Source organism: Bombina bombina, chromosome 9 (genome assembly GCF_027579735.1).
Source record: "Bombina bombina isolate aBomBom1 chromosome 9, aBomBom1.pri, whole genome shotgun sequence".
NCBI lineage: Eukaryota > Metazoa > Chordata > Amphibia > Anura > Bombinatoridae > Bombina > Bombina bombina.
In genome coordinates, this window is record NC_069507.1 from 196746728 (window position 1) to 196818816 (window position 72089).

A 72089-nucleotide genomic window follows, 5' to 3' on the forward strand; every position below is an offset into this window, starting at 1 on the left:
AAAATTGCATTCTCTTTCTAAATCATGAAAGAAAATAAATCTTTGGGTTTCATGGCCCTTTAAGTATTTGCATCTGCACAGTGTTTTTTATTACAAAAAAGAACAGACAACATATATACGAAGAATATTCTGAAAGCCTTATACTATTCTCTAATCTGGACATTTGTTTTTACTATTGCAACAGTCTCTTCTGGACCAAATTAAACAGGTAGCATAGCTCCTATCCTCATCCTATTCCAACTCATGCAATTTTGAGTCATGGGGATAAGTTCTATATATACTTCATGCATTAGAATTACATTTTCATGAATGACAAAAACCAAAGAAGTAGAATTTTGGTGGTCAGGGTTCTCACGGTGTATCAAGGCTTTTATCTCTTCCTGTGACCTTTGTGATCTGAATTACTCAGACTGTGAGAGCATATTTGTAAAACTCTCATAATCACCTGCTCTTTATCCAGAGCTTACATCTGTAAACACATTGCCAAACTGAACAGTATCTGTCATGTTTTACCACCTTTCTTCATGATGACTGGTTATCTCTGATACCCACAGCCAAATATGCTTACAACAATCAATTTAAAGGGACACTGAACCCAAATTTTTTCTTTTGTGATTCAGATAGAGCATGCAATTTTAGCAACTTTCTAATTGACTTCTATTATCAATTTTTCTTCGTTCTCTTGCTATCTTTATTTGAAAAAGAAGGCATCTAAGCTTTCTTTGGGTTCAGAACTCTGGAGAGCATGTTTTTATTGGTGGATGAATTTATCCACCAATCAGCAAGGACAACCCAGGTTGTTCACCAAAAATGGGCCGGCATCTAAACTTACATTCTTGTATTTCAAATAAAGATATAAAGAGAATAAAGAAAATTTGATAATAGGAGTAAATTAGAAAGTTGCTGAAAATTTCATGTTCTATCTGAATCCCAAAATAATTTTTTTGGGTTCAGTGTCCCTTTAAGCAATTCAGTTAAATTCTTAAATTTCTTTGTAAATTATAGATATCATCCTGCTTTGTTCTCTGGCAAATCAATTAATACTGGAAAACCAATTAATATAGTTCCAGGTCTTTCTCAACAACTGATCCTCTTACAGCAACACTCTTCTGAAACAGGCACTCCTTAAAGGAATACAAACCCTTTTTTATTTTCTTTCTTGGTTCAAATAGAGCATGCAATTTTAAGCAACTTTCTCATTTACTCCTATCATCAAATTTTCTTAATTCTCTTGCTATCTTTATTTAAAAAGCAGGAATGTAAAGTATAGGAGCCGTCCCATTTTAGATTCAGCACCCTGGATAGCGCTTGCTTATTGGTGGTTGCATTTAGCCACCAATAAGCAAGCGTTAACCATGATCTGAACCAAAACTTATTAGGCTCATATGCTTTACATTCCTGCTTTTAAAATAAAGATAGCAAGAGAACTAAGAAAAAATGATAATAGGAGTAAATTAGAAAGTTGCTTAAAATTGCCTGCTCTATCTGAGTCATTAAAGAATAAAATTAAGTTTAGTATCCTGTTAACTTTCAAGAAATACAGAAAGAGGATAAGAAATAATCCTGTACTCTCTTTTACTCCTGTAGTGACAAAGAGCAGTTAACATCCAACAAGGAAAAGCAAGCAGTGCACTAATTAAACTATTTATTGATAGCCTAGCTTACAAAAACATAGATGTTTCAACCTTATCTCATAGGAGCAAGGATACAAAAAAATCCAGTTGAAACATTTCCACATACTCCTTACAACTGAACCTTTCTTAAAGGGTCATTAAAGGGACAGTAAAGTCAAAATGATATGTTCATGATTCATCTAGAGCATAACATTTTAAACAACTTCCCAACTAACGTCTGTTATTGATTTTGCTTAGTTCCCTTGGTATCCTTTGTTAAAGAGTAATTTTAGGTGAGCTCAGGAGCGTGTGCAGCAGTTATTGCAACAATGTTTATAGCAATGTTATACATAGTTGCATACTCTGCTGCATTAGAGTGTGCGTAACATGGCAGCAGTGTTTGTAACTACATATAACATTTTTATAAGCAAATACCACTGCCAGATGGTTAAGGACATGTGCACGCTCCAGAGCTCACCAATAATTACTCTTTAACAAAGGATACCAAGAGAACAAAGCAACATTGATAATAGAAGTAAATTGGAACCTTGTTTTAAATATAATTATGCAAGCAACCTGTAAAGGGAGGTTTAAAGTACAGTAGCTTCAGCCACTCTTTGGTGAAACTACAGGGAGTGCAGAATTATTAGGCAAGTTGTATTTTTGAGGATTAATTTTATTATTGAACAACAACCATGTTCTCAATGAACCCAAAAAACTCATTAATATCAAAGCTGAATAGTTTTGGAAGTAGTTTTTAGTTTGTTTTTAGTTATAGCTATTTTAGGGGGATATCTGTGTGTGCAGGTGACTATTACTGTGCATAATTATTAGGCAACTTAACAAAAAACAAATATATACCCATTTCAATTATTTATTTTTACCAGTGAAACCAATATAACATCTCAACATTCACAAATATACATTTCTGACATTCAAAAACAAAACAAAAACAAATCAGCGACCAATATAGCCACCTTTCTTTGCAAAGACACTCAAAAGCCTGCCATCCATGGATTCTGTCAGTGTTTTGATCTGTTCACCATCAACATTGCGTGCAGCAGCAACCACAGCCTCCCAGACACTGTTCAGAGAGGTGTACTGTTTTCCCTCCTTGTAAATCTCACATTTGATGATGGACCACAGGTTCTCAATGGGGTTCAGATCAGGTGAACAAGGAGGCCATGTCATTAGATTTTCTTCTTTTATACCCTTTCTTGCCAGCCACGCTGTGGAGTACATGGACGCGTGTGATGGAGCATTGTCCTGCATGAAAATCATGTTTTTCTTGAAGGATGCAGACTTCTTCCTGTACCACTGCTTGAAGAAGGTGTCTTCCAGAAACTGGCAGTAGGACTGGGAGTTGAGCTTGACTCCATCCTCAACCCGAAAAGGCCCCACAAGCTCATCTTTGATGATACCAGCCCAAACCAGTACTCCACCTCCACCTTGCTGGCGTTTGAGTCGGACTGGAGCTCTCTGCCCTTTACCAATCCAGCCACGGGCCCATCCATCTGGCCCATCAAGACTCACTCTCATTTCATCAGTCCATAAAACCTTAGAAAAATCAGTCTTGAGATATTTCTTGGCCCAGTCTTGACGTTTCAGCTTGTGTGTCTTGTTCAGTGGTGGTCGTCTTTCAGCCTTTCTTACCTTGGCCATGTCTCTGAGTATTGCACACCTTGTGCTTTTGGACACTCCAGTGATGTTGCAGCTCTTAAATATGGCCAAACTGGTGGCAAGTGGCATCTTGGCAGCTGCACGCTTGACTTTTCTCAGTTCATGGGCAGTTATTTTGCGCCTTGGTTTTTCCACACGCTTCTTGCGACCCTGTTGACTATTTTGAATGAAACGCTTGATTGTTCGATGATCACGCTTCAGAAGCTTTGCAATTTTAAGAGTGCTGCATCCCTCTGCAAGATATCTCACTATTTTTGACTTTTCTGAGCCTGTCAAGTCCTTCTTTTGACCCATTTTGCCAAAGGAAAGGAAGTTGCCTAATAATTATGCACACCTGATATAGGGTGTTGATGTCATTAGACCACACCCCTTCTCATTACAGAGATGCACATCACCTAATATGCTTAATTGGTAGTAGGCTTTCGAGCCTATACAGCTTGGAGTAAGACAACATGCATAAAGAGGATGATGTGGTCAAAATACTAATTTGCCTAATAATTCTGCACACAGTGTATATGGTAAAACAAAAAGAATTCTTTATGGTGAGTGAGCAATAACCTAACATTATATATAATTTGATTTGTGAAGACACTTTAACAAGCTTGCTCCCAACAATGCATTGCTTCTCCTGAACCTACCCAGGTATGATAGAACAAATCAAATTAGACAATAGAAGTAAATTGGCAGGTTGTTTAATACTGTATTTGTTATATTAATTATGAAAGAAAAGTTTTGGGTTTCATGACCCTATAAAGGAACATGGAAGTCAAAGTTAAATGTGGTCAGACAACATATTTGAGCTCACCTACCTATGTGAAGAGAAACCCCACAGATATACCATTCCCCTAAGGGCCTATGTACCCCTGAGCATTTTTTGCTACTACAGGACGAGCCGGCTCTTGGAAACTAATGCTGGATGCAGGCTTTCTATCAGCGCTCACACATTAGGACGCTAACCAGGATCATACCGGTGGGAGTTAGCTGGATGACTCTATAACGGTCCAGAAGGCGGTTGTGACACTTCTCAAGTGTCATAGATCTTGTAAGTACGGTCTTGCTTGTTATCTTTGGCGTGTCTTTTACATCTGATTGTGCACTATGGTGGCGCCTTCTTTTTTATCATCTATATCTGCAGAGCTTAACATCTTGGGACACCAACAAGAAATTTGAGGAAGCAGCTTGCCATCTGTTCCTGATTCAGGACTTGGATTTGGGACTTTATCGAACTGTTCGTTCTCCCTTCCCATCAATAACCTTGCAGTGGTGTGGATGGGTTTGTTTTGAATAATACACTGTTTGTGTTTTTTTGGTTTGTGGTAGAGTTTAACACTCACGCACTCACTTAATGGTGAGATTACACCTATATAGGTTATACATATCTCCCCATTTTTTATGTATATATGTTTTATGTTTTTCAATAGTATATTTTCTTCCGCACTGATTTATATATATTATTTGTTACACAATAAATTTAATATAGTCTTTAATTAATATAATAAAACATTTTACATTTAGCCACCAATAAGCAAGCGTAACCCAGGTACTGAACCAAAAATGGGCTGGCTCCTAAGCTTTACATTCCTACTTTTTTAAATAAAGATAGCAAGAGAATGAAGAAAAATTGATAATAGGAGTAAATTAGAAAGTTGCTTAATATTACATGCTCTATCAGAATCCTTAGATAAGCACACACCTCAAACTGGAAAACAAATTATCATACACCATGGCCTGCTCTGTTGCCATAACTTATCTGCTGAGTGCTGGTGGAGAGTTATAAAAAATAGTCCCCCTACCCCCACCTCACAAAATTATAAAGTATCCCATTCACTTTATGGCCAAACAAAAATTATGTCCAAATTCCTATTCCTTGTGTTACTTGCTCTTGCAAATTATGTAGAGTCTAACCCTGGTCCCCCAAAAAATTCCATTCCTAGCCTTCCAGCTAAAAAAGGCCTCTCCTTTGTGCACTGTAATATCCGCAGCTTTCTACCAATAATCGATCGACTGCAAGCATGGTGTTCACATTACAAGCCCAAAATCATTGTTATCTCTGAATCGTGGCTAACCGCAAAAATACCTGACTCTGCCATTGTAATACATGGGTATTCATGCCATAGAAAAGAGGAGGTGGCATTGTAATTTATGTTGACAATTCCATAAAGTACACCCCCTTACACCAATTTAACTCTGAGATCCCATGCAGTAAATCAATCATTGTTGCAGTAATCTACCGCCCACCTAGCTCCCCTGTGCATTCCCTTTCTGACATAACCCATCTCCTTAGTGAAACCACAGCTCAAAACCCAAAAAGTGAAATTTTGGTCTTTGGAGATTTAAATATTGATTGGATGAATCCTAAAAACAAAAGTTCTTGCTCACCGTTTAAAACTTTGCAGCTAACGCAATTAATCTCCACCCCAACTCGCATAAACATTAAAAGCCATAACCACACTCTGCTCAATTGGATTCTCTCCACTTCTCCTGACCAAATCCAGGAGGCAGGTGTTCTCCCTAACAGTTTCAGTGACCACTGCTTAGTGTACTGCGTGAGCAAAATAAAGGCTACTAAATACTCTCCCAAGGTTAAAATCACCAGGTCCTTCATAAAATTGAATCTTAAATAATTTCTAAAGGACATCAAGAACCTTCACTGTCACAGATTAAACCTAATTCCAGATTTAGACTCTGCAGTTGAATTCTTTCAGTCCAAACTCCTACAAGTTTGGAATTTGCATGCCCCGCTGCGTAAGGTGAGAGTAAAAGGAGCGCATATGAATTGGATCACAGCTGACCTCATTCAAATGTACCAGTTTCGGGATTCATTGTGGTCAAAGTTCAAGCATACTGGCTCTATGAACGATCACTGTGTATATAGACAATGGCTAAATATATGCACTAAACGAACAAAATTGGCCAGGGCCCAATATTTCTGTGAAAATCTGAACAATAACATATCAAACCCTAGAAAGTTTTGGAAAGTCAAAGTGGACAACCAAACCCTGCAACTTCCCTTAGAAGTAGCAAATACCTTTAACAATTATTTTGTCAGATGTTCCACCACCCTGATTGACAAACTAATAAATGACACACATCCTGAAACTACAAATGTGGATCAGGCCCTGCTAAATCTGCAAAGACCCAATATAGAGAAGTTCAGTTTTAGACCTGTACTCATCAATGTCATTAAGAAACACCTTAATAATCTAAAAATGAAAAACCAGTCTGGACCTGATCAAATCCCAGCAATGCTGTTGAAGCTCAGTGAGCCGGCAATTGCTAAACCTGTCACAACCCTTATTAACGAATCCTTGGTGTCTGGATACATACCCAAACTTTGGAAGACTGCAAGAGTAGTGCCTATCCTTAAAAGTGGTGAGTTAACCTTGGTTACTAACTATCACCCAATATCATTGCTCCCAGTATTGTCAAAAATCTTAGAAAAATGTGTCCATACGCAACTGAGTATTACCAACAATCTATCTGACCCCTGTTTAATCAGGTCCACTACAACTGCCCTCCTAAAAGTTTGCAACGACATTCAAACTGGCATGGAACAAGGAGACCTAACTGTAGTTATTTTCCTTGAATTTGCAAAGGCCTTTGACACAGTAGACCATGACATACTACTGCTCAAACAAAAAAACTCAGGTATTGGTGATCATCCGCTAACCTGATTTCGATCATATGTATCGGATCGATCACAGTATGTCTCCATTTCTGACAGCGACTCCCTCCCTCTCCCAGTCAGGTGTGGTGTTCCCCAAGGTTCCATTCTCGGCCCCCTACTATTCACATTATTTATAAATGCTCTGCCAAATGTCTGCAAATCCTCAACTGTACACATGTACGCAGAAGACACGGTAATCTATGCAAACCAATCCGATCTGCTGCAGCTTGAGGCAGTGCTCCAAGACCAGTTCACTGAGGTAGAACAGTGGATCTCAAAAAACAAACTCTTCCTAAACACTGACAAAACTGTCACAAGGATCTTTGGAACGGTACCTAAATTACACAAACTACAAAATTCCCATCTACGCATCAAAACAAATTCAAATTGCACACTGACCGCAGTCTACTCTTTCAAATACTTGGATATGTTGTTAGACCCCAATCTATCTTTTGGCCTCCACATAGAAAAACTTGCATCTAAACTCTATCCAAAACTAGGTGCCCTGTACAGAAACAAATCCTGCCTCAGCCCTACAGTAAAGGAAAAGATTGTACAGCAAATGCTGATGCCAATCATGGATTATGGAGATGTAGTATATGCATCTGCACCGCAAACTCACCTTAATAAACTTAATACACTGTATAACTTGTTCTGCTGCTTTGTGCTACAATGTAACTACAGGACCCACCATTGTGACATGCTAAAAGAACTAAACTGGCTGTCGCTGGAATCATCTTTCCAGCCTTGTGTTTAAGAGATTTTATGGGAAGCTCCCACCCTACCTGAGCAGAATGCTCTCCCCGGCTGTTCTCACCTACCATAACCTCCGATCCAGTACCAGCACATTATTTAGTCTGCCTCCATACAAAAAGAAAGCAGCTCGATCCTCCTTTTCCTACAGAGCACCACAATTATGGAACGACCTCCCGTACACTTTAAAACCTTCCCCAAGCCTAAAATTCTTTAAGAGACCCCTCTTTGCATATCTCAAAAAACAGAATGCACCTGTCATGGTAGATTATATATTTCCTACTTGTTCTATGTTAATATATTATGTATTAATATTGTTTTGTATTTTATTGTACCCTATTGTATCAATGCAATGTTTTGTGAACCCAGGACATACTTGAAAACGAGAGAAATCTCAATGTATCCTTCCTGGTAAAATATTTTATAAATAAAATAAAATTAACCCTTTGAGTGCTAACAATGGCTCTAAACCGTCGCAAAGTTTCTCTCTCAGGTGCTAACGACGGCTCAGAACTGTCACTAGCACTCCCCCACCTTTCTGGAGTTCTGTGGACCTGCATCTACTCCCACCCCAGCAATCTGGCCTGTATAGTGACAGGCATCGCCGGGGCTTCACGTTTTGAGCAGTTACGTCACGTGATGATGTCACTGTGCAACTTTATTTAAAACTGACTATTGTCAGTAATAGGGAGATGGGGGCATGCTGCTTAGATGCCTGTATCTCAGGCATCTAAGAAGCTACAGACCCCCAAGACCCACCATTGGAAAGATAATCGTCTAGTGTATAATTAAAAGGAAAACAAGTTCCAAAAAAGAAGAAAAAAAAAAAAGAAAAAAAAGGAAAAAAAAAAAAAGGATTTGGGGTCTCTAAAGGCACATAAATAAAGATCAAAGTTGCCTAGAGACCAAAATACATATTCTAAACCTAAAGTTGTTTATTTTTGAAAAATAAATATCGGTTTCAGTATTATAGCTAAATGATCACCGTGGTAACTCGCGCTACCGCAGTGATCACCTAGCTAAGAAATGTTGTATTCCCTTTTACAATACGGACCGATATTATATTTGTAATCCCATGATCACCTGGATAATGTGGTTACAAAATTAATAAATGGCAGAGGAATTCTATTAAAAAAATTAAAATAATAATATTTTTATAATCAGCCTTTTAGCGTGCATGGAAGATGAGTAAAACACCCTCTTTACGCAGCTCTCTCCATCTTTCAAAACTTCTGTATTTTTTGCAAAAAAGCTTATTTATTTGCAATAAAAATAACATATTTTCTAGCGACATAATTCCTTTAAAAACATCTATTTATTTTGTAAAGAGAATTAAAAATTATTTTTTTTTAAAAAAAATAGTCTTTCAACTTTACGGAGCTATGTCTGCAATCAGACAGCTGTAGCCACCTAAGAAATTAAGATACATTTAATAAAGTACACATTTTTGGAAAGTACACCCTTTGGCGCATCAAATGGGGGGGGGGGTTTACAAGTATTGCTAGCACAAAAATAGACAATGTAATAATAAGTAAAATATGGCTCTTCACTAAAAAAAAAAAAAATTTCTGCAAAGCACCATATTCCATTAATTGGTGCGCACCTCAATTATGTGCTAGAGATACATGCAGCCCCTCATTTGATGCGCCAAAGGGTGTACTTTCTACAAATGTGTGCTTTGTGTACCATATTTTCATTTTCAAAGTGGCTAGAACTGTGTAATTGCAGACATGGCAATCTTGAAATCGTCTAAAAAAATAGCCCTTCACCTTTTATGGGTTATGTCTGCAAGCAAACAGCTGTAGAAACCTGGGAAACTAAAATATATTAAATAAAATGCACATTTTTGGAAAGTGCACCCCTTGACGCATCAAACGAGGGGCTACATGTATTGCTAGCACAAAAATAGACAATTCAATAATAAGTGTAATATGGCTCTTTGCTTAGATTTTTTTTAAGCAGTGCAATTTATTCCATTAATTCATGTGCACCTCAAATACATGCTACAAATAATTGTAGCTCCTTATTTAATGCACCAAGGGGTGTACTTTATACAAATGTGTACTTTGTGTGCCACATTTTAATTTCTCAGGTGGCTAGAACTGTTTAATTGCTGAAAACAGTATAGTAAATTCTAAGATGCTGTTTTTGATAATTTATCAGATTGACATGCCTGCAATAAAACAGTGGAAAAAACAGTGAAATGTTCTTAATTTCTGCTTATTTCAGACAGGTTACCTACTACAAATATGTATCCACACAGGTTTTGATGAAAAAATAGAATGACTTACTATTATTTATTGAGTCAGGAGTAAAACAAATACACTTTATTCACATTTTATGTGCTATTTTTTATACCTGATGATACATACACATATAATAATGGTACATTTTGAATCTGCTGGGTCTGCTGAAAAAAACAATATACAGTTTGTATAGTTTATTCACACAAACTTTACTTCTAAAAGTGTTTTAAATGTGAACTGCAAAAAGCTCAAAACCAGCTTAGCACCCAGGTGGGAAATGACTTAGCGGTCAAAGGGTTAAAGAAACAATTTGGGTTTTATCCCTTTAAAAGGACAGTCTACATCATCATTTTTATTGTTTAAAAAGATAGATAATCCTATTCCCCAGTTTTGCATAACCAACATGGTTATATTTATACACTTTTTATCTCTGTGATTACCTTGTATCTAAGCCTCTGCAGACTGCCCCCTTACTTCAGTTCTTTTGACGGTCTTGCATTTTAGCCAATCACTGCTGACTCCTTCAAGGGATAAGAAATTAGCATATGGGCCTATCTACGTTTAACTTTCAACTAAGAATATCAAGAGAGCAAAGCAAAATTGATGATAAAAGTATATTGGAAAGTTGTTAAAAATTACATGCCTTATCTGAATCATGAACATTTATTTTTGAATACACTGTCCATTTAAGTTGGATTATCTGTTTTGCATCAACAATTATGATAGGAAAAGCATTCTTTACAATATCAATGGGGACACTAGATAATTTGGGTGAATATTATTGTGTAAATACCTGTTTAATAAATTATTATTAATTTGCTAACACGAATCAGTGCTACATCACCTTAAAGGGACATGAAAGCCAAATTTTTTCTTTTGTGATTTAGATAGAGCATGTCATTTTAAACAACTTTCTCATTCACTTCTATTATCTAATTTGCTTAATTCTCTTGATCTCATTTCCTGAAAAGAATATCTAGATAAGCTCAGTAGCTCCTGATTGGTTGTTGCACATAGATGCCTTCTGTGATTGGCTCACCCATGTGCATTGCTATTTCTTCAACAAAGGATATCTAAAGAATTAAGCAAATTAGATAATAGAAGTAAATTGTAATGTTGTTTTAACCATGAAAGAAAAATGTTGGGTTAAGTGTCCCTTTAAGGGAAGAGAAGAGGGCAGGGCTACCTCAATCTCTTTCTTTTACTTTACATGTGCAAATAACAATTCATCCTATATATGTGTGTATTTGTTTGTGATTGGTTAACAATAATCCTTTTGTCCTGGGGGACAGGAAATTAGTGAAATTAAATGCATTTGACAATATAAAGCTTCATTAATTATTGCAAAATTATTTTCAGATATGAAGGTACATTATCATGCAGTTTACAATTTGTGTTTAATGTCCCTTTAAATGCTTGTTAACAGTAAGCACTAAGCATGCACTGTTTGCTTGATTGCCACAGATGCCTGTATAAATGCCTCATCTAACATGGCAGATGAGTGTGTTGCACGCATGCAGAAGTACCTTGCAGAACAGTATTCTCTGGTGATATTTAAAGGGACAATGTATTCTACATACTGTATGTCTCCCCTTTAATTTGTTCCCAATGTTCATTTTAACCTGTTGGAGTTTTTTATATTGTGTGCAAATAGCCAAATTACCTTCATATCTGCATTTGAAATCGCTGATTGTGCCGGTAGTATCCCTACCTATACTGAAAGTTTCTATACTTAAGTGCTGGCTATAGAAAAACTGGGTAAACAATACACAGCAGAAGAAATTACACTCCCAGTGGGAGGTAGGAGTAATGAGTAATACAATGTTAACATTTTCAATTGTTATCTCTAAGGGCCTGAAATTCATGGAGAGAAATCATACAAAATCTTTGGGATTTTTTTCAGATCTTATATTGTAATGTAGGTGTCTCTCCTTCACATCAAGAACTCTACATAGAGATATAAATACTTTTCAAATTAATATTTGTGTTTCTAACATTTTTTTAGGGACTTCTCCATGCTGACGAAATGTCTTAGATCATCTCACCTAAGTGGAGAGCTTTTGAACGTCAGGCCCTAAGTGTTGGACTTAAGTATACAGACAGAGATAATATACAGGTGAAACTCGAAAAATTAGAATATCGTGCAAAAGTTAATTTATTTCACTAATGCAAATTAAAAGGTGAAACTAATATATGAGATAGACTCATTACATGCAAAGCAAGATAGTTCAAGCCGTGATTTGTCATAATTGTGATGATTATGGCTTACAGCTCATGAAAACCCCAAATCCACAATCTCAGAACATTAGAATACTACATGCAATCAATAAAACAAGGATTGTACATAGAACAATATCGGACCTCTGAAAAGTATAAGCATGCATACTGTATGTACTCAGTACTTGGTTTGGGCCCCTTTTGCAGCAATTACTGCCTCAATGTGGTGTGGCACGGAAGCTATCAGTCTGTGGCACTACTGAGGTGTTATGGAAGACCAGGATGCTTCAATAGCAGCCTTCAGTTCTTCTGCATTGTTCAATCTCATGTCTCATCTTTCTCTGGGAAAGGTTCAGGTCAGGCGAGTTTGCTGGCCAATCAAGCACAGTAATCCCACGGTCATTGAACAAGGTTTTGGTGTTTTGGCAGTGTGGGCAGGTGCCAAGTTCTGGTGGAAAATGAAGTCAGCATCCCCATAGAGCTCGTCTGCGGAAGGAAGCATGAAGTGCTCCAAAATCTCCTGGTAGACGGCTGCGTTGACCCTGGACTTAATGAAGCACAGTGGACCAACACCAGCAGATGACATGGCTCCCCAAATCAACACAGACTGTGGAAACTTCACACTGGGCTTCAAGCATCTTGCAGTGTGTGCCTCTCCATTCTTCCTCCATACTCTGGGACCTTGGTTTCCAAATGAGATGCAAAATTTGCTCTCATCAGAAAAGAGGACTTTGGACCACTGAGCAACAGACCAGGTCTGTTTTTCTTTAGCCCAGGGAAGACGCTTCTGACGTTGTTTGTTGTTCAGGAGTGGCTTGACAAGAGGAATACGACATTTGAAGCCCATGTCCAGGATCCGTCTGTGTGTGGAGGCTTTTGATGCACTGGGGTCTATCTATCAAGCTCCGAAAGGAGCAGTTCTGAAGCAGCGGTCACAAAGATCGCTGCTCCACAACCTAGCGGACAGACATTGCCGGAAATCAACCCGATCGAGTATGATCGCGTTGATTGACACCCCCTGCTGGCGGCCCATTGGCCGCGAGTCTGCAGGGGGCGGTGTTGCACCAGCAGCTCTTGTGAGCTGCTGGTGCAATGCTGAATACGGAGAGCGTATTGCTCTCCGTATTCAGCGAGGTCTGGCGGACCTGATCCGCACTGTCGGATCAGGTCCGCCAGACCTTGTTAAATAGGGGCCACTGATTCCAGCCTCAGTCCACTCCTTGTGAAAGTCCCCAACACTTTTGAATGGCCTTTTCCTGACAATCCTCTCCAGGCTGTGGTCATCCCTGCTGCTTGTGCACCTTTTTCTTCCACACTTTTCCCTTCCACATAACTTTCTATTAATATGCTTTGATACAGCACTTTGGGAACATCCAACTTCTTTTGCAATTACCTTTTGAGGCTTTCCCTCCTTATGGAGGGTGTCAGTGATGGTTTTCTGCACAACTGTCAGGTCAGCAGCCTTTCCCATGATTGTGATTCCTACTGAACCAGACTGAGAGACCATTTAAAGGCTCAGGAACCCTTTGCAGGTGTTATGGCTTAATTGGCTGATTAGAGTGGGACACTTTGAGCCTAGAATGTTGCACCTTTTCACAATATTCTAATTTTCTGAGATTGTGGATTTGGGGTTTTCATGAGCTGTAAGCCATAATCATCACAATTATGACAAATCACTGCTGGAACTATCTTGCTTTGCACGTAATGAGTCTATCTCATATATTAGTTTCACCTTTTAAGTTGCATTAGTGAAATAAATTAACTTTTGCACGATATTCTAATTTTTCAAGTTTCACCTGGTTCCTAAACTGGGACACCCTGTGGCTACACTGTACATCTAAGTGTTTAACCCCTACAAATAGGTTTAACACATAGAAGAAGTACTGTTTAGGGCCCACAGAGTTCTGCTGGTCCATAGTGGAAACTGCAGCTGATCCACTCAGCAGTGCTAGTTACACAGCTAGATCATGTGATTGGAGCAGCGGCAGTTAAAACGCCAATTTTAAACTATAATGGCCCATTCAACTTTCATGACTATGTAACAAAAAAAAAACAAAAAAAAAAAACTTTCCAATTCACTTCTATTTGGAAATGTTTTTGTTATCTTGGTATCATTTGTTAAAAAGTATATGTAGATATTCTCAACAGTTGCAATGTATTACTGGGAGCTAGCTCATGATTGGTGGCTACACACATTTGTCTCTTGTCTTTGGCTCACCATATGTGTTCAGCTAGCTCCCAGTAGTGCATTGCTTCTCTGGAGCTAACTTTAACTATGAGTTTAATCCCTGCTGTTTGCATATGTCTATGCAAGCAATAATAGAGTAATACAATAATCCTTTAGCTATCCCCATGTTAATTATTGTACTCAGCCATTTGTTAAAATAGGACAAAAATGTCAATAATTTATAGGGACAATAAACCCAACATTATTCTTTCATGATTCAGATACAGCATGCAATTTTAAACAACTTTCTAATGTGCTTGAATTATCAATTTTTTTTTGTACTCTTTTTAACCTATTGTTGAAAAGCAGTGACGTAAGCTTAGGAACATGCATGTGTCTGGTGCACTATATAGCAGCAGTTTTGCAAGAACACTAGATGGCAGCACTATTTCCTGCCATGTAATGCTCCAGACACCTACGTAGGTATCTCTTCAACAAAGAATATCATGGTAAAGAAAAATTATTACATTTGATAATAGAAGGACATGATAACTACCTTTCTACCTAGGTATGCTTTTCAACATGTATACCAAGAGAATATAGTAAACTTGAAGTTGATCATGTAAGTACATTGGAATGTTTTTATCTCTTATTTTTTTAATTGGCAAACAAATTAGCAGCATTTTTAACAGGCTGAAAGTATTTAATAAAAAAAGTTTTAATTGAAACTAATACAGCAATATCAGTTGTGTACATTCTACTAATACTTATTGGCTGATAAAAACAACTCCCACCGATCTATTGGTGAAATGTAAATCAGTAAAGTCTGGCAATAAAATGATGGTTTATTCAGAAGAGGAACTTGTATGTTTCAATACAGAAAAACCTGTAATACATATTCAAATTCCTAGTTTTTAGATTAATAAAATGTTCACAACTTTCTCTTAAACCATCTGACACAATAAGTAGGTCATATGAGATGTCAGTATCTGTGTTTTTATTCTAGAGAGATTACCATAAACACGGTGCACTGCTCACATCAAGGAATATATTAGATGTAATAAAATACAGAATATGCCAACATTATACAAATGAAAAACAGCAAGAAAGTAGTGGGAAAAATAGGCAAACATCATTCTAATCTATGCTATTATCGGTCTTTTATTATATTTTTCAAATGTTACTCTAAAGAAATGAAAGCTTTTGAAGAGGTTTCTTAAATATGTATATCTGCCAACCACCGTAGCAAATCTAGGTAAATATCAATGCTATAAATATGTATGCCTGTAATTTGTACAGTTACCAAGAAGGAATGGCAATGAAACTATAGAAGAATATGCTGTGATATATAATTGAAAAAAAAAATTGTGGAAAGTTGTGGTTGAACACTTCATCAAGTTAGGAATGACAGCTAAAAAGCAGGTTTGCACAGAAATGCCCTCGGAATATGGAACCATATGGTTTTGTTAGTCTCTCTGCACTTGTGAGTCTCAAGTCAGACCTTAGGGAATTTAGCTAAAATACTGGCGTCTCTCCAAGGGCAGAACACGAGGCATATATTAGTGCTGTTAATGCTTAGCTTACAGCCAGTACTGTGTCATACAATTATAGAAGTACATTGTGCTGAACACTTAAAAAACATTAATGAGCTATACCCTTCACGTGCATCAAAGACTAACATTTAAATTGCAGCCTTGCAAGTGCTGCATTCTAAGCCAACACACAATAAAAAAAAAGGTCTCTGATTATTGTCAGGCTATCGTACTGCAGGAAAATGTCAGTCCCACTACATGGACTTTAGAAATCACAGGGCAATTTTACATTCAATGCACTGTACGCTACATTACTTTTTGCTAATGCTAATGAATCATGCTTTCTACCTTGGTGCAAAGATTGCTCCCTAAGTGAAATGAATGCTCTAGACTGTGATGGGTGTGATCTAACTTGCGCTCTTCCAGGAAGCTTGTTTTATCATTTCACGGCATTAAGATGTCTGAAAAGTTTGCTGAGATAAGACAATTGAATTCTCTGGAGGATCCAATACATATCAATCAAATTATAAAGCAGAAATGTGTTTAGCACATGTTGAGATGTAGACCACTTATTTAATACAAGATCAAAACCTTTCAAAGGAAAATTGAACCATATTTTTTCTGTCTTGTTTTCAAAGGAGCTTCTTTTAAACTGCATAAAATGCTTGGTTCCCTACAAAAAAAATAATAATAATCTCAACTGTGCATTATCCTGTAGTACACTAAATCCTTAGTTCAACAAAAGGACATTCCAATCAATGTTTTAGTTTTATTTATCTAAAAGAAGACATTTTTAAATGTATTACAGTTTTTTTTGTTTGTCCTGAATCAACAAAAGTATCCATGTTAGACTTGCAGACATGTCTATCTTAAAGGGACACTCAAGTCAAAATAAATGTTTATGATGTTGATAGAGCATGCCATTTTAAGACACTTTCCAATTTACTTCCATTATTAAATTTTGTACAGTGTTTTTATTATCACACTTTCTGGGGAACAAGATGATACTGAGCATGTGCAGAAGCTCACAGGGTATACGTATACTAGTCTGTGATTGGCTGATGTCTGTCACATGATACAGGGGGCCGGATAATGGGGGAAAAAATACAATTGTCAGAAAACAAATCTACTGCTTATTTGAAATTCAGAGTAGGTGTTAAATCATTGTCTTTTTATTATGCACTTGTTAATTATGCAATTCTACTGCATTGAGTGGTCCTTTAACCAACAGAGTTGTGGCCATTTTTTTTTTTATCAACCAACAAGTATTAGCAAGAAGTGTTTGCTATTGGGAATCTCAGAGAAAAAGTTCCCAAAGTACCAGAGAATTTTTAGCATTTTTGCTATCACTCCATTTAAGGAGAAATAGAGCCTTGAGGTTTTTTTAAAAAGTTTTTTAAATTTATTTACAGAGCTTTTAGTGGATGCCAGTTTCAATTGCCTATTAATTAACAGAATTTAAGGGACACTAAACCCCTCATTTTTTCTTTCATGATTCAGATAGAGACGGCAATTTTAAGCAACTTTCTAATTTTCTTCTATTATCAATTTATTTTGTTCTCTTGCTATCTTTATTTAAAAGGCAGAAATGTAAAGCTTAGGAGCCGGACGTGGCTAAAGCGAACATAACCCAGGTTCTGAACCAAAAATGGGCTGGCTCCTAAGCTTTACATTCCTGTTTTTTAAATAAAGATAACAAGAGAATAGGAATACATTACAAAGTTGCTTAAAATTGCATGCTCTATCTGAATCATGAAAGAATATATACAGCTGTATATATATATATATAAACATTATCACATTGCACAAAAACCTGTAGTTGTCTAACTGTAGAATTTAAAAAAAAAAAATGTGTTCATAGGCATCTTCTGATTCAGCTAAGAACAAAACTTTATATTTTGATCATTTTAAGGTCTTTATTTGCAGTTATGTCCAAAATTATGGAATGGAGTAAATTTAATTTAGTATAGCTGTACTGCCCACATTCTTATAATTGAACCACAAAACGATATATATATTTTTAAAGTAGACAAACCAAGATATTGATCTAGGCCTTTTTTTATATATTTTAAGCTGCCACTTGGTTGCCAAATATGATCATATAAAAAAAATGTTTTTAATTTTTTTAAATAAACTTTGGGATTCTCATTGAAATTATTTACACACAACTACTGCAGTCATAAGACAAATTGTTATAAAAGCTTTTCTCTGATTCCTTTTATTCAGAATTGGAAGACCCCGCCCACTGACTCGACCACATAATTGATACAGTCAGTGAAACAATCAGCGATCTGACTTCATTCCAGATGAAGGCAGATGCCTTTTGCCCCCTGGTTGCAGCATGTGCCACAGTGTGCATCAATACAGTAAACTGGGCAAAGTACTGTGTGATGTAGTACATATGTCCAATCGGCTCAAGGGGTTAAATATATATGTCTATATACACACACACTTATACGGTGGATTACAAATACTTTCCCTAACAATATTTTTATTGCAAACTCATCTGCTTTAAGAATATATTTCTGAGTAATTAAAAAGAAAACTGAAATATTCAAACCCCTAATATGTAAACATGAAGCAGAGCAGAGTGTAATGTTTTTTTGTAAACTGCATATATTCTTTAACATAAATCCAATGTCACCTTCAAATAATTATTTTTGATATTGAAGGGATACTAAACCCAATTTATTTTCTTTCATGATTTAGATAGAGCAGGCAAATTTGCTTAACCCCTTAAAGGGAGTTCTAATTTACTCCTATTATTAATTTTTCTTTGTTCTCTTGCTATCTTTATTTGAAAAAGAAGGCATCTAAGCTTTTTTTATTGGTTTAGAACTCTGGACAGCACTTTTTTATTGGTGGATGAATTTATCCACCAATCAGCAAGAACAACCCAGGTTGTTCACCAAAAATGGTCCAGCATCTAAACTTACATTCTTGCGTTTCAAATAAAGATACCAAAAAAATGAAGAAAATTTTATAATAGGAGTAAATTAGAAAGTTGCTTAAAATTGCATGCTCTATCTGAATCACGAAAGAAAAAAAATTGGGTTCAGTTTCCCTTTAAGAAGTTCCGATGTAAACACTTTCTTTAAAAAACTAAATCACACGATCATCAATGTGAGCACATGATTTCAAGGCCGGGAACGGATCATGGGGGATTGCCTATGAGTTTTAGGAATGCCCCAGTCCGATTACTCTTTTGCTTAAAGTTGGAGCCTGCAGAACGCCGAAATAATATAGAACGTTCCATGCACTAAGGCATCTGTTCCCAACATGGAAGCACTGGCTTTTAAACCTCTACTAACCAATCCCCTAAAATGTCTCCTCCTACTACCTGTCTGAACAGGTGCAATTCATAAACAATCAATCACTCTCCCATATATTCTTCAAAAATACAAACAATTGATGTTGACATCATTCCCAAAGATGTATAGGTTTCATATATCTGATAAAAATATTTGTTTAAAATGCCTTATATTTGCATTCATAGATAAGGATCAAAAATAGCCCAAATCCCAACAATGTGACAGTATAACATTTTGTCTTTAAATATATCGACAAACACAGACATCTTTACAATAATGGCCCATATATTAAATATATAAAGGTCTCGCTGTTCCCCACTTTGCCTATATTAATGGTGCTCGCCATATGTCTACACTATACATAACATAAGTGACAAATAATGCCTAAATTTAACCCTTAATTGTTCTTACTATCAGATCACGAGACAGTGCGGTCTGCATCTGTCTATGATGAGTGCTGTATGAATAAAAAAAATTTTGTGCGATCCATATAAAAAACCAAGTCCTATGTACAGTTTGTTCCGTGAACGCCGCAGTAGGCTTGACGTGTACGTCATAGGAGGCGTGTCATTGCACATGATCAGAGGAATGTAGCGTGCTCGCTAAACACAGCGCATTGACTAGGAAATTACCCCATGACTAGGAGATTACTGGGAAAGAGGGAGTTGTCTAAATCTGCCAATAACGACAGTGTGTGGTTGTGCACCTTGTTTGATTTATCATGAAGTGTGTGAAAATGCGAGGGATATAATTACTATATATGACATATGCAGTGTACACTCACTAATATAAACTATAATCTATATAGAGTTGCAGAAAATAAATCTCTAATGTTAAGTATTGATGTCTAGAGGAGTAAGGTGGATAGTGACCTAATATACAACTTAAAAGTCAATAAATCTGTAAGTATCTATAATAGTGAAAGTATGTAATAATCAATATATATGGATATGAAATCCATATGTCATCTAATAGCTGATGGTATTGTGTAAATGGAAATAGAACTTGTGTGTGTGTTTAATAGGGTTGAACCTCCATCTATAATAATGTGCATCTAGTAATATTAATGTGTTAAACACTAGAGGATCAGGGTCTGAAAGCTACTAACTATATCCAAGGTAAACTAACAGGGGACCATTAATTAAGAATTAAGTGATGTGTTGCGTGGTCTTATCAATGTTGATAGGGGACCCCTATCTACTCATGAGCAATTGTGGTCAGTGTACCTATATAAATGGAGTGTGGAATATGTAATATTGAATGATGTGGAATGTGGGGAATATATTATGTGGTGAAAAAGAAGGATGAGTGAGTAGGGGGGTGAATAGCCTATGAAGAGGTTCTCTAATATCTACTAAAAAGCTGTGTCAAAGGGTTAATAGGGAAATATGTACCCCTAAAAATAAAAGAGGGGTGTGGACGTGATAATGGGTGTGTTAATAGGATAGTGCAGTGTAGTATTGGGACTACACAGGGGGTGGGAAGGCTTATGTGTGTCCCTAAAAATCAGTTAAGTGTAGACTATTCCAATGATGTAGTGTCATATTTGGAACTGGTAAGGGACCATGCTCTGAACCTCTGACGCCATATTGTTAGTAGAACCTACATTGTTAGTGGAGCCTGTAAGGTGCATATTGTTGCAAGAAACATTAAATAGTCCAAAGGGGGATTACAAAACCCCCCACAAAAACTTATAAGAGGACTAATAATCCCTAATAGAGTTGTTGTTAAAAGGCCTTTTGGTTTTTGATATGGATCGCACAGCAAAAAAATATTATTCATACAGCACTCATCATAGACAGATGCAGACCACACCGTCTTAGGATTGTTTAGTAAGAACAACTAAGGGTTCAAATTAGGCATTATTTGTCACTTATGTTAGAAAAATGGCAAGCACCATTAATATAGGCAAAGGGGGGAACAGCGAGACCTTTATATATTTAATAGATGGGCCATTATTGTAAAGATGTCTGTGTTTGTCGATATATTTAAAGACAAAATGTTATACTGTCACATTGTTGGGATTTGGGCTATTATCGATCCTTATCTACAAATGCAAATATAAGGCATTTTAATCAAGTGTTTTTTATTAGATATATGAAACCTATACGTCTTTGGGAATTATGTCAACATCAATTGTTTGTATTTTTGAAGAAAATATGGGAGAGTGATTGATTGTTTATGAATTGCACCTCTTCAGACAGGTAGTGGGAGGAGACATTTTAGGGGATTGGTTACTAGAGGTTTAAAAGCCAGTGCTTCCATGTTGGGAACAGATGCCTGATGAAACAGCTAGCATAGCTGAGAAACGCGTTGCAATCTGTTGTTTATATTGCTTTTATACACTTTGGGTAAATGCCTATACCCATTGGTTTTTAATTTTGCTTTTAATAAAAATATATTCCAATTTTTGGAAGCCTGAGCTTGATTCGATCTTCCCGATACTTGGATACCTGGGCCTCTACATCCTATCAGAGGATCGGTTTGCTGGGACACTGAGAGTTCCCTGCCTGCGTCCACCTGGGATTTCACCTACCATTATAGAAGATATTCCGGACTTTTGAATTGTTTTGTGGTTTTCTGCAAGGACTCAGATAAGAATTTGTGTTACTTGTTATATTGATATATATTTCTAAGCTAATACAGCCCTAGTTTATATCTATATCAATATTTTCTATTGTGTACTAGAGCGCCCTGTAGAGTTGGACACGGCAGTGTTACCAACAGTTTTCTAAATGGTGCTTAGCACCCCTAAACATTGTTGTAGCACCCTCAGTTCTCAAAGGTGTCATACATTTGCAAACTGGTCCACTTTTTTCCCCCCAGGACAAAGTTGGTCCACTTTTTTACCCAGAATAAAAAGGGTAAAATGGGAATGTAAATAGGAAAAGCTGGTCTAATGACATAGAAAATAATAATCTTCTACTCACACTGATATGTAGCTATGAGGCATCTTTAGTCTAAAATTCCTATACAATCTAGACAGACTTGTCCAACTTAAGGCCCATGGGCCACAATGCAACCCTCCAATATATTGTATCAAGCATTTTCAGAGGAGTTCAGGAGAATAACCCTTGAATTTGTTTATCTTATTTTCTTTTCTATGGCGAATTAGTGACTAACAAAACCAGCACTTATCAAGCAATCACATTGTGGCATTCTGTGGGGTCAAATATCTATATCCTGAAGCATAAACTTCAGTCTAAGGGCCTTATATTCAAAACCTCGTTACTCAGGCAAGATATTCTAAGAAGTCTCGTCGGTACTTCAAGGCCATTAAAAATAATTTACAAACACAAATTGTATCTTGAGAAATGTTTATGTTGCTATGTAGTGTTCTATATGTGAAATAGAGACTTCTATGTTACAAAACAAGGTCTACAAAAAACCCCAAAGATTTCTCTTGATGCAGGCGAGGATATCAGGTCCCCAGTGAGAAGGAATGGAATATACACAATTTTTATAGTAAAATGCATGAAAAGTCAGAAAAATAATGAAGGAATATTGCTCAGCTAGTTTTACTATAAATAACTTAAGGGACAGTAAACACCTTGTCATTACGACATTTCAGATATCTTGCTATACAATAACAAACTACACAAGTCTAAACATTTTTAAAACAAATTAACACCTTGTTTACTTCAATTGTTTTTCAACAGCCGAACTCAACCACTACTTACCTTATTTGGTGGAGCCAATGCAAGCTTGAGTCTGCAGACAACAAGGCTAGCTACGTATAAAGTGAATTGTTTTGCAGTTGTTATCTGTTAAAACTGACTGCATTTTCAGCTTAGTTACATCAGTTGGGCTCCTCCGTAGCTCCCATCTTTCTCCCATTTTAAATGATAGTCATGGGTTGAGAACTTGATACAGCTGTCACACTTACTACTTCTCTTAGCCTAAACTCACCCACTGACCACCTTGACTCTGTACCTGAACTGCCCAACTATATCCACAGACCATCTCAATTCTGCCCCAGGTTAACCTAGTCTTTCCCATGGACCACGCCAATTACGCCCTTATGCCTTAGCCACGCATCCTGACTACACTAAGTTCATACGTCATCATCAAGTGAAAGCTGCAGACAATTCAATTACTTTCCAGCCCTTCTTCACTCAAGTACTAGCCTCCTGGCCTCAAATATATATTTTTTTATTTTAAATGGATGTTAAAGTGATGGTAAACTTTAGATAATCAAATGCCATATCTTTGCCATTAATGAAGTATGTATGTAGCTTTTTTTAAATATATCCGTGAAAAGCGTTTAATCCGTGCCTATTATAATGCTTCTATTACAATGTTATGCCGGCCCATTGGGATGAGCTCTTTTTTTTTTAATGACAATTCCAATGAACGTCCATTCAGTGGGTGTGTCATATGACACTCTTGAAGTCCAGCACTTTGAAAGCACATAGGAAGCCTATGCAGAGTGTCGGTGGGACTGCTCTCTATGTCACAGCCGAGCCAAAACAGGAAATGAAGGGGGCGGAGGAACAGAAGATATTAAGTAGGGTCTTTTATTATAAAATATATGTACAAAATTGTAAAGAATTTCTGAATCATGTAAGAAAAATGTTGGGTTTCATACCCCAACTGTTCACTGACTTTAGTAATGGTGTGGTGTCAATGATATAGCTGTCATTTTTCTTGCTGAGGTTGATTCTAAATTATGCACACTTCACCCCAAAAACGTAAATAAATACATTACAACATAACCTAAATTTTTAAATAAAATCCAACATGTATATTTCACCCCATATTTTACTTAGAAATAGTCAAGAACTTAATGTCCCCTAGAAATGTAAATATCCTGTACTTATGCATTTATTTATTAACCATATTTTAGCTACTGTTCCCTGTCTACCTAAATCAGCCTATCGAGTTTGACAATTTGCAGTGAAATATGGAACAGCTGTGTCTTTGCAATAATATGGCAATGTTCACATAAGTAATGCATGTTGCTTTTTCCTGAAATGGCAATAGTCACAGGGTTAATTTTACAGAATTGTTTAAGCTTTGGATGCAATATTTCATTCTTATGCCTTGGTTTTAGGGAAGTGATATTCTCCTGTGCCAATATCGTGAATGCTTGTGTCACCTCATGCCCTCAGCTATTTTCCAAACTCTTCCTGTCGCCCGGCATCATTAGATATGTTAATTATTAATTATCACTAAAAGCAGTATTGCTGCATTGCTATTCCTGATCTCTCTCTTTATCTCTTTTTCCCTTTCATTCTGAAACCAGATCTGTTCTCCTACTGATTTGACTCATGTCTTTCATTGTGCCCCCACATTCAATGCACCTATATACCTGCAGTAAAGATAAATCTTGAGTGGAGAAAAAAAATGAAGATACGAGTACATTGCAGCCTACACTTCAGACTTAATCTTGCTTGACTGCTTCTAAAAATGATGAAAGCACAGTCCATAGCTACTCAAGTAACCTTGCTCGTGTCTGTTAAACAGAAAACAAAGTAAAAAAAAAAAAAAAAAAAAAAAAAGCTTATTTTGGCATTTTATCTTGAACCAACAGAGTGCAAGAAACATATGTTCAGTATTCTGCCAAGCACATAAAAATAGGCTAATCTTAGCTATAGCTTTGAATGTATATTAGCTAATTTATACTTGAAAAGTATGTAAAACATGACTGCATATTTGCTGGTATTATGCAAAAAATACTATTGTATACAGTATGTTCATATCTTGGTTAAACTGTGTGTTTGTTCTATACCAGCGGTTGCCAACCAGTGACCCATGGACCACTGGTTGTCCACGAGAAGATGTTGGTGGTCCTTGACACCATCAAGCAGGAATTAATTTCCTCTGATGGTGTCACCCCTGTCGTGCTACAACTCCCTACAGTGCCTGGCTGGACATCAGTTAAAACTAGCAGAGGAGGAGTTAAATTACTATCTCCCTACGCACGTTGCGTAGTACTGCGCAACTTGCATAGCTAGATTGTATTTTTAACTTCCCTCGCCCGGAAGATGATTCCATTCTAAAGCCAGCAGAGGTTGGTATAGTCTTGGCTTAAAATAGTGGAATTAAAGTATAAAAAAAAGAAAATATTAAAAAAAAATTCTCATTATTTCATTTATTTTCTTACATTTACCTGTCTCTTTGTAGTAGTTTTCCTAATTCCTTCAGATGGACTTACATCACTGTTTGTCTTTCTCCCCTCCATCTTCTTTTTTTAATTATTAAATATTAATTATTTTTCATTCTAATTATTTTCCTGCGCACAAAGCCATTCAACCTGAATTCCAGTAATTGTCATCCAGCAGATCAGCCATATCCCACCAGTATTATAGTAATTGCCAGTAACATCAGCCATTGTTAGCTCACATCCATATTGAGAGTTTTCTGATATAAACTTAATATATGACTCCAATGTCTGTCCATGATCATAAGTAGTTTTGAATAATTCCTAACTGGGGAGGTGACTTAGAAGTCTTGTGGTCCTTTTAAATATAACTCATTTTTCCAACTTTCTGCCTCTCTGTTTCCAGCTCAAAAGTTGGCACTCACCCTTCTTCTGTCATTTGGAAGTATTCTCTCAGTTCTGTCATTCAGTTATTTAATTCTAAAAAAATAATTCTTAAAAATGAGTAAATATATACATAGGGGCCCATTTATCAAGCTCCGAATGGAGCTTGTGGGCCTGTGTTTCTGGCGAGCCTTCAGAGTCGCCAGAAACACAAGTTATGGAGCAGCGGTCTAAAGACCGCTGCTCCATAACCCTGTCTGCCTGCTCTGATGAGGCGGACAGGAATTGCCACAATTCAACCCGATCAAGTACGATCGGGTTGATTGACACCCCCCGAGTCTGCAGGGGGCGGCGTTGTCGGATCCGCACTGTCGGATCAGGTCCGATAGACATTTGATAAATCGTCCTCATAATGTAAACTTAGCTATGGTTATACTAGTTATGTACAGTATGTGTGTATATATATATATATATATATATATATATATACACATTATACAGGTTGGTACCTTTTAAAAAAAAAATCATGTTAGTGGTCGATGGGATTCAAAATTGGGAGTTTAGTGGTCCCTAAAGTCCGAAAGGGTGGCGACCCCTGTTCTATACAATATTGTTCATAATAACATGATGTACAGATATTAAAGTTTTAAAGAAATTACAAAATAAAGGAAACAATTGTGGCACCCAATATATCTATAGTTGGACCTGCTATATTTTAATGTGACTGTAATCAAAGCTATGCACTTATAATTACATTTTATTGCACTGTATTTTTGATATTAAAGAAGGGTCGCCAGTAATTTCACCCCTTGGCTGCCAGTAACATGTTAATCAATTATTTTACCTCTGTAGTTAGAATATACAGTAGTGATTTGGCCCCGTTGACTGCCCTCAGTTCTTTCTGCTCTATATTTGTAATGCATTGAGGCTCACAATGTCTTTTACATTTAGCTAAAGCTCCGGGACCTGGCAAGTCTATATTAAAGGAACATTAAACTCATAATTTATATTCCTCATACAGGGCCATATTAAGAGAGGAGTGCTATTGTCTGCGCACAAGCAATATCGTGTGTTTGCGTTCGTTTGTGTGCAAGTTAAATTGCGCTTGTATTGCGAGTTGAAAATAAACGTGATCGCTTGAGTGCAATTGAAGTTAACGCTCGTCGGGTTAGCTCGTTCTCAGAGCTCTGGTTAACTGTTCCGCAAAACAAGAAAGTGTCCCAAAACACATCAAAAATACATTACAAAGTAAAGTTACACTCATAATGACACTAATAGAAAATATTCAAAAACAACATTGCACAAAAAACTTATAAGGGCTCAAAGATATGAGGCCTCAGGTGTTAGAAAAAAAAAAGCAGGCAAAGGGCTTTAACATAGAGGTACATATATATGCATGTCTAAAGATATATATGTATGTATATATATATATATATATATATATATATATATATTATATATATATATACATATATATATATATTTATATTTGTGTACAGATGTATTTATGTATTTATATGTGTATATATGTATTTACAGACATATATATACGGACATATAAATACATAAATACATATGTATACACATATAGACATATATATATATATATATATATATACTCTAAGTGCATTGGAGCCTTTTGCTGTCAAGTAGATGAAAACATGAATAAGCATATTTATGCTATACTGTAAATATTTCACATTCCAATGTTCTGCACATAGCAGAATATGTTCTATGTATTTATCAATAATTTATAAATCAATATTCATATATATATATATAATGCGAGAAGAAAGAAAATACTGCAGTCCACAATAGTTGTGCTATTAATCAGGTCTGGTTTATTCGTCCACATTCAAAGAGCCATAGCAGACATTAAACACCTGACATGTTTCGCGCAGGCGTACCTACGCTTCTTGAAATATATTGTACATATTATATATTGTATATATTATATTAGCATCAGATATATGTAGAATATGTATTTATGAATAAATAGAACATATTCTTCTATGTGAAGAACATTGGAATGTGAAATATTCATAGTTTCATGGTGAGGTTGTGCACATGGGAATATGCGTTTGGGTTTAGCGCACTCAATATTCTAAATTCATCTTTTTGTGCGCATCAGTTTAGCGCATGAGCAATAACTTTTTACTTTCAATTTAATATTCACCTTTTTTTTAAACCTATAATATACAGACCTGGAAAAGGATTTAGTACAGACCATGAAAAAGGATTTAAAGTTTCCGGTGCTCTAATGTCTAATCATTTCTAATGCTCTAATGCACATATTACTCAAGTGACACTTCTCCAAAATATTTTCTGCTGCTCAGTAACATCAGTAATGTACAATGTGTATCCTGTTTCAAATGCCTAGAAAATAATTTAAAAGGGCACTCTAGCATAGTATTAAAATGCTCTAACACATTAAAATATTTTATTGTTGTGCTATTGCTAATGAATCCTGCAAAGGAGTAAAACGCATAGTTAAAGTGTACTCAGGAGCAGAACATGGTCAGTGACCCAAATAGGGACGGTATATATTCATAACAAACAGTCACAAGATGTGTCCAGCTTAGAAGTAGAAATGCATTATGGGTGGATTTTAACTAAGGGCTTTATATATCAAGCTGCAGGGGAGCCCTTGTGATGCAGATTCGCTCTTGTGAGCCTGCTAATAAAGTAGCAGCTGTGGTTCATTTGGGATTATTGTAAGAGAGCATGAAGATGCACTGCACAAGCACTTACTTGTGCAGTAATAACTGTGGGCAGTGGACGCTGTTTGTCTCCTGCTATCTGGGAAATTTGTCCACTCGCCATTGATAAATAGAACCCTAAGGGCCAGATTACAAGTAGAGCACTAATTAATGCTCCCACTCGAGCGTTAATTGCGATAGAAATAAGATTTTTGCTTGCGTCAGGTTGCACTGTTATGAGTTGAAAGTAAACTGTTTTTGTTTTTCATGTTTTTATCTACTTAGAGGAATGATAAACTCCGTTCTGTCATCTCTCATTAACAAATAGTTTGTACCACAATCAATTAGCATATATATTTTCTCCAAATGAAGTATATGTAATTTTTTTTATAAATCTATAATTTACTTCAATGTTCATCGCGTTCCCCTGCCGGCATCCCTGGCTAGAAGAAATCAATGAATCTGACGCGTCCAATGAAAATACGTGTCTACAGGCTTGTTTGCATATGTCATTATGGGAGGCATCTATCGCTGCTGTTAGACATGCGCAGGCGCAAACGTCATTTATTACCTTCAGCAAATCAGGAACAAGCCGTTACTTCCACACAATGCGCGTTCACAATTTTTTAGCACATACGTATGCCGAACAATCTTAATTGTCTGGCTTGTCATTTGTGCTAGGGGTAAGATAAGCTACACAGAGTTCTTGTTCCCTATCCATGAACGAAGTAAACAATGAATCTCGTGATTCAATATTTACTTTGTTCATTGACAATTCCAAATTTGCGCATGCGCTTTTTACTTGCCATATCAGGAGCGCGCTGAGGCAGTGACGTATACAGCCGGTGGAACTGCTGCATACGTCACGGAGAAGAAGAAAAAAAAAAGAACATGGGGCGTAGTTGGATAACATAACGGACCAAGATTGGAAAAGAAGAATATAAGATAATGCAAGTAAATAAAAAATAAATAACATAGCGTTTCAACTTGTATCGATATACAGTTTAGATTTTTGCATCTCACATTACATTGACTTTACCATTCCTTTAACTGTAAAGGGCTCCAATGCACTTCTATATATGTCTATATATGTGTACATATGTATTTATGTGTTTTTATATATGTGTATATATGTCTGTAAATACATATATACACAACTACATATGTATATATATATATATATATATATATATATATATATATATATATAAAGAACAATGTGGAAGAAGGGCACTCTCAGGGTTTGTATAGAGACAAATATTTTCTTTATTACTAGAACATTAATACATGGTCGACGTTTCGGCCCTCAGTTGGGCCTTCATCAGGACAGGTATTATCTTTAAACTTCCGAGTGGCAGTAGTCATAGATCGTTTGTTTGGATCTATGACTACTGCCACTCAGCAGTTTAAAGATAATACCTGTCCTGATGAAGGCCCAACTGAGGGCCGAAACGTCAACCATGTATTAATTTTCTAGGAATAAAGAAAATATTTGTCTCTATACAAACCCTGAGAGTGCCCTTCTTCCACATTGTTCTTTAACTATCTCTTATAAGGATTGCACCCAGGTTGTGGCTGCTCCACCTGGTTGGAGTGCTGGGCTATACGCTATTTTGACTTTTGATATACACACACACACACACATACATATACATATTTAGAGATATTTAGAGATATATATGTATGTATCTCTATGTTAAAGCTCTTTGCCTGCCTTTTTTTTTTTCTAACCTGAGTCCTCATATCGTTCAGCCTTTAACTTTTGTGTACACTATTTTTTAAAATATTTTTTTATTAGATTGTATTATAATTATTTTTGTGTGAAACAGTTAACCGTAGCTCTGAAGTCACGGTAATCATTCTGGCGTAAATCGCAATTGCGCTCAAGCGATCACATTTACTTTCAACTCATAATACCAGCGATAAGCCAGATGAGCGCAAACCCCTGTGATAAACCCCTAATCGCTTGCGCGTAAATGTTTGTGCTCTACTTGTAATCTGGCCCTAAGTGCTTAACTCCTAAGTGGGGTTAAATGCATAGTTACAGGCAAGCATTAGCATATATGAGCATTTTATTATTGCACTTTTATGTCCTTTCAAGTTTTCTACAAATGCAGCCTATATTTTTTATGGCACTGTCTTTGTTGCACCCATAACTAAAGATAAGGTTTGTTTAGAAAGAGGCATCATGGGACCAGATTGATAGACACTCCAACAGGTGGAAGTCCTTAAAGGGACTTTAAATAAGATAATAAGTCTGAACTTCAAATGAGTAGTAGATTTTTTTTCTGACAAATTTCAAAGTTATGGCTATTTACACTGCCACTGCATCACGTGACAGCTATAAGCCAATCATAAATGCATATACGTATATTCTGTCAATTCTTGCACTTGCTCAGTAGGAGCTGGTGACTCAAAAAGTGTAAATATAAAAAGACTGTGCACATTTTGTTAATAGAAGTAAATTGGAAAGTTGTTTAAAATTACATGTTCTATCTGAATCATGAAAGTTTAATTTTGACTCAAGTGTCCCCTTAACCCCTTAAGGACCAAGGACGTACAGGGTACTTCCTACAAAAGCTGTCACTTAATGACCTCAGGGTTTTCAAGCGCTGGAAGCGATCGTGATTGCTTCCAGTCGCTTTTAGGGTATTGCAGTGATGCCTCGAGATTGAGGCATCCCGCAATACCCTGCAATACTCTGTGGCCCTCTCTGCATCAGCCAGCGATGGTGCCAATCATTGGTGGGTGGGAGCCATTGCAGGGAGGAGGGTGGGCGGCCCATCGCTGGAAACTTACAGCCAGTGGGGGATCTCACTTGCGTGTGCACCCGGGACCGCATGAGTGCGTGTGTGGTCATGCGTGTGTGCACGCACGACCACTTAACAAGAAGTGGTGGGAGAGAAGGGTGGGAGAGGAAGGTGGGAGAGGAAGGGGGGAATAATGTTGGGAAAGGGATCTGGGAGGTGGAGGGGGGTAGGGTATTGAGGGGGGGGGAGCTACACTACAGAAAAAGTTTGATTTATATAAAAAAAGGGCAAGGGAGGGATCAGGGGGTGTGATGTTTCAGGTGGGAGGCTGATCTCTACACGAAAGCTAAAATTAACCCTTCAAGCTCCCTACCCGCTACCTAATTAACCCTTTCACTGCTGGCATAATACAATTGTGGTGCACAGCGGCATTTAGCGGCCTTCTAATTACCAAAAAGCAATGCCAAAGCCATATATGTCTGCTATTTCGGATCCCAGAGAATCATTTACAGCCATTTGTGCCATAATTGCAAATGCTGTTTGTAAATAATTTCAGTGAGAAACCTAAAATTTGTGAAAAAGTGAACATTTTTTTTTATTTGATCACATTTGGCGGTGAAATGGTGGCATGAAATATACCAAAATGGGCCTCAATCAATAGTTTGGGTTGTCTACTACACTACACTAAAGCTAAAATTAACCCTACAAGCTCCCTACAAGCTACCTAATTAACCCCTTCACTGCTGGGCATATTACAAGTGTGGTGCGCTGCGGCATTCAGCGGCCTTCTAATTACCAAAAAGCAATGTCAAAGCCATATATGTCTGCTATTTCTGAACAAAGGGGATCCCAGAGAAGCATTTACAACCATTTGTGCCATAGTTGCACAAGCTGTTTGTAAATAATTTCAGTAAAAAAACTAAAGTTTGTAAAAAAGTTAGTATTATTTGATCGCATTTGGCGGTGAAATGGTGGCATGAAATATACCAAAATGTGTCTAGATAAATACTTTGGGTTGTCTACTAAAAAAAATTACATACATGTAAAGGGTTATTCAGGGATTCCTGACAGATATCAATGTTAAAATGGTTTGGAAGTAGCAAAGTGCTACTTGTACTTATTGGCCTATAACTTGCAAAAAAAGCAAAGAACATGTAAACATTGGGTATTTCTAAACTCAGGACAAAATTTAGAAACTATTTAGCATGGGTGTTTTTTACTGGTTGTAGATGTGTAACAGATTTTGGGGATCAAAGTTAGAAAAAGTGTGCTTTTTTCAAAATTTTCATCATATTTTATATATTTTTTATAGTAAATTATAAGATATGAATAAAATAATTGTATCTTTAGAAAGTCCATTTAATGGCGAGAAAAACGGTATATAATATGTGTGGGTACAGTAAACGAGTAAGAGGAAATTTACAGCTAAACACAAACACCGCAGAAATTTCAAAATAGCCCTGGTCCCAAACTTTAAGAAAATTAAAAAATGCTGTGGTCACTAAGGAGTTAAACAGAGTGATCACTACTCACCATGCTATTGTTTATTTTCCTGTGCCTGCAGTTCTTCATGCTAGTATTCCCTCTAAAGCCCAGCAGTGAAACAGTTAAAAAGAGAACCATAACTTGCAGTCTTCATTGTGCAGTGTTTGCCAATTGCAAGAGGCGGTTCCGTTATTAACGGTTTCACTGCTGGGCCGCACACAAAACTGTCCTTGAAGGGAACCCTGCTCTAAACTGTTTTCTTATACCTTACTTTACAGGTGCCGGTTGGTGAAATGCCACGTATTCATATTGGGTGCCACCATCTTTGAACTCAAGTTTTCTTATAGCCTTTGACAGAGGTGGTGTACATTCACAAATTAGTGATGTTGACGGCTTTTCATAGTTGTATCATGCACTTTTCACACATTACAGAGAGGGATCGGTGTATATTCCTGCAGTTTTATATATAGTTTAAATGTAACTAACCAAAAGTGTCAAAAAGCCAACAACATAACTGATCTGTGAAGCACCCTGCTTTGTCAAAGGGTCAAAGATTAACCAAGCTACAAAAGGGCAGCACCCAGTGTGACGATGTGGATGGCACCAGTAAAGGGTTAAAATAAGAGAACAAGAGAAAAGTAATTTTCCAACAACTGCTCTATGAGCAGGCGGATGCCTTGGGGGACCTTCAAGGGAGAACTGTGCGCCTTATGGTAAAATGGGAACCATACATACACACACTGCCCACTGACCAGCAAAAACAAATCATTCACCCCATCCGAAACTTAGATTAGGGACAAAGGTGTGTTCATACTACATTACACATATTAGCTAAGACACTGATGGCACCCTGGGGAACTAACGTTTTTTGAGTGAACCAAGATATATTAAAGTGTAGACTCCACAATCGTAGTGTTAAAGAGGAGACTCTGGCCCCTATTTATTAAAGGTCTTGCAGACCTGATCCGACAGTGCGGATCAGGTCCGCAAGACCTCGCTAAATGCGGAGAGCAATACGCTCTCCGTATTCAGCATTGCACCAGCAGCTCACAAGAGCTGCTGGTGCAACGCCTCCCCCTGCTGACTCGTGGCCAATCGGCCGCCAGCAGGGAGCTGTCAATCAACCCGATCGTACTCGATCGGGTTGAATTGCGGCAATGTCTGTCCGCTTGCTCAGAGCAGGCGGACAGGGTTATGGAGCAGCGGTCTTTAGACCGCTGCTTCATAACTGGTGTTTCTGTCGAGTCTGAAGACTCGCCAGAAACACGGGCCCACAAGCTCCCTACGGAGCTTGTTAAATGGGCCCCTCTGTGTTTGAGGGTATTTGTGATTTGTAAAACGAAATTATAAAGATCTGAATCAATACATTATTTACTGGTTTCATGTACACAGTTTAATTTTATTGTTTGAGGTGGAACCTCAACATTAATGTAATTGTTGTATGTTGGCTGTGAGGATTTGTTTGTCCCAACCAGAAAAGTTGCAAAATGAGATGACAAAAGGACTCAGTCAAATGCAAGGTTAACTGGTATGTACGGTCGATGGAAAACAAAAGTTGCCAATGTAAAAGTGTACTGTAATATTCTGACTACATTTTTCATCATTACCATTGCTTGTGTAATGTTGTATTAACTTTTTGTCATTGCCAAAAATAAAAATATTTAAAAAATAATAATAAGAGAACGACTTTGAAAAGAAATAGGCACTGTAGCCAAAACAATATCATGGTGAATAGTATCTATCTATTATATTGTGCCCCCAAATGGAATATCCCTTTAAAGGGACAATAAAGCCAAAATTAAACTTTCATGATTCAGATAGAGCATGACATTTTAAACAACGTTCCAATTTACTTCTGTCATCAGAGCTGCTTTGTTCTCTCTATATCTTTTATTGAAGAGTAAAACTAGGTAGGCTCATTATTATTATTTATTATTATCGGTTATTCGTAGAGCTCAGGAGTGTGCACGGGTATTCTTTGGCAGCAGTGTTTTTCAACATTATTTGTAGCTTTGTTATACAATATTGCAAACCACTGCTGTCATACTAAAGACACGTGCACACTCCTGAACTTTTATGAGCCTACCTAGTTTTACTCCAATAAAAGATACTAAGAGAACAAAGCAAATTTGATAACAGAAGTCAAATGGAACGTTGTTTAAAATTGCATTCTCTTTCTGAATCAGGAACATTTAATTTTGACTTTACTGTCCCTTTAAGTAGTCACTAGTTCTCCTGCTGCTAATTCCCTAAATATTTGGAACATAGCATTTTAAAAGGGCACTAACAGAGCATTTTATTTATTATAACTCGCCAACATTGTTATTTTTGTTTGTCGCTCACACATTTGTAATGCTGATGAGATATTTTAGTCTACAATAATGAAATTCCAAATTCAAGTTGTCTGCTCTGGCAGGTGCACATGATTTTAAAAATACATTTCTCTGCAATCTAGTTACAGTATGTATGAGGAATTTATTAACTGCAGGTGAGCCACGCGTCAATTAGAAATTCATTAGAATGTTTCTGTTTTTTGTGTCTGTAACACTGAGAATTTATCTATTAGTTCTTTTTTAGCTGAAATCTGATTTCTTGTCCCATGCAAAAAGTGTACTGAAAATATGCTCAACTTCCTTAGTGAGTATGACAGTATTTTACCAACGTTATTATGCAGCTGAAATAAGAGCATAGTTGCATTCCAACACATTTAATAATGTATAAATTAAAGTTAATCCTATGGGGCCGATATATCAAGGGCCGAGCGAGCATTCAGGCTCGCCAGAAACAGCAGTTATAAAGCAGCGGTCTTAAGACTACTGCTCCTTAACTGGTCCGCCTGCTCTGAGGCTGCGGATATCAATCCGCCCGAATGCATACGATTGGGCTGATTGACACCTCCTGCTAGGGGCTGATTGGCTGCGAATCTGCAGGGGGCAGCATTGCACAAGCAGTTCACAAGAACTGCTTGTGCAATTAAATATTGACCGAGTATGCTATTCATCGATGTCTGCCAAATGAGTCAGAACAGTCTGACCAGGAAGTATGCACTTATATAGCACTTCTGTGTCCCCTTATGTTGGGGACACAGAAGTGCTAAACAAGTGCATACTTTCTAGTCAGACTGTTCTGACTCATTTTGCAAATTCTCTTTATGCACAAGCACTCTAGCCTAAATCTTTATTACAATTTTAATTATATAAGGCATCCCCATATTATTAGTGTAGTGCCACTGCAATTCTTTTTTTGTTGCATATTCATCAATGTCTGTTGGACATGATCCGCTGAGAGGATCATGTCGGACAGACCGATGATAAATCGACCCCTATATATCCTTTTCATGTGTCGTTCTTGTATTATTTGTATGGCGTGAACCAAATCATCTAAAAAGGTTAACTTTATAGAAATATAATGAGTACTCACTGACTCAGTCTAATGCATTTCTATTGGAGCAGAATAAAAAAGGTGCATAGTGAACCGCATTACTATAAATTTTAAAAAAAATTCATATTTTTTGGAGATTTCAGGGTATTTCTTACTAAATTGCACATGGCAGCAAATTAAGATTTTGGAACAAGGTTTAGTTTGCTTTGGAGAGTCTTATTTTTTCATGCTGTCCCATATTCTTCTTAATATGATGCTGGATATAGATGTAAATTACGGATGTCAAACACAAGATCAAATCTCAGCTACATTTGTGATATTTTAGAGTACTTTTATAGTTTTAACTAAAATGACATTTTATCACAGCCTGTGATATAAAAATATCTTATATAAAACTGAACACAACATAAAATCAGCTCTGAAATTCTTCTTGTAGACACTCAACTGGAAATGATATCTCATAAAAATATTTACAGTATTTAGGAATTACTTAAAAAAAAATCAATGCAGTGTAATTTTGATGAAGATATTATTTATATTTTCTCTGTAATGTAATTTGCCTATACAAATTGTAGTATTTTTATTACATCCCTCCCTTGCTGAAAGCCTGCACACATATTAAAGAGACAGTACAGACATGTAACGTGGTTGCTTTTTCATCTTACCTCCTAGTATTCCCTCATAGTTTAGGATTTTTACATTTCATATCTTTTAATATCTGAACTTTTAAACTCAGCACATTAAAACATCACCAGCATCTGACCACAGTGTCATGCTACCAGTGTTCCCTCAAAGGCCAGTTTTGTGAGAATCCCAGCAGGGAAACAGTTAATTGGAGCAATTAGCAAACTGCAAGGCGCAGTTCCCTTATTAATAGGCTGACCATATTGCCGCTTTAAAAAGGGACACATATGAAAAATACATATGTCAGGGCTGTTTAAAGAAATGGTTTGGAATAATGTTCCATTATGAGAACCCTGCCTTATGTATTTTTCATATGTGTCCCTTTTTAAAGCGGCAATATGATCAGCCTACTTATTAATGAACCATGAAATACAGTAGATTTGCATAATCTACAAATGCACGATAAAAAGACAATGCCATAGCACTTAGTATAAACTTCAAATGAGTCGTTTATTTTTTTTATGACAAATTTCAAAATGATGTCTATTTCCACTCCTCCTGTATCATGTGACAGTCATCAGCCAATCATAAATGCATATACGTATATTCTGTGAATTCTTGCACATGCTCAGTAGGAGCTGGTGACTCAAACAGAGTAAACATAAAAAGACTGAATATTTTGTTAATGGAAGTAAATTAGAGTTGTTTAAAATTGCTGCACGTCCTCGGTGTGGAAAGCAGCTGGAAGCGATCCTGCTCGCTTCCAGCTGCTTTCCGGTTATTGCAGTGATGCCTCGATATCGAGGCATCCTGCAATAACCATATTTAGCCATCCGGTGCAGAGAGAGCCACTTGGTGGCCCTCTCTGCACCGGACATTAACGGCTATGTTCGTTGGTGGGTGGGAGCCGGTGTGGGAGGTGGGTGGCGGCCATCGATGGCCTTTGTGATGCGGAAGGGGGCGGGATCGGGGGCGGGGACGACCGGGGGGACGCGCACAGACGCGCGCACGTGCACGGGGAGGCCGGGCGGGCGCGTGCACGGGGAGGGAGCGGGTGGGAACCACTACGCTACAGAAAGTTTTTTGTTAGAAGTGGGGATCAAAGGGGTTAATATATTTATTTTGGTGATCGGTTTGGCTGGTGGGGTATTGGACTGTGGGGGGGAAGCTACACTACAGAAACAAATAATAAAAAATAATAAAAAAAAAACATTTTTATTTGCAAACTGGGTACTGGCAGACAGCTGCCAGTACTCAAGATGGCCCCAATAAGGCAGAGGGGGAGGGTTAGGGAGCTATTTTGGGGGGATCAGGGAGGTTGGGGGCTAAGGGGGGACCCTACATTAGTACTGGCAGACTAAATTTTTTTTTTTTAATACCTTTTATTTTAGTACTGGCAGACTTTCTGCCAGTACTTAAGATGGCGGGGACAATTGTGGGGTGGGGGAGGGAAGAGTGCTGTTTGGGAGGGATCAGGGGGTGGGATGTGTCAGGTGGGAGTCTGATCTCTACACTAAAGCTAAAATTAACCCTGCAAGCTCCCTACAAACTACCTAATTAACCCCTTCACTGCTGGCCATAATACACATGTGATGCGCAGCAGCATTTAGCAGCCTTATAATTACCAAAAAGCAACGCCAAAGCCATATATGTCTGCTATTTCTGAACAAAGGGGATCCCAGAGAAGCATTTAAAACCATTTGTGCCATAATTGCACAAGCTGTTTGTAAATAATTTTAGTGAAAAACCTAAAGTTTGAAAAAGTGAACAATTTTTTTTTATTTGATTGCTTTTGGCGGGGAAATGGTGGCATGAAATATACCAAAATGGGCCTAGATCAATACTTGGGGTTGTCTACTACACTACACTAGAGCTAAAATTAACCCTAGAAGCTCCCTACATGCTCCCTAATTAACCCATTCACTGCTGGGCATAATACACGTGTGGTGCGCAGTGGCATTTAGAAGCCTTCTAATTACCAAAAAACAAAGCCAAAGCCATATATGTCTGCTATTTATGAACAAAGGGGATCCCAGAGAAGCATTTACAACCATTTATTCCATAATTTCATGAGTTGTTTGTAAATAATTTCAGTGAGAAACCTAAAGTTTGTGAAAAAATTTGTGAAAAAGTAAAAAAATTTTTTTATTTGATCGCATTCGGCGGTGAAATGGTGGCATGAAATATACCAAAATGGGCCTAGATCAATACTTTGGGATGTCTTCTAAAAAAAAATATATACATGTCAATGGATATTCAGAGATTCCTGAAAGATATTAGTGTCCCAATGTAACTAGCGCTAATTTTGAAAAAAAGTGGTTTGGAAATGGCAAAGTGCTACTTGTATTTATGGCCCTATAACTTGCAAAAAAAGCAAAGAACACGTAAACATTGGGTATTTCTAAACTCAGGACAAAATTTAGAAACTATTTAGCATGGGTGTTTTTTGGTGGTTGTAGATGTGTAACAGATTTTGGGGGTCAAAGTTAGAAAAAGTGTGTTTTTTTTCCATTTTTTCCTCATATTTTATAATATTTTTTTATAGTAAATTATAAGATATGATGAAAATAATGGTATATTTTGAAAGTCCATTTAATGGCGAGAAAAACGGTATATAATATGTGTGGGTACAGTAAATGAGTAAGAGGAAAATTACAGCTAAACACAAACACCGCAAAAATGTAAAAATAGCCTTGGTCCCAAACGGACAGAAAATGGAAAAGTGCTGTGGTCATTAAGGGGTTAAAGGGACATGAAACCCATAAAATTTATTTCATGATTCAGACAGAGAATACAATCTTAACCAGCTTTCTAATTTACTTCTATTATCTAATCCGTTTTATTCTCTTGGTATCATTTGTTGAAGGAGCAGCAATGCACTACTGGTTTCTAACTGAACACATGGGTGAGCCAATGAAAATCAGTTTATATATGCAGCCACCAATCAACAGCTGGAACCTAGGTTCTCTGCTGCACATGAATTTGCCTAGATAAACATTTTAACAAAGGATAACAAGAGAAAGAAGCAAATTAAATAATAGAAGTAAACTGGAAAGTTGTTTGAAATTGTATTCTCTATCTGAATCATGAAAGACAATTTTGGGGTTTCATGTCCCTTTAACTGTTTCACTGCTAGGCTGCTCACTGGCCCTAGAGGGAACAATGCATGCCACTGATCACACTGTCCTCGGCCACCCAGACTTTGTTTTCTGAGCCTCCTACTCCCCTCAGCTTTGCTTTACAAGGTGATAGCCTAGTAGGTATGCTGCTCCTCTACAAGCTGAAATGCATTAGTCATGTTAAGTTCACTGTCTTGCAATACTGTATGTAATTATTATGTCAAAAACATTTTTTATCTTATATGCTGCAGTATTAGTTTTGCACCATATACTAAAGCTTGCTGGCTAATAGGGACATTTGCCACTGTTTAACTGATGGAGAGGGACATGCTTTTATTCCAGACAATAAATAAATAAATGCATAAACTGAAATACCTTTTGAAAATACCCCTTTAAAGGGACATAAAACACACATTTTTTTCTTGCTTGTTTGAAATGGATCATAGAATTTAAAAAAAAACGTCTTTTCTTCTGTTATCAAACTTGCATCATTCTTTTGGTAGTCTTTGTTGAAGAAGCAGCAACACATTACTGGGGGTAAATAGACAGTTTGGGTGAGCCAATAACAAGAGGCATATATGATCAGCCACCAATCCCCAGCTAGCTACAAAGGAAGTAAGCTGGAAAGTTGTTTAAAATCACATGCTCAATCTAAATCAAAAAGTTGACTTGTGACTTTAAGATGAAACAAAGACAAAATACATGCAATGCCCTGCATACACTGTCCCTTTAATCATAATCTTTAGAAGAGAGAATCAGTTGTTAGTTGGTCATTCATTTGAATGACCTGCTCTCTCTATGTGGTGAATTAATCACCTTTTAAAGTGATGGTAAATTACAATCATTTGAAACACTATTATTAAATCTAACATACCTCAGTACTAAAACCTCTCTCTATTTTTTTTAAATGTATCTTTAATTCCTACTGTATTCTGCTCCTTCTTCCGCCCCCACACTTCCTGTTGTGCATTAGAGAGTGGTCCCACACACTCTCTTAGTATAGAGCAAGAGGGGGATCAGAGTGTAGAGGAATCAGAGCACAAGAGCAGCTCTGTAACTAGCTTTTTCACAGTTAGACACTGCTACTTCATGTGTGCCATATAGATAACTGTGCTAACTCTGTGGAGTTATTTACGAGACAGCATTGATAGGCTAAAATATATGTCTGTCAAAAGAACTGAGATAAGGGGGCAGTCTGCCAAAGCTTAGATACAAGGTAATCACAGAGGTAAAACATTTTTTTTAAAATTAATAACCACAGACCTCCCAATCATCCACGGGGGGGGTCTTCCTGCTTTCACCCATAGCATCTCAAGCCAGTGAAAGTGTTACAATATTTAGGAATGTCCCAGATCTGCCCAGGATAAGCAAGACTTAACCTGACCCCACAATGGCACACACTGACCTGCCCTTGACATGCCCTCTTCCAACACCCTTGTCATAGTGGTCCCACCTACAAAACATTACTGGGGCATAATTTACAAGACCTCTCACCCCCCCTGTCCCTTAATGTCTCTGGTAACCAGTCATAGAAAGGTACATAACAAGTGATACATTAGTTTTAATCGTTATATTAACCTGTAGTGTCCACTTTTCTAAGGACTGCCCCAGCTCTGCCCAGGATAAGCTTAACTTGGTCTGGCCCCATCCATGCCATGCCCTGCCCTGAACTTCCTGCAACACGCCTACTTCTACACTCCTCTCATGGGAGTCTCACCCACAAAACACCTCTGAGGAACCACCCACAAGCTTCCAGGAAATAATAGTGTAAGGCACCATGTGTGCATGAAACAGCTTAAGGGTTAACCTCATGGGAATGAAATCAGCGGCAACTTTGTTGCAGTTATGGTAGGAGGGTTTAGGCCTTACATTAAAAGATGGTTGCAGACTTTACAGCTTCCTCTTTGGTTCCTGATCCTGGACCAAGTTTTCAGCCCTCCCCTTTTATTTCAGGTTGGGTGGCATCACATAGTTTTTATGACTTCTGTAGCATTGCTGCAGCTTCTGCTGGCAGGATCTTGTTTAGTCAAACTGTCCAGGGTCCTTACATTTTTCCACTCACTCTGGGTGTGCTTGTTGGAAGGCTAGAAATATTGGAATCTTTTATGGATTGGAGCTTGTGTTGCTCCCTGACTCATGTCAGCATTCGAGTCTTGGGACTAAAGTTCAGAAGGGGTGTAGTAGGTTTGGCCAACGGGAGGGACATGATACCTCAGGTTGGAGTCCGTGGTGCTTCTCTCCACAGTGTGTCTGTGCTGTGATCCCCTTGGACTTTTGGTCTTTAAAAGGGCTCTGCAGTAATATCTGATTTTTGCCGCTGACCTTTTAAAGTTGTTCGAGCTTGGTTGCTCTATCTTTAATACATTTTTTTGTCCCATCATGAAGTTCAATTTAAGTAGCTGTGTCTGGTATTTCTCCAAGAAAATGGTGTGTTATTGTGTTTATTTATGGATTAAATTCTGGAGGGGGAGGTCTTTAGGAGGCGGTCTCTTCTCTCTTATAGTTAGGTAGGAGTAGGATGGTTTAACCTCTTATGTTAGGAAGTATGAAATTAGAGTCATAGAAAGGTGTATACCAACTAGTGTTAATCTTTATATATTGGTCAATAAAAGCTACTTTTCCTCTAATGTTTTAAATACATTGAATTAGTGCAAATCAAGTATTCTTGTTATATATATATATATATATATATATATATATATATATATATATATATATATATACAGTGTATATATATATATATATATACACAGTGTATATATATATATATATATATATATATATATATACAGTATATATAGTGTATATATATATATATATATATATATATATATATATATATATATAACTTTGCAGTTTTTCTTTGAATATGGCAATGTGTAATTCTGAGCACTACATCCTAGCCAACATATTTATCATTTGAATTTAATGTCATTGCATTACATTGCGCTGACATACAGTGTATGAAAAGCCAAACAGTAGACATTTTTTTCTTTTGAATTAAATATCTGCTGTATAATACAGTTTGCATTCTAATATCCATTTAAATAACATTTTATATGTATATGCTAAAGTCCCCTGTACCATTGATTAGTCTGTTTATATATTCTTTATTTTAGTGGTTATTTGTAGTTGGACTTTTATATATTAGGTAGGCAGCATGTATCACCTGTAGCCTGGGGATTGTACTTATATTGCTCACAAACACAAACTCTGTTATTTTGATATTGCTGAAATGATTCTGGTAACATTATGAACGCTTTAAACTTGTTTGTGTAGTGACATTAGATCTGACTACCCTAAGTAGCTACTTAGGGTAACATAAATTTATTCACAGAATAAAATGTTATCAGACTCCTGCTTGCAATAAGAATGTATCAGATATGCTAACACATTAAATTACCAACAGGGATTCCAGAAATATTACAGAGCGGAGATTTGTGAGCGTGCAGTCCATACAGTATGCTCATCAATTTGCAAAGGATTTAATATTATGTATGCAAAAGAATGATGGCTTCTTTTTATACAGTCCTTGGTACCCTGGATAATTTGCGTTCAATTTTTCTCATAATATACAAATGTGAAAAAAAAAACTTTTCATTTTAAAGAAATAAATGCGTATTGAAACAAGCAGCAAATGCATCTTTTATGCTTTTAATACTGTGGTATATGTAATTATTTATTCATAGTGCAATTGTTTGATCCATATTAAAGAGAGAGTACTTTTTAACTTAGGATACCAAGAGAACAAAGCAAATTTGATAATAGAAGTAAATTGAAAAGTTGTTTCAAATTGCTTGCTCTATTAGAATGATGAAGGTGACATTTTGACTGCTCCTTTTAATACATAGGTACAACTTAAGTCTATACAAGCCTGCGTATAAAAAGTAGGCTTATTCAGTACAAGATGAAAAGAAAAATAGAGCACCCCAATGGTGAAGTACGTTTTCACATCAAAGGTCATGTGAGAAATATAACAAAATACTCACAAACAAACATGCACTCGATAGTGCAGTAAGGACAGGCTGAACTATCAGAGCCATCCAGCTCACACTCCGGTATCCACGATGATGGAAAACATTGTAGGAGGCATTAAACTCGAACAGCACACTGATATGGACTTTAGCGCTGGGGTCTCTGAATAAATATCATGCAGACAAAGACACTGTGGCTGTTGTGAGAGAGTGGACAAAAAGCTTTTTTAGTTTTTATAAAGCTATTTTTAGATTTTGAATCTGGCGCTTCCAGCATAATCGGTTTATCCTTCTTCTTTTTTAGTCCTGCGAGTTTATTCAGTACAAGTAGTTCTATTTCCACCCAAAAATAAGCTTGTTTTATTATCCTTTGATAGATTAAAAAACTAAAAATGCTACCTTCTATGTCCCTTTAAAGGGACAGTAAACACCTTGAGATTTTTATATAAAGGGCTAGTTTATAAGTGGAGAGCTAAATACCACGCACTAATATTCGCTTGTATTACAAGTTAAGTGCAATGAGAATGCCACCTTGCGTTCGCATTTCTAGGAAGCATTGTGTTCACGAAAGCGTGCTTCCATAGGCACCAATGGGAGCTTAGCTCGGATGCCATCTCTGAGTGCAGCAAAGGGGGTAGTAGCGCAGCGATTGCAGCATTTTAAAATATATACAGTATGTATATGCTTATATACATATATATATTCATGTGTTAATATGGGTATATACACATATTAGCACATAAATATATATGTATATAAGCATATACATATATTTACTGGGAACACACTGTTCCCATAGTCCGCAATGAAAAATGCAAAAAAAAAAAAAAGCTATAATGCCCTCTATTTTGAGGGCATTTGGGGCACTTTTAGAAAATTAACCAGAGATCTAATCTCTGGTTTATTTTCTGAGCGATAATTCCTACCACGAACTCGTACATGTAATGGCTGGTTATTTATTGCACGCCCCCAAAAATGGGCAAATAATTTAGCACTCCACTTGTAATCTAGTCCAAAATGTTTTGTTATGCATAATAAAGCAACTTAATATATTTTTGCTCTCTTTTCATGTGATTTAGCTCTAAACATTGAGTAATTTCTAATCAGAACTATCTCAAGGGTACCTCTGCTACATATCTGTCCCTAATTGACTTTATCAGATAATAACTGCAAAAATCTGTGGACTAAAGCCCGGATTGGCTCTACGAAATAAAGCAAATGGTGCGTTGAGTATGGCTATAGAAAAATAATTACAGTAAAAAAAATGTTAAGGGGACAGTCTACTCCAGAATTGTTATTGCTTAACAAGTATATAATCCCTTTATTACCCATTCCCCAGTTTTGCAAAACCAACATGGTTATATTAATATACTTTTTACCTCTTTGATTACCTTGTATCTAAGCCTCTGCAGACTGCCCACTTATTTCAGTTCTTTTGACAGACTTGCATTTTAGCCAATCAGTGCCCTCTCATAAATAATTCCATGGGCATGAGCACAATGTTATGTATATGGCACAGATGAATTGAAGTTCTCTAGCTGTGAAAAACTGTCAAATGCATTTAGATAAGAGGCGACCTTCAAGGGCTTAGAAATTAGCATATGAACCAATGTAGGTTTAGCTTTCAACTAAGAATACCAAGAGAACAAAGCAAATTTGATGATAAAAGTAAATTGTAAAGTTGCTCAAAATGACATGCCCTATATAAATCATAAAAGTTTAATTTTGACTAGACTGTCCCTTTAATTTGTTTAAAAACGCTAAGACTTGGATATGTTATTCTACAGCAACATAACAGAGATGTCTTGTAATTACAAGTTGTCTACTCTCCCTTTAAGTCCAGCATACATGTTGTTAGGGAAAGGATATGAACACTGTCACTTTATTATTACAATACATTAAATAAAAAAATTCAGGGTTTTGCACTGCATTAATATCTACCCACAAAAATGTAGTCAAAATTCATCTCCGCTGCATACAATATTTTTGCAAGGCACCGCTGATGTATTGGAATGGAGGACATAGATAATCTACTAAAGATGCAGAAACTAATTATTTAATTTCTAATGTAATTAAGGAACATCAAATACTTTAATAATATTTTGCCAGCAATTGTCAGATTCATTGTAGCAGTAATATCATCCTACGCAGGAGAATTACCCATTAGTACACATGAGTGATATACGAAACATGACCTACATCAAAAATTAAGAAAGTCTTAAGTATATTAACATAATAGTTGGAAAGAAAGACGAGAGGAACATGACAAAACTTTAAAACAAACTAAACTCACTTGCAAGAGGGAGATGCCAATAAAAATACATTGCACAACAATAAGTATTTACACTACAGTTCAGTATGGTCACAGTGATATTGATTTTCCTGCAAAATGTCTTTATCTATAACATTGTATAAAGCAAAGGTAAATGTTTTCAGGCTTTTGGGTTTATCTCCTAACTACAAAAATGTTTTTTGTTGTAGTCTTAAAAAGTGGTAAAGTCTTGCAATAAACTATCATAATGAATGAGTTTAAAAATGTACTGTTCATTTGTTTGCTGCAATTGTTATTCACTAGCCAACTTTTGATGAGCTAATATGAAATTGTTACTAGCCACAGGAATATTGTTAGCAAAAAGGAGGGCCCTTAGGAAAAATGCATATGTCATGGTTGCTTATAACAGAACATTTTCAAACCAAATATGTATTTTTCATAAGGTCCACTTTTAAAGCATTAAAGGGACATTAAAGTGCAAAAATAAAATGCTCTAATGTTAGTATTGTACTATTGCTTGCATATAATTATGTGTTTAAACCCAGAAAAGGGGTGAACACAAGGTTAAAGTCAGCTACAGAGAAGCAATGCACTACTGGGAGATAGCTGAATACATCGTTTGAACCAATAACAAGAGGCATATGTGTGTAGCCATCAATCAGCAGCTAGGGTTGCGAGCTTTCCACTACAAAAATACTGGACAATCTTTAGTTGACTGGTCTTTTGGGTAAGTTGGGGTCACACAATGTCCCTCTAAAATCCCCCTCTCTTAATCTAACCAAATATATGTTTTACAGCTGAGCAGTCTTTTTACCCCATGGCTGCGTAAGACACAAATCAACCATTACATATCTTCAGTTGCTGCACCACACACAAACACTAGTAATTTGATCCCTCTGACTGTCACTCATTTCTTTCTGCTCCATATCTGTAATGCATTGAGGCATTGGAGGCTTCTTACAATTAAATAGGCATGTGCATTTGGCAGCTTTGTTAGAGCGGCACCTTCTTCCACATTCGTCAGCTAATGAAGCTGCTGAATGCACATGCCTACATTTAACTAAAAGCCATGGACTTAAAGTAAAATTGACATATACGTGTCCATTATTTTTGTGAAGTTTTACAAGACAGCCTGCTAAAATACTGGACTGTCCAGTTGAATACTGGACACCTGGCAACCTTATCAGCAGCTGGCTAATAGCAGTGCATTGCTGCTCCTAATCCGACCTAGCTATGATTTTCAGCAAAGGAAGAGGACAAAATACATTTGATAACAGAAGTGAATGGAAAAAAATCTCTTAAAATGTCATGGTCTATCTGATTCACGAAAGTTTAATTTTGACTTTTTTCATTTTCCCTTTTAATCAATCAATTATTACAACTCTAAAATAGCCCCTTTATTTTTTATTTGTATTAGGCTCCTTATATGTCCCTTATTGGTCACAGCAAAAGAAATAAGATTAACATACGCAAGAGACCTTTCCCCATTGTATGTTCCTTAAAGGGACACTAAACTAGATGATTATAAACCTTTGTATATAAGAATAATTTTGCTGTGAAAACTGCAGCTTTATTTTGTCAAATAAGTATATTGTTTTATGTTTATTCTTTTCACTGATTTACCTGTCCCCCTGCTAACCAATCACAAACTAATATTATTTTTTAGCACAAATTTTGTTTGCACTCTTGTATTTCCTTAAGGTGGTTTAGCACTGATTAAACTTGGTTACTTTTGCAAAGAATGATTTGCCTCTCATGATTGTTGATGCAAAACTGATAATCCACATTTTAAAAGCATGACATCCTGGAAAGTTAGGGAGGAAGGGAAAGTAAACAAAAGCTTGCATAAATTGCCTTAAATTATTAACCCAAACCTCCCTGTAAAAAAGGGAAACAAACATTTTTTTAGATGTATTTTACAACAAAAGGCTGCAAAATAAATCATGAATGTATATTGCTATAATGTTTTACTTGCAATAATGACACATTATATGCCTTGTTGAAATGTTAAAGGGATTCTGAACCCAAATTTTTTCTTTCACGATTCAGATAGAGTATGCAATTTTAAGCAACTTTCTAATTTACTTCTATTATCATTTTTTCTTTGTTCTCTTGCTATCTTTATTTGAAAAAGAAGGCATCTAAGCTAAGGAGAAAGCAAATTTTTGGTTCAGTACCATGGACAGCACTTGTTTATTGGTGCTGTCCAATCAGCAAGGACAACCCAGGTTGTTCACCAGAAATGGGCCGGCATCTAAACTTACATTCTTGCTTTTCAAATAAACATACCAAGAGAATGAAGAAAATTTGATAATAGGATTAAATTAGAAAGTTGCTTAATATTACATGCTCTATCTGAATCACAAAAGAAAAAAATTTGGGTTCAATGTCCCTTTAAGTTTAATGGTCCTTTAACTTCAAAATACTGCACATTTTGTTTACAAATCAGGTTTAAATGCTTTTATGCTAGTTATTTTGTTTAGAGATTTTTTTTCTATGCAGTTTTTAATGATGGATATTTGCATAATTATATGCAAATATAAAAATGATGTAACATTTGTAAAGGCAGGGATAGTTTTAAAATATAGTTGTCAAGGGAATATGTGAAGTTTACTTTTGGGATTTGTAAATTAAAACATTACATATTGCTATAAACTCTAATTCTTCATGACAACAGAAGATTAGAATGAAAAATTAGTACTAGGAGAGTGATGCGTCGTTTCTTACCTTGAAAAAAATCAGCACAATCTCTTCTTCTTAAATATTTATATAAATTATTAATGATAAGTGGTTGTAGCTGGTTAATCAATTTAAAACACTGTCTATCAAAGTGTTTCAGTTACATCCCAACCAAATGGGTGTCACCTGACACTCTAAATTATCTCTCAATGCCTCGGAGATAAGCAGTGTCTTCCTACTCATTAATCCCTTACGAAAGCTAAATTTAAACTCTTTCTCTTACCTACACTTTCAGTTTTTCTCTGCCTTTCTCCTCCTATCTTATACTGTACTGAAGATGTACTGATGCCACAGCAAACATGAATCTTTAGCAAACAGAGACCTCACTGTACAGCAGCGTGTATAGTAAAATAAGACAAGGAACAGAATAATACACATTCATGTGAAATCCAAATGTTTTATGTTGTATTTGAATAATCAGTTTATTACATAATCAGAATATAAGTATTAAAAGACACATGGAAGTTTGGTGAGCAAAGAAATCTGACATTGTGTATAAGGTGGGATGAAAAGTACATTTCACTGATATGGGGAAACGGATATGGGGTAAGTGAAGGAGAAAGGAAACATCAGGGGGGAGATGGGCAACATTGTCATCAGTGGCAGTTTAAGAGGAGCGCAAACTTTTCTTGGTGGAGTTGTGGGTGTTCTACGGGTGGGTGGAGGTGTAGTTACGGGATCAGGGGTAGGCGGAGTTGCAGGTTTTTTCAGTACAGAACCAGGTGGTCTGGGGATTGTGATTAGACAGTTGTCTAAAAGGACAGGGAGAGGGAGTAGTCATTTTTACCTTTATGCCCTCCTCCTGATCCCAGTGGGGGTGCAAAATAGAATATTGGCGTTGCTTTAACCTGCCTTACCCCCATCCTAGACAGCAACTAATTGTAAAATAAATAAAGGGACATTTGGTTAGGAGAGGAAACTTGAACACACAGTCTAGGTGAGGGGCACAAGCTAACTTACCATATGGGAATAGACTAGTGGAAGTCTATATATCAGGGAAGTGTTCAGTGACAAACTAATTGATATTATGACTGTACAAGGTTGTAGGCAGTTGACAGGGCTGCAGGGACCAAGGTTACTGAGGGTTCAGATAGAGCTAGATAGAGATGCTGGGTAATAACCAGTAATTCCCCTCTTGGTATTCTTTAGGGAGTTAAAATATTAAAAAAATAAAATCTTAGATTTATTTAGTGACCAGAGAGGGGATGTAGAACTGATTTTCTAGACCTGTTTTTCTTCTGCAAAATATAGCCCTGATCTATAGCTGCATCATGTTTGTGAGTGGGGAAGCAAATCTGTTCTTTATAAGCACCCAGGCAATAACTGACTTTTAAAGACATTCTTGATGCATAGACTTGTGCTACAGGAAGATCTGTTTAAAAAAAGAAATAAAAAACAAAGGTAATATATATATAAAATGTCATAAACATGTAACAAAAGAAGAATGACCTTTTACGTTCCTGTAAGTGGTTACACAAACGAGCGGCGTAGTACATTGTCAGACGCCCAGGGTGACAGTAAGAATGAGCCGTTGTAGGCAAACAAAAAAATAAAACAGGGAATGGAAAGGACATATGGTTATAATTATATATAAATACTCATACAGACACAAACTCATTTTTTAAAATATATTTATTATAATTATTATTATTTTTTATTTATGTTTTTTTAATTTGTCAACTTTATTAAAGTCTTCAATTGACAATATATCATTTAAAAAAACAGATCTTTGGAAGCATTACAGAATCGTACAAAATGCACGATAATCACAATGCAGTACAGAAAAAGTGTGTTTACATATAAGATGAGTATTCACATAACATATGATAAAATCTCCCTGGTAGTACACACTGGTAATTAATTATAGGTTTCAGAAAGTGACCTAAGTTTTAGAATGATATTTTTCTATTGACTCTATGGGGTAGATTTATTAAGCAGTGGATGCTGCATCGACACCCCATCCTTTCTGGTCCGACAGAAACGGAAGTAAGGAAGCAGCGGTCGTAAGACCGCTGCTCCTTAACTTCTACACCACCTTTTAGGTGGCGGACTTAAATCATCCAAACGGGATGATAGACGGCTCCTGATAATCACTGTAAGGAAGACATTTTCTGCACAGAGGGATTTGTAATGGTGTGCTATACGGCAAGTCCACAATACATGCAAAAAAGTACCTCTATTTCGACATGCTCGCCAGCAAGAAGTTGGGTATCCAGTGTTCATTTTACTTAACTTGTCAGGCGTATAATACCATCTACTTATGAGCTTTAGGTTAATTTCCATTGTAGAAATGGATGATGCAGACTTGCTCATCTGCTTAAAAATTATGTTCTATTCCTTTACAGGTAGGGTGTTGTTTAATTCTGCCTCCCATTTGGATGCATATGTCGGGAGAGTGTCTGGGTAATGTGTTAGTAGTAATTTATATGTAATAGATAGAATGTCAGTTCGGGGGTGCAGTAAGAGACACATTGTCTCAAAAGATATGAGTGGTCGGTGTATTTGTTTGTTGGGGTGAGAAAATATATAATGAATCAGTTGAAAATATCTGAACCAGGTATTAAATCTGGGGCCTTATAGCTCTAAGATATCTTCCCTGGGTTTTATTGTGCCATCTTGTAGTAGTAAATAACATGGTATCGCTCAGTGTATTGTAGTAATTTCAGTGTCTAGGACTAGAGAGTGTAAAGGAAATGAGCTATTGGCCCCAATTTATCAAGGTCTGTCGGACCTGATCCGACAGTGTGGATCAGGTCCGACAGAGCTCGCTGAATACGGTGAGCAATACGCTCGACGTATTCAGCATTGCACCAGCAGCTCACAAAATCTGCTGGTGCAATGACGGCCTCTGCAGACTCGTGGCTAATAGGCCGCCAGCAGGGGGGTGTCAATCAACCCGATCGTACTCGATCGGGTTGAATTGTTGTGATGTCTGTCCGCCTGCTCAGAGCAGGTGGACAGGTTATGGAGCAGCGGTCTTTGTGACCGCTGCTTCATAACTGCTGTTTCTGGCAAGCCTGCAGGCTCGCCAGAAACACGGGGCATCAAGCTCCATTCGGAGCTTGATAAATATGCCCCATTGTCTAGTAGAGGTGTTAATGGAGAGTGCTGTGTTGATAATGTTTTGTGTGTTTTTAAGGTTTTGTCCCACATCATTAAAGTTTCTGTGGCAAGAAAGGGTAATGTTACTTGTGTCCATTCATGTGGAGGTAAAAGCCAGCACAGTCCCCCTAGTTGTTTACAGTTAGCCTTTTCATGTTCAAGTAACAATTTTTTATGGGGTGCTTGTTTACACCAGTCTGCTATCCTTGTTAAAAAGGATGCTGTCCTATAAAGTAAGAGATTGGGGGCTCCCAGCCCTCCCACATCCCCGCCACTATAATAAAGTTATTAACCCCTATTCCGCCGCTCCCTGACACCGCCACCACTAACTAAACCTATTAACCCCTAAACCGCCAGCCCCCCACATCGCCACTACTAAATAAACCTATTAACCCCTAAACCACCAGCCCCCACATCGCCACTAATAAATTAAACTATTAACCCCTAGACCTATCACCCCCTAACTTTATATTAAAATTACAATATCCCTATCTTAAAATAAATAAAAACTTACCTGTGAAATTAAAAAAAACTAAGTTTAAACTAACAATTAACCTAACATAACTATTATACTAAACTATTATACTAAAATTAAAATAACTACCAATTAAAAAAACTAAATTACACATTAAAAAAACCTAACACTACTAAAAAAATTAAGTCTAAAATTACAAAAAATAAAAAAATACTAAATTATGAAAAATAACAAACACTAAATTACGGAAAATAACAAACAAAATTCTCAAAAATAAAAACAATTACACCTAATCTAATAGCGCTATTAAAATAAAAAAGCCCCCCCAAAATTAAAAAAAACCCTAGCCTACAATAAACTACCAATAGCCCTTAAAATGGCGTTTTGTAGGGCATTGCATTAAAGAAATCAGCTCTTTTACCTGAAAAAAATACCAAGACCCCCCAACAGTAAAACCCACCACCCAACTAACCGCCCAAAATAAAAAACCTAACTCTAACAAAAACCTAAGCTACCCATACTTTGTAAAGAATTGTTATTATTATTTTTATCAATTGTACTTTTATATGTATTTTTATATTTATTAATGCTTGCCTTTTTCTAGGGTTTAAATAAATGAATTTTTGTATTTTGTTTTATATTAGCATTTTTTATTGGGTTGAATTATGTATGAAATTCTATTCTATATGACTTAGGTTTTTTAAATTAAGAAATTTTAAAGGAATTTGTTTTCTTTTTTTAAGTATAAAATCGTTGTGTGATCTTTTAACGTTGTATACCACCTTATAAGGGACATTGGATTGGAACCAATAGGAGAGGCGGTAAGGGTTTTTCAGTGGGACGAACATCCCATCTAATTATAAGTAAATCATCTACCCTCTTGAAAAAGTCTGCATGATAGCAGATGAAACGCGTAGAGTTTAATCAAGGCTCATTTTGGACTATCCGTAGCTCTGGAGGCGGAGTTCCCATCAGTTACTGTTCAAACGGACACCAGGAAGGAACATTACATTTGTACCGCACAGAGAAGCCGGACCGGACAACGCAAAGACTGTATCATTAAGTATTGCGCATCTGAAAGGGGAATGCTGTTTATTCTGTTTAACGGATGAATTCAACTTTGTTTTGTCTTTCACTGCATTAACTTTATTAAACATTGTAAGTGCAACTTTTAGCGTGCACTTCTGTGTGTTGCTGAATACCACACTTGAGTCTTGTTTGCGCTTTTTTCTTCTAGAATCCAGGCTGGTAATGAAATTGAAGGGAAATAAGTAGTGCTAAATCTGGATCTGATATGGCTATTCCTATAAACTTAGATTTGTTTGCATTTATTCAGAAGTTAGAGAATTCCCCTGTATTGTTGGAGTGACCCCATCAGGTCCGGGATTGTGTCTTGTAGGTTTGTTACTGTAAGGAAGACATTTTCTGCATAGAGGGATATCTTATATTCTGTTTAGCCGATCGAGATTCCTCTGATATTGGGGGGATTCTGATGTGGCATGCTAATACTTCCATGGCCAATACAAATAGGATTGGGGACAGGGGGCTTCCCTGCATAGTACAGTTATTAATGTAGAAGGGCTGTGAGAGTGTATTATTTAGTTTAATTCTGACAGTAGGTTTATTGTAGAGGGCAAATATTTTGTTAATAAAATGATCGTCGAATCCAGATTTCAAAAGAGTGCCAGTGAGAAATGTCCAGTTTAAGAGATCAAAAGCTTTCTCAGCACCCATTGAAAGAAAAACCAAGGTTTTGTCTCTCGCTTATCTAAATGGGGCAAATGCCACTTGGTTGACATGTATCAGAAAAGGAAGGATTCTTTTTATTTTTGAAGCTAAAATTTTTGCTTAGATTTTAATGTCTACATTCAGTAGTGACATGGTGCGAAAATTGGATGGGGAATTGACTGGCTTCCCTGGTTTGGGTAATACCACAACATGTGCCTCTAGCACACTCTAGGGGGAGTGAACGCTGTGCCTTGGTAAATATCTTATGTAGGTTGGGGGTGAGGGCTTCTGAATTTTTTTTAAATATTTTTTGGAACACCCATCAGGGCCCGGGTTTTTGCCTTGATTCAATGATTTTATTGCCCCAGATATTTCCTGAGGAATGATGGGACAATAAGGTTGGAAATTTGTTCACTATTGAGCTTTGGAAGGGGACAATCCTGCACTTAGGTTTTGATGTTGGAAAAGCTAAGATATGGAGGATTAGAGGGGTGTAAGTTAAAGAGACTAGTGTATACTTTTGAAATGAGTGGAGATTATCTGGTGTTGTTTTAAGAGACTGTTGAGTAGGAGGATGTAATTCATAGAAATGTGATTTAAACTTTTTCTTCTTCAAAGCCCTTGCCAATAATTTCTCTGCTCTGTTACTTTCATAATAGAAAACACTGTTTGTTTTACATTGAAGAGATTGGTATTCAATTTGCAAATAATCGTCCAATGCTTTTCTAGCATTGGTTAATTGTTCTAGTATACTGGTATTTGATGTGGATTTTTTAAGTAGGTAGTCTAATTCTGAAAATTTGGTGGTCATTTTTTTAAAAGTTTTTTTGATATGATTGCGCAATTGGGCTTTTAATTTAATAAATTCTCCCCGAAGTAGGCATTTATGCACCTTCCAGATTGCAAAGTTGTTATTTGTAGAGGGGTTGTTAATTTAAAAGTATTCTGTTATTAGGTTGTTTAGGTTCTGTAGTGCATCTACGTTATTTAGAAGTTCATCATCTAGTTTCCAAAGGTAGGCACCAGGAGGGTCATTTGACCAGTTAGTGGGGAGATATCATAGCTGTTTATTTTAGATAATCCTGCTTGGTTAGTAAATATATAATCTATTCTGCTGTAGGATTTGTTAGGGTGAGAAAAGAAAGTGGAATCTCTCTTATAGAGGTGAATAAAGTGCCAGGTATCAAAATATACTTGACTTTAGATTTCTCCATATCAATGTTGTGGTCTTTGCAGAATATCTAACCTGAGGGTTTGTACTGTCTAAGGGCTCACTTCCATTGAGTCGTTAAAAATTGAGCCATAAGCTACCGAAGTTGGCAACAGCTAAAAGTTGTTTACGGCTTCATTTTAGTACCAGGTTTCCATTCAAAAATATATCATTGTGCACGCAGTCACTCTTTCTGACTGAACATAAGTTTGCGCTGCCAACTGATGTTGGTTTCAATGAAAAGCGCACCATAACAAGTGCATTGAAATGGTAACCTGACCTTATTCTATAAAAATGGTTTACACCTGCACTCTTTACCTGTGATTGCCTCTAGAGAGAGGAGGATGGGAGTGGAGAGGGAAATGTGGGAAAGAGAGAGTAGGATGGGTAGGTCTAGGGGCAAGGTTTGGGTGGAGAATTTGTCCTACCTCAAACCTTGCCAGAGGGTGGAAGAGTAGGGATGGGAGGAGATAGGAGTCAGCCTCAGCCAGACAAATCTAGAACAGGAATAGTGGGGCAGGCTGTGGCAAGTGTGTGTGGGGCTGCTGGTAGCCTGTCACATGCTACAGGGACAGAGGAGGGACATAGGGCTGGTCCCCAGTAATAGGAGGGAGAGTCTCTGCCTGCTGGCCCTTCAGGAGAGAAGGACAGGCTGAGGAGGAGGAGGCTCTGGTAGAGGCCTATTTGGAGAGGGCACCCCAACTTGAGAATCCAAACATTAGGCCTAGCCCTGCAACTGCCTGTGGGAAGAGATCAGAGATGCAGTCAGCTGCTTAGCCCACAATAGGGAAATAAGTAGCATCAATCATAGGTATCATGCCTGCAGGGGGGAGACAAAGTACAAAAGGGCAACATGTAAGGAACGTAATATCCCTTTAAGGAACACAATTGCAGATCCCTAATAATTTTAATAAGTGTGTTTATTTCACTGTGATATATGAAAACCTCTATCACGGAAGAGGAAATCAGAATTATTCAGTGATAATTTATAGGAAAATTAGAATTACCTTCTAAACTTGGTTATTCCTTTATTTCTTTCACAGCAGATTATATGCAATAAATGCCGTTAGTTGGATTCAGCTGAGTACAATATTTGTTGTGATTCCGTGTAAGTGGCTGCTTTACTCCTTTACGTTACCAGTTGAATCGGTAGCTACCGGAAGTCCGGGTAAGGAGGAGTCACCGAAGAAATCTGTTGTTTGTTTGTAAGCTTACGTCACAACTGGATATCGATAGGAACACACACAAGTTCGTTTAAAGACAGCTGGATTAAGGTATATGATTGTTAGGCAGAAGGTAAGAGCAACACTGAAGCAAAAGATGAATGAGGTTAAAATGATACTTGCGGTCTTATTTTCTGAGTCCCGGAACAACCAAGTGCTGTATGGTAACGAGCGAGATGTTACAGTGTATCCAGTTGGCTCACAAGTGATACAGCTCGTATGAGTGGAAAGACTTCAGTGGAACAACAATACCTGTAAATTAGGAGACGTAACTCCTAGTAGGCGTTCTGTATTTAAATAACAAAGACAGCTCAGGTAAGGAGGAGTAGCGCTGCTACTTTAAAAAATTACTAAGCAATGTGTGATAGGAACAGTAACCAATCAGAAGGTCAGGAAGAATGAAGGCAGTTAAAGAGACTGTAACAGAGGTCCTGACATTACCCCCCCATCAAGGAAGCTGTCCCACAGCTGCAGGTCTAGGATGATCCGGGTGCCTCCGATGGAAAACGGAAACCAACCTGGGGGCATTCAGATTTGATAGTCCAGTCATTACCGGGGTTCTTGAGAGACACTAAACATTTATTGAGGTCCATTAGAGATTTTGAATGGAAAGAAGGTTTTTTATTCTCAACTATAGATGCAGTTTCCCTGTATTCATGCATACCGCATGAACAAGGATTAAGTGCAATTAGAAGAATGCTACTTAGGTACTCTGGATATGATGATAGTTTAATTGAGTTTCTAATAGAAGCTATCTCTTTTTTGCTACATCACAATTACTTCATGTATAATGGCGAATTTTATTTACAACTTAGAGGGACAGCGATGGGGGCAAAATTTGCCCCCTCGTATGCTAATCTATATTTAGCTGATTTTGAAACAAGGAAGATCTTTAATAATGATAATCCATACAAAGATGACATTCTGCTATATACCAGATTTATTGACGATATTCTGATAGTCTGGGGGGGGGTGAGATAGTAAATCTAGAGAGATTTGTTGACGATATGAATAGTAATGATAACAACCTCAATTTCACTTATAATGTCTCAGGTGATAGTATATCCTATCTAGATGTACTAATAGGACACAATGAGAACTCAATTATCACAGAGGTATACAGAAAGGAGACCTCTGGGAATACAATTTTGAGAGCTGATTTACTACATCCAAAACATTTGAAAAAGGGAATCCCCAAAGGCCAATATATCAGGTTAATGCGTAACTGCAGTACATTAGATGGCTACTGGAAACATGCAAATGAGTTAACTGCACGCTTGTTGACAGAGGTTATAACCTAGAGGAATTAACCAAAATTGCTAATTTAGTCTCTAGTTTCAATAGAGGCAATTTACTTAAAGATAAACCCAAGAATAGGAATGTGACCCATAGCAGCACTGGTATTAATTTTATAACCAAATTCAGTAACCAATATGATGCTATTTGTAATGTCATTAGGAAAAGGTTACCCCTATTGGAAATGGATGAAGATCTTAAAGTAATATCGAGAAATTGTAAATTTATCTCCTATAGATCTGATACCATAGGTGATAAAATAAATAAGAATCTTAGCTTTGGAGCCAATAGTAATACCTTGAAGAAGGGGGGCAAAACAGGCAATTGGTTGTCTAAAAAATGTGGTTTCTACAAATGTGGAGTGAGACCGTGCAAGAGCTATGATTATGCTCTTGTAGGGGATACTTTCCATTCAACAAATACTAATATCGTTTATAATATCAGGGAACGTATCAACTGTAGCTCTACATTTGTGGTGTACCTCATAACTTGCCTACATTGTAATTTTCAATATGTGGGTCTCACCTTTAGGGGCCTAAAGGATAGGATTAGGGAACACCTTTTGTCCCTAGAGGCAGATGTACCAAAAACACTAGTGGCTAAGCATTTTTTTGAACATGTTGACAAATTTAGGTATTTTAGTTTCCAAGGTATTGAACAAGTGAAAGTGAACTCCAGAGGTGGTGACAGATATAAAGCTCTGAGTAAGAGAGAGATCTATTGGATCTATACTTTAAAAACAGGTTCCCCCTTAGGGATTAACAAAATAAGTGATATCAAACTGTTCATTGATGCCTAAATAAAGTTAACACATACTTCATGTTCTACTCACTGGTGTAAGTGAAACTCCAAATTCAAATATAAATTTGGATTTTCATTGCTAATCTAATGACTGGGTAACATATGTAATAAATGGGATGTATTAGACTAAATCACTGGAGCGTTCACATCTCAAATTATATATTCAGTCCTAGTGTTGTTATCAAATTTATTAATAAGATTCTAAGTGCTCAGATATATAATTATATCCTATATACGATTACAGTTTCTTTCTAACAAGTATGGTCGTTACATTGTAACACATTTCCGCATTTGCCCTAAAAGATACTTGCTTGCATTTGACTTTTATATTGTGGAAACTTTATAATGCAGGACTTTGTTACTTCAAATGTAATGACAGCTGCATTAGTTGTTTGTAAAAGGGTAACGCTATTCAGTACTTTGACATATTACTCTTTTTAGAATTGGTGTTTTTGTTTTAACGATCCTTTGTATGTACATGATTATTTAGAATATATGTGTATCAATTTTATTGACAATGTAAACTAACATGTCTGTGATTTGTTGAGACGTAGGTGAGAATACTGTATGCCGATTGGCTACTCACCTTTGTTACCTGTGATTTAACAGCTGTTTGTAACACCTTTTCCCCAGCTCTGATGAACCGCTTGTGAAGCGGGAAACGCGTCAGCGGGTTTGTTTTGCTGTGCCTGTTATGTTATACACGTTTTGAGATGTATTAAATACTGTTTTACTTTCAAATCTCTCATAGTCCTTCATTACATCTTTGCTGCGGAATCTGTTTGCATTCAGATTTGAAGCAGGTTCCCAGGTGTCATCATCTTCTGAGAAGTTTTTCCAATGAACCAAGTATTGTAATACCCCCCTACGGTATCTGGAATTGAGTATGGAATGGATTTCATATTCATCAGGTTCCAGAATCTGAGAGGGTGGTGGTAGCAGAGTACCTGTCTTCCTCGTAGGTTTGTAGGGTTTCAAAAGAGAGACGTGTATGGTAGGATGGATTCTAATGTTGTCCGGCAGTTTGAGAGTCATGGCGTTTTTATTAACGACCCGAAGGATTGGGAATAGGCCAATATAAAGTCCTGCCAATTTCTTACTGGGAATTTGCAGCTTCAAATTCTTTGTTGAGAGCCAAACCATATCACCTTCAGCATACGACAGGGGTTCTCTTCTGCAGAGATCATAGTAGAATGTTTGAGTGGTCTGAGCATTCAGAATGTTTTGCTGTATGAAATTGAAATTATCCAGTAAAAAATTGTGTACATCATCAACCAGTGGGGAGTCAGAGCCGTCCTGTGAGCTGAGAACAACAGTCAGATGATATGCATAATTTGCATAAAAAGGGGTCATTTTTGTTGAAGAGTTGACGGAGTTGTTGTAGGCGTATTCAGCCATTGAGAGGAATTTCATCAATTCATTCTGATGGTATGAACAATAGCACCTGAGGTATTGTTCTAACCATTGATTCAATCTTTCGGCTTGTCCATTTGTTTGGGGATGGAATGATGTGGTGAATCTATGGTCAATCTGGTTTAATTCACAGAGTTTAGTCCAGAAGCGTGAAGTGAACTGTGTCCCCCTGTCAGTTGTTAATATTGGTGGTATTCCATGAAGTTTAATGATGTTGTTAATGAAGAGAAGTGCTGTTTCAGAGGTAGTGGGAAGTTTATGATACGGGATGAAATGTGCCATCTTGGTAAAAATATCTATAACTGCGAGAATCGTGTTTTGATTATTTGAGGGTGGTAAGTCCACTATAATATCCATTAACAGGTGTTGCCAGGGTTTCTTAGCAACAGGTAATGGCATAAGAAGTCCGTATGGTGGTTTTTTTTTTCGAATTTAGATGTAGCGCATATTATACAGGTTTGGACATATTCTTGTATTGACTCTCTCATCTTTGGCCACCAGAATGTCCTGGTTAATTGTTCTAAAAGTACGTTGGATACCTGGATGTCCTGATAGAGGAGAGTCATGATATATTTTTAACAATGGAGATCTCATCTCTTTTGGTACATAAAGTTTGCCGTCATGATAGTAGAACCCAGAATCTTTGATGAGTGACGGATGTGGAGGATTAAACTCCCTGTTAGTATGTTTTTTCAATTCGGATAACAGTTGACTGGAAAGCCTGATGAAACGTTCTATTGGTATGTTGTCTGGCTTCACAGGTATACGAGATAAGGCATCAGCTTTGCCATTCCTTGCAGCAGGTCTATATATGATATTAAAATTAAACCTGGTGAAGTACAAGCTCCAATGGAGTTGTCTTGCAGACAGTGTTTTGTTGCTTTGCAAATATTGAAGATTCTTATGATCTGTGTATATATTGATGGGAAACTTCGTACCTTCGAGAAGATGTCTCCAATGTTCTAGGGACTGTTTTATGGCAAGCAGTTCCTTTTCGCCTATTGGGTAATTTCTTTCCGCTGGGGTCATCACCTTGGAAAAGTAAGAAATAGGGTAGATCGGGTCATTAAGTGTCGATTGTTGGGATAGAACTGCACCTAAGGCGAAGTCAGAAGAATCCACTTCTAAGACATATTGGTGGTTTGTATCGGGAAACTTTAATATGGGAGCAGTGGTGAACCGGATCTTTAATGTAGTGAAGGCAGACATAGCTTCTGTGTTCCACTGAAACAGGATGGAGGAGCTGGTTAATCTGGTAAGAGGTTTAGCAATCTTTGAGAAATTCTTTATGAATTTTCTATAATAGTCTGCAAAACCGAGAAATCGTTGTAGATCCTTTTTGGTTTTTGGAATAGGCCAGTTTTCCACAGCATCCACCTTTTCCTTCTGCATTTCAATTCCCATATGTGATATATATCCAAGAAATGAGACCTGATCTGTGTGGAAAAGACATTTTTCAGGTTTAGCACAGAGTTTATGTTCTCTCAACCTTGAGAGTACCCAGCGTACATGCTTTATGTGTTCAGATTTGATTTTGGAGTATATCAAAATATCGTCTAGGTATACGACTAAGCAGATGTCTAAGAGATCTCGAAAAACATCATTGATGAAATGTTGAAAAGTGGCGGGAGCATTGCATAATCCTAAGGGCATGACTAGATATTCATATAGCCCATACCTAGTTCTGAAAGCTGTTAACCACTCATGTCCTTCTTTTATCCTTATGAGATTTTAAACCCCCTGAGGTCTAGTTTGGAGTAGATCGTGGCTTCTGATAAACTTTCTATTAACTCTGGTATCAAAGGAAGGGGGTAACGGTTTTTTATTGTGCGTTTGTTGAGTTCGCGATAGTCGATAATTGGTCGGAGTGTAGAATCCTTGTTGTGAACAAAGAACATACCTGCCCCAGCAGGGGATGTTGAGGCTCTGATAAATCCTTTTCTCAGGTTTTCTTCAAGGTATTGCTTGAGATAATCAAGCTTGGGTTGACTTAGGGGGTATAAATGACCATATGGAATACTAACACCTGGTTGAAGTTGAATAGGGCAGTCATATATGCGGTGCAGTGGGAGGTTTTTGGCCTCAGTTTTACTGGATATGTCTAAAAAATCAGTGTACTCCGAGGGTAACCCCTCGATCTGAGAGTCATTTTGTAAGAGCAAGTGCTTATGGTAGCAGGTTTCTCTACAGTAATTAGAGGTAAATTTTATCTGAAAAGGAGACCATTCTATAAGAGGCTTATGTAGTTGGAGCCACTTAATACCTAGTACGATAGGAAAATGTGGCGAGGGTAAGAAATCAAAAGATAACAACTCAGTGTGGCCTAAGACAGAAACTGATAAAGGTACAGTGTGATGTGTTATAGGACCTGTAGTGATTGTAGAGCCATCAATAGCACAAACACAAAAGGGGGTTTTCTTCAATATAAGAGGAATTTTATTCGATTTAACAATGTGGTAATCAATAAAATTCCCATAAGCTCCTGAGTCGATGATGGCATCAGTTATCAGTTGTTATAGATCCCACTGCAGAGAAAGAGATAGAATGCAATAAGATAGTTTGTTGGCATTTTGTACTGAAGAATGTAAATGCATGAACTTACTTTTTTTTATTCTTTTGTAGTATTGGAAAATCTTGTACTGTGTGCAATGGATTAGCACAATACATACATAGACTCTTGGATATACTCTTAATATACCAATCTCCATTGGTTCAACTTGTTGTTTGGTGGAAGTGTAGGATTGTGGAACAGGTGGGCTAACAGCACTCTTTGGACGTGTCTCAGAGGAGAAACGTTCAGCCCTTCTCTCATGAAGCCTACGGTCTAGTTGTATTGCTGATCTAATCATGGCTTCCAAAGTCTTGGGCAATTCAAACCTGGCAAGTTCATCCTTGAGACCCTCAGCCAGGCCCAACCAAAATTTGTTACGAAGTGCAACTTGATTCCATTGCGAATCTGCAGCATACATTTTGAATTCAGTTATGTATTCCTCCACTGGTGTTGTTTTAAGAGACTGTTGAGTAGGAGGATGTAATTCATAGAAATGTGATTTAAACTTTTTCTTCTTCAAAGCCCTTGCCAATAATTTCTCTGCTCTGTTACTTTCATAATAGAAAACACTGTTTGTTTTACATTGAAGAGATTGGTATTCAATTTGCAAATAATCGTCCAATGCTTTTCTAGCATTGGTTAATTGTTCTAGTATACTGGTATTTGATGTGGATTTTTTAAGTAGGTAGTCTAATTCTGAAAATTTGGTGGTCATTTTTTTAAAAGTTTTTTTGATATGATTGCGCAATTGGGCTTTTAATTTAATAAATTCTCCCCGAAGTAGGCATTTATGCACCTTCCAGATTGCAAAGTTGTTATTTGTAGAGGGGTTGTTAATTTAAAAGTATTCTGTTATTAGGTTGTTTAGGTTCTGTAGTGCATCTACGTTATTTAGAAGTTCATCATCTAGTTTCCAAAGGTAGGCACCAGGAGGGTCATTTGACCAGTTAGTGGGGAGATATCATAGCTGTTTATTTTAGATAATCCTGCTTGGTTAGTAAATATATAATCTATTCTGCTGTAGGATTTGTTAGGGTGAGAAAAGAAAGTGGAATCTCTCTTATAGAGGTGAATAAAGTGCCAGGTATCAAAATATACTTGACTTTAGATTTCTCCATATCAATGTTGTGGTCTTTGCAGAATATCTAACCTGAGGGTTTGTACTGTCTAAGGGCTCACTTCCATTGAGTCGTTAAAAATTGAGCCATAAGCTACCGAAGTTGGCAACAGCTAAAAGTTGTTTACGGCTTCATTTTAGTACCAGGTTTCCATTCAAAAATATATCATTGTGCACGCAGTCACTCTTTCTGACTGAACATAAGTTTGCGCTGCCAACTGATGTTGGTTTCAATGAAAAGCGCACCATAACAAGTGCATTGAAATGGTAACCTGACCTTATTCTATAAAAATGGTTTACACCTGCACTCTTTACCTGTGATTGCCTCTAGAGAGAGGAGGATGGGAGTGGAGAGGGAAATGTGGGAAAGAGAGAGTAGGATGGGTAGGTCTAGGGGCCAAGGTTTGGGTGGAGAATTTGTCCTACCTCAAACCTTGCCAGAGGGTGGAAGAGTAGGGATGGGAGGAGATAGGAGTCAGCCTCAGCCAGACAAATCTAGAACAGGAATAGTGGGGCAGGCTGTGGCAAGTGTGTGTGGGGCTGCTGGTAGCCTGTCACATGCTACAGGGACAGAGGAGGGACAGAGGGCTGGTCCCCAGTAATAGGAGGGAGAGTCTCTGCCTGCTGGCCCTTCAGGAGAGAAGGAAAGGCTGAGGAGGAGGAGGCTCTGGTAGAGGCCTATTTGGAGAGGGCACCCCAACTTGAGAATCCAAACATTAGGCCTAGCCCTGCAACTGCCTGTGGGAAGAGATCAGAGATGCAGTCAGCTGCTTAGCCCACAATAGGGAAATAAGTAGCATCAATCATAGGTATCATGCCTGCAGGGGGGAGACAAAGTACAAAAGGGCAACATGTAAGGAACGTAATATCCCTTTAAGGAACACAATTGCAGATCCCTAATAATTTTAATAAGTGTGTTTATTTCACTGTGATATATGAAAACCTCTATCACGGAAGAGGAAATCAGAATTATTCAGTGATAATTTATAGGAAAATTAGAATTACCTTCTAAACTTGGTTATTCCTTTATTTCTTTCACAGCAGATTATATGCAATAAATGCCGTTAGTTGGATTCAGCTGAGTACAATATTTGTTGTGATTCCGTGTAAGTGGCTGCTTTACTCCTTTACGTTACCAGTTGAATCGGTAGCTACCGGAAGTCCGGGTAAGGAGGAGTCACCGAAGAAATCTGTTGTTTGTTTGTAAGCTTACGTCACAACTGGATATCGATAGGAACACACACAAGTTCGTTTAAAGACAGCTGGATTAAGGTATATGATTGTTAGGCAGAAGGTAAGAGCAACACTGAAGCAAAAGATGAATGAGGTTACAATGATACTTGCGGTCTTATTTTCTGAGTCCCGGAACAACCAAGTGCTGTATGGTAACGAGCGAGATGTTACAGTGTATCCAGTTGGCTCACAAGTGATACAGCTCGTATGAGTGGAAAGACTTCAGTGGAACAACAATACCTGTAAATTAGGAGACGTAACTCCTAGTAGGCGTTCTGTATTTAAATAACAAAGACAGCTCAGGTAAGGAGGAGTAGCGCTGCTACTTTCAAAAATTACTAAGCAATGTGTGATAGGAACAGTAACCAATCAGAAGGTCAGGAAGAATGAAGGCAGTTAAAGAGACAGTAACAGAGGTCCTGACATTACCCACCCATCAAGGAAGCTGTCCCACAGCTGCAGGTCTAGGATGATCCGGGTGCCTCCGATGGAAAACGGAAACCAACCTGGGGGCATTCAGATTTGATAGTCCAGTCATTACCGGGGTTCTTGAGAGACACTAAACATTTATTGAGGTCCATTAGAGATTTTGAATGGAAAGAAGGTTTTTTATTCTCGACTATAGATGCAGTTTCCCTGTATTCATGCATACCGCATGAACAAGGATTAAGTGCAATTAGAAGAATGCTACTTAGGTACTCTGGATATGATGATAGTTTAATTGAGTTTCTAATAGAAGCTATCTCTTTTTTGCTACATCACAATTACTTCATGTATAATGGCGAATTTTATTTACAACTTAGAGGGACAGCGATGGGGGCAAAATTTGCCCCCTTGTATGCTAATCTATATTTAGCTGATTTTGAAACAAGGAAGATCTTTAATAATGATAATCCATACAAAGATGACATTCTGCTATATACCAGATTTATCGACGATATTCTGATAGTCTGGGGGGGGGTGAGATAGTAAATCTAGAGAGATTTGTTGACGATATGAATAGTAATGATAACAACCTCAATTTCACTTATAATGTCTCAGGTGATAGTATATCCTATCTAGATGTACTAATAGGACACAATGAGAACTCAATTATCACAGAGGTATACAGAAAGGAGACCTCTGGGAATACAATTTTGAGAGCTGATTCACTACATCCAAAACATTTGAAAAAGGGAATCCCCAAAGGCCAATATATCAGGTTAATGCGTAACTGCAGTACATTAGATGGCTACTGGAAACATGCAAATGAGTTAACTGCACGCTTGTTGACAGAGGTTATAACCTAGAGGAATTAACCAAAATTGCTAATTTAGTCTCTAGTTTCAATAGAGGCAATTTACTTAAAGATAAACCCAAGAATAGGAATGTGACCCATAGCAGCACTGGTATTAATTTTATAACCAAATTCAGTAACCAATATGATGCTATTTGTAATGTCATTAGGAAAAGGTTACCCCTATTGGAAATGGATGAAGATCTTAAAGTAATATCGAGAAATTGTAAATTTATCTCCTATAGATCTGATACCATAGGTGATAAAATAAATAAGAATCTTAGCTTTGGAGCCAATAGTAATACCTTGAAGAAGGGGGGCAAAACAGGCAATTGGTTGTCTAAAAAATGTGGTTTCTACAAATGTGGAGTGAGACCGTGCAAGAGCTGTGATTATGCTCTTGTAGGGGATACTTTCCATTCAACTAATACTAATATCGTTTATAATATCAGGGAACGTATCAACTGTAGCTCTACATTTGTGGTGTACCTCATAACTTGCCTACATTGTAATTTTCAATATGTGGGTCTCACCTCTAGGGGCCTAAAGGATAGGATTAGGGAACACCTTTTGTCCCTAGAGGCAGATGTACCAAAAACACTAGTGGCTAAGCATTTTTTTGAACATGTTGACAAATTTAGGTATTTTCGTTTCCAAGGTATTGAACAAGTGAAAGTGAACTCCAGAGGTGGTGACAGATATAAAGCTCTGAGTAAGAGAGAGATCTATTGGATCTATACTTTAAAAACAGGTTCCCCCTTAGGGATTAACAAAATAAGTGATATCAAACTGTTCATTGATGCCTAAATAAAGTTAACACATACTTCATGTTCTACTCACTGGTGTAAGTGAAACTCCAAATTCAAATATAAATTTGGATTTTCATTGCTAATCTAATGACTGGGTAACATATGTAATAAATGGGATGTATTAGACTAAATCACTGGAGCGTTCACATCTCAAATTATATATTCAGTCCTAGTGTTGTTATCAAATTTATTAATAAGATTCTAAGTGCTCAGATATATAATTATATCCTATATACGATTACAGTTTCTTTCTAACAAGTATGGTCGTTACATTGTAACACATTTCCGCATTTGCCCTAAAAGATACTTGCTTGCATTTGACTTTTATATTGTGGAAACTTTATAATGCGGGACTTTGTTACTTCAAATGTAATGACAGCTGCATTAGTTGTTTGTAAAAGGGTAACGCTATTCAGTACTTTGACATATTACTCTTTTTAGAATTGGTGTTTTTGTTTTAACGATCCTTTGTATGTACATGATTATTTAGAATATATGTGTATCAATTTTATTGACAATGTAAACTAACATGTCTGTGATTTGTTGAGACGTAGGTGAGAATACTGTATGCCGATTGGCTACTCACCTTTGTTACCTGTGATTTAACAGCTGTTTGTAACACCTTTTCCCCAGCTCTGATGAACCGCTTGTGAAGCGGGAAACGCGTCAGCGGGTTTGTTTTGCTGTGCCTGTTATGTTATACACGTTTTGAGATGTATTAAATACCGTTTTACTTGCAAATCTCTCATAGTCCTTCATTACATCTTTGCTGCGGAATCTGTTTGCATTCAGATTTGAAGCAGGTTCCCAGGTGTCATCATCTTCTGAGAAGTTTTTCCAATGAACCAAGTATTGTAATACCCCCCTACGGTATCTGGAATTGAGTATGGAATGGATTTCATATTCATCAGGTTCCAGAATCTGAGAGGGTGGTGGTAGCAGAGTACCTGTCTTCCTCGTAGGTTTGTAGGGTTTCAAAAGAGAGACGTGTATGGTAGGATGGATTCTAATGTTGTCCGGCAGTTTGAGAGTCATGGCGTTTTTATTAACGACCCGAAGGATTGGGAATAGGCCAATATAAAGTCCTGCCAATTTCTTACTGGGAATTTGCAGCTTCAAATTCTTTGTTGAGAGCCAAACCATATCACCTTCAGCATACGACAGGGGTTCTCTTCTGCAGAGATCATAGTAGAATGTTTGAGTGGTCTGAGCATTCAGAATGTTTTGCTGTATGAAATTGAAATTATCCAGTAAAAAATTGTGTACATCATCAACCAGTGGGGAGTCAGAGCCGTCCTGTGAGCTGAGAACAACAGTCAGATGATATGCATAATTTGCATAAAAAGGGGTCATTTTTGTTGAAGAGTTGACGGAGTTGTTGTAGGCGTATTCAGCCATTGAGAGGAATTTCATCCATTCATTCTGATGGTATGAACAATAGCACCTGAGGTATTGTTCTAACCATTGATTCAATCTTTCGGCTTGTCCATTTGTTTGGGGATGGAATGATGTGGTGAATCTATGGTCAATCTGGTTTAATTCACAGAGTTTAGTCCAGAAGCGTGAAGTGAACTGTGTCCCCCTGTCAGTTGTTAATATTGGTGGTATTCCATGAAGTTTAATGATGTTGTTAATGAAGAGAAGTGCTGTTTCAGAGGTAGTGGGAAGTTTATGATACGGGATGAAATGTGCCATCTTGGTAAAAATATCTATAACTGCGAGAATCGTGTTTTGATTATTTGAGGGTGGTAAGTCCACTATAATATCCATTGACAGGTGTTGCCAGGGTTTCTTAGCAACAGGTAATGGCATAAGAAGTCCGTATGGCGGGTTTTTTTTTCGAATTTAGATGTAGCGCATATTATACAGGTTTGGACATATTCTTGTATTGACTCTCTCATCTTTGGCCACCAGAATGTCCTGGTTAATTGTTCTAAAAGTACGTTGGATACCTGGATGTCCTGATAGAGGAGAGTCATGATATATTTTTAACAATGGAGATCTCATCTCTTTTGGTACATAAAGTTTGCCGTCATGATAGTAGAACCCAGAATCTTTGATGAGTGACGGATGTGGAGGATTAAACTCCCTGTTAGTATGTTTTTTCAATTCGGATAACAGTTGACTGGAAAGCCTGATGAAACGTTCTATTGGTATGTTGTCTGGCTTCACAGGTATACGAGATAAGGCATCAGCTTTGCCATTCCTTGCAGCAGGTCTATATATGATATTAAAATTAAACCTGGTGAAGTACAAGCTCCAATGGAGTTGTCTTGCAGACAGTGTTTTGTTGCTTTGCAAATATTGAAGATTCTTATGATCTGTGTATATATTGATGGGAAACTTCGTACCTTCGAGAAGATGTCTCCAATGTTCTAGGGACTGTTTTATGGCAAGCAGTTCCTTTTCGCCTATTGGGTAATTTCTTTCCGCTGGGGTCATCACCTTGGAAAAGTAAGAAATAGGGTAGATCGGGTCATTAAGTGTCGATTGTTGGGATAGAACTGCACCTAAGGCGAAGTCAGAAGAATCCACTTCTAAGACATATTGGTGGTTTGTATCGGGAAACTTTAATATGGGAGCAGTGGTGAACCGGATCTTTAATGTAGTGAAGGCAGACATAGCTTCTGTGTTCCACTGAAACAGGATGGAGGAGCTGGTTAATCTGGTAAGAGGTTTAGCAATCTTTGAGAAATTCTTTATGAATTTTCTATAATAGTCTGCAAAACCGAGAAATCGTTGTAGATCCTTTTTGGTTTTTGGAATAGGCCAGTTTTCCACAGCATCCACCTTTTCCTTCTGCATTTCAATTCCCATATGTGATATATATCCAAGAAATGAGACCTGATCTGTGTGGAAAAGACATTTTTCAGGTTTAGCACAGAGTTTATGTTCTCTCAACCTTGAGAGTACCCAGCGTACATGCTTTATGTGTTCAGATTTGATTTTGGAGTATATCAAAATATCGTCTAGGTATACGACTAAGCAGATGTCTAAGAGATCTCGAAAAACATCATTGATGAAATGTTGAAAAGTGGCGGGAGCATTGCATAATCCTAAGGGCATGACTAGATATTCATATAGCCCATACCTAGTTCTGAAAGCTGTTAACCACTCATGTCCTTCTTTTATCCTTATGAGATTTTAAACCCCCCTGAGGTCTAGTTTGGAGTAGATCGTGGCTTCTGATAAACTTTCTATTAACTCTGGTATCAAAGGAAGGGGGTAACGTTTTTTTATTGTGCGTTTGTTGAGTTCGCGATAGTCGATAATTGGTCGGAGTGTAGAATCCTTGTTGTGAACAAAGAACATACCTGCCCCAGCAGGGGATGTTGAGGCTCTGATAAATCCTTTTCTCAGGTTTTCTTCAAGGTATTGCTTGAGATAATCAAGCTTGGGTTGACTTAGGGGGTATAAATGACCATATGGAATACTAACGCCTGGTTGAAGTTGAATAGGGCAGTCATATATGCGGTGCAGTGGGAGGTTTTTGGCCTCAGTTTTACTGGATATGTCTAAAAAATCAGTGTACTCCGAGGGTAACCCCTCGATCTGAGAGTCAGTTTGTAAGAGCAAGTGCTTATGGTAGCAGGTTTCTCTACAGTAATTAGAGGTAAATTTTATCTGAAAAGGAGACCATTCTATAAGAGGCTTATGTAGTTGGAGCCACTTAATACCTAGTACGATAGGAAAATGTGGCGAGGGTAAGAAATCAAAAGATAACAACTCAGTGTGGCCTAAGACAGAAACTGATAAAGGTACAGTGTGATGTGTTATAGGACCTGTAGTGATTGTAGAGCCATCAATAGCACAAACACAAAAGGGGGTTTTCTTCAATATAAGAGGAATTTTATTCGATTTAACAATGTGGTAATCAATAAAATTCCCATAAGCTCCTGAGTCGATGATGGCATCAGTTATCAGTTGTTATAGATCCCACTGCAGAGAAAGAGATAGAATGCAATAAGATAGTTTGTTGGCATTTTGTACTGAAGAATGTAAATGCATGAACTTACTTTTTTTTATTCTTTTGTAGTATTGGAAAATCTTGTACTGTGTGCAATGGATTAGCACAATACATACATAGACTCTTGGATATACTCTTAATATACCAATCTCCATTGGTTCAACTTGTTGTTTGGTGGAAGTGTAGGATTGTGGAACAGGTGGGCTAACAGCACTCTTTGGACGTGTCTCAGAGGAGAAACGTTCAGCCCTTCTCTCATGAAGCCTACGGTCTAGTTGTATTGCTGATCTAATCATGGCTTCCAAAGTCTTGGGCAATTCAAACCTGGCAAGTTCATCCTTGAGACCCTCAGCCAGGCCCAACCAAAATTTGTTACGAAGTGCAACTTGATTCCATTGCGAATCTGCAGCATACATTTTGAATTCAGTTATGTATTCCTCCACTGGTCTCTTGCCTTGTTTTAAATTCCTCATGGAGGCTTCGGCAGTTAATTGGACATCCGTGTCTTGGAAAAGCTCATCCATAGAAGAAAATAAATCCTCTAAGGAGCCTAATAGCGGGTCATCAGATTCACAAAGGTTATCTGCCCAAGTTCTGGGCTCTCCTCTAAGGAATGATATTGTGCTCAACACTTTTATTCTCTCAGTGGGGTAACTTCTGGGTTTCAGATTAAATAACAACTGACAGGAGTTTTTAAATTGCCTATATGCCTTCCTGTTACCGGATAGGTTCTCTGGGAGAGATACTTGTGGTTCTGGGGTTAGGTCCTGCTGATTAGATTTCACTGCAATGGAATCTCTAATTATGTTTCTTAGAGACTGGTTCTCTACTTGTATATCGTGTACAGCTTGTGCTAGTTGGTCTACTTTTTGGGAGAGATTGTAAACAATCTGTGGTAGGTCTGCTGGTTCAATCTTATATTCTTTTTTTTAGGCTTAGTAATATGTAAGGAACGTGTAATATCCCTTTAAGGAACACAATTGCACATCCCTAAATATTTTAATAAGTGTGTTTGTTTCACTGTGATATATGAAAACCTCTATCACGGAAGAGGAAATCAGAATTATTCAGTGATAATTTATGGGAAAATTCTGTGCCAGCAATACCTGTTATAATAAAGTCAAACCAAGAACTCTGCTAAATCAATCGCAACTAGAAACTGTAGTGCTGTA